The sequence below is a fragment of the Pinus tabuliformis genome, chromosome 8 (genome assembly GCF_031772625.1).
Source record: "Pinus tabuliformis cultivar Carrire ecotype Pingquan chromosome 8, CPIR1, whole genome shotgun sequence".
In the NCBI taxonomy this organism is placed as follows: Eukaryota; Viridiplantae; Streptophyta; class Pinopsida; order Pinales; family Pinaceae; genus Pinus; species Pinus tabuliformis.
Window position 1 is genome coordinate 1,139,479,870 of NC_142294.1, and position 72,089 is coordinate 1,139,551,958.

At 35.2% G+C, this 72,089-nt stretch overlaps 2 protein-coding genes across 2 annotated transcripts; both read right to left on the reverse strand.

Annotated features, from left to right (window-relative positions):
* Positions 1-9,000: 9,000 nt before the first annotated feature.
* On the reverse strand, positions 9,001-12,329 carry LOC149239362 (uncharacterized). The gene is made up of 3 exons (XM_089369843.1): positions 10,824-12,329; positions 10,021-10,698; positions 9,001-9,633 (listed from the first exon to the last, which is right to left on the reverse strand). The coding sequence occupies exons 1-3, from the start codon at positions 12,327-12,329 to the stop codon at positions 9,001-9,003; spliced, it is 2,817 nt and encodes a 938-aa protein (XP_089225969.1).
* Positions 12,330-13,108: 779 nt separating this feature from the next.
* On the reverse strand, positions 13,109-15,451 carry LOC149239363 (WAT1-related protein At5g07050-like). The gene is made up of 7 exons (XM_089367123.1): positions 15,129-15,451; positions 14,957-15,019; positions 14,700-14,816; positions 14,355-14,604; positions 14,093-14,251; positions 13,843-13,994; positions 13,109-13,736 (listed from the first exon to the last, which is right to left on the reverse strand). The coding sequence occupies exons 1-7, from the start codon at positions 15,311-15,313 to the stop codon at positions 13,478-13,480; spliced, it is 1,185 nt and encodes a 394-aa protein (XP_089223249.1). The 5' UTR covers positions 15,314-15,451; the 3' UTR covers positions 13,109-13,477.
* Positions 15,452-72,089: the final 56,638 nt, after the last annotated feature.

A 72,089-nucleotide genomic window follows, 5' to 3' on the forward strand; every position in this document is an offset into this window, starting at 1 on the left:
CCAACGCAGGAAAGGTGATGATTATTCTGCTTAAAATAAACTTTAGACGCTTTGACACAACTTGTTTTTTCAATTTTAAAGAGTCAAGAAAAAACAAAAGATGACTCTAGTCGCCTTCGATTTTTAATGAGCCTGAAGTGACAAGTGCTCAGATGGACCTTTTACGTTAAGGAGTCTCAAAAGGAGCGAAAGAGACTGCTCTGGAAATCTAGGTAGAAGGATTACCAAACCAATCACAAAACTACAGAATACTTTTTACGGTATGGCAGTCAATCTTCCCGAATGCTGTGCTCAGTGCATTGTGATCGATAGGGTGGCAGACACGACTTCCTATGGATAAAGGATTAAGCCTATTGTGGTCTCCAAAAATATACTCGACGGTACGTCGGAGCACAAGTCCATACTGGCACTTATCATCTCAAAGTGGAGGAATCACCCAACCATCAATGAGAACAACAGTTACCAGGCTTTACGACGCCGGAATACGTCTCTAGCCTAGATTTCTAGATGTTGTGCGTTAGGTTCCAAAGCATTGTTAGATTCATTAAATTTATTTTATAGTTGATCTTGCTTAAGAAATTTTCCTTTCAGGTTCACCGCGTGATGTAGATGTACAATTCCTAAAATGCAATCTAAGATGATAAACAGTCTTTTATCTTCTTTGTGCAATGAAAATCCTAGCTACTAAGGAAAGAAAGACAAAATTCTTTCAACAAAGAGCAAAGAGCACACACTATATGCACTGTCCTAAATCAAACCAATCAAACAGTCTAAATGCAAATGCACATGCATGTATTTTTTTTCAGCCTTCTTAATATTTGAATGATAAAAAGAAAGCTAATGCGCAAATCTGAATTACTTTTCAAGTGACAATTACTAACAAGTTTCTTTTCAAAATAAAAAATGAAGACAATCAGAACACTTTGCGATTTGGAAATGAATACTTGCTTTCGACACTAGAAAAACTACAAATTCAGATCAAATACAATAGTAACAGGGTAATCAACTATCAAGAGTGATGAGACTCTCTTCTATGACTGAAAATGACACTTGCGACACTTTCAAATCAAGAAACGACAGTACAATTACGTTACTTTTTTGCAAATGAGAACTGAAAATGACTCAACAAATACACAAAAACATTTACAGCTCTTTGCACAATGCAGGCAGAATATCAGCAAGGAAAGGGGTTTCAAACAGAGGTATACTGACTAAAGGCAGCAAAATTCATGAATAGAACTGAAAAAAATGAACACAGAAACCAAAATTGAGGAATAATGCCTAGTTTGATCAGCGCACCTGTAACACAGTGAACTTGAAATTCAGCACAACTACTACACTCGAGAAGTGCATTGAATTTCAGATTCATAGAACAGAGACTGCGTTGGGCCAGAGACGAGACTTTGCTTGGGTTCCGGGTCACAGTTTGCAGTTCAGTTCAGGGATTTTGGCCGAGCAAGTGGTAATCAGTAAATCAACAACAGGGGTAGGTCTAAGGAGGTTACTAGAGCCACCACAAGGGCAATTAGAGAGTTTGTAAATCGGTTGTCTAATTCATAAACAAAACCCGGAGATTGATTAAAGCGACATTTATCTACTTTGCATTTGCATAGCAAATGCAGTTTGAAAGCTACCTGGCTCGACTTCAGGCTCCGTCTGTAAGTTTATAAAGTAAACAACAAGGTAGATAAACAAACAACCTAATCAGTCCCCAGCGGAGTTGCCATTTTGTTACAGGGAAAAGTGTCTATGCAGAACTGTTAATCCCACTAAGGTGTGGTAGCTACCATAGAAACGAACAAAGTAAAGCTACTTTCATTTTTCCTTTATGAAAGATAGATGAGAGAAGAATAAAGAAGACCAACCTCTCTCTTGCGCTTGGCTCCTAGTTCGATTGCTCTCTCTTCTGATAGTCCTTAGCTACTTGCTTCCTTGTACACCCAACTTCACAAAGTACCTGTAGAATCAAAGTAGCGTAACACTATACAAGAACATGGATCTATTATCATAAACAATCTAGGATCAGATGTAAATTGACCATACAAATGCATAAACATAAACGACACAAGAGTATGGAGGAAAACTTGAATAGCTTTTATTGATAATCAAGAAAGAGCCAAGAGAGTTACAACCAGTTGTTCTGATCCAACATCATCCTCTCAGCAAGTAAGCCCTTCTTCACCTCATACAAAGCTTAGATCACCCAACACTATGATGTTGTCTCAAGAAACCAACAACAATTCCTTACCAGATGCAAAATTCCAGCCTTTGGATCTCTGGGATGAGGGATCCATATATAGATATCTGTAAGGGAGATGAGTCAGCTTGTGATTTGATTAGTGTCTTCCCTCTGATAGTTCTTGCTTCCACTTGGAGATTGATGATCTCTTACTCATCCTTGGTCGAATTCAGAGAGGCAAGTGTCACAGGAGAAGTTTCTGGAAGATTCCATGCCTCTCCACCTCGCGGATTGACATTGCCATTTGTCACTTCTCGCCCATCGCACCCCATAGAAGGGCTTTTTGAAATGCAACGCACCCACAGAGTGTACTTAGGTGAGATGCAATGCACTTTGCCTATGGAGCAGGTGAAATGATCCTGTTTTGACCAGTTCTGAGCAATTTTTCATGGAGAACTTCTGTGGAAGCTGTAATCAGTTGACCTTGTTCCTTTAGGGGTTGGAACAACACTTTTAGGGACTTAGGAGCCCTTGGTTTATGGACATTTTATGCTTGGGGTTGCAGTGCCCAAAAATGTCTATAACAGGTCACCCCACACTTTGTTATTTATAGAACCTCATAACTCATTGTACAGGATTTTGGGAGCCAAGATTCCTATAGGTGTAACTTAGAGAAAGCTTGGAGTGTATTGTAACGAGATTTGTGTTCTCGATAGTGTAGAGCTAATACATCCTTTGGAGGAGAAGGTAGTAGTGACTGTAATGTTATGCTATCAGGGCTAGTGGTTGTCATGATCGTATCTATGATTTGATCTTTCATTATTTTAATATAACAGCTCGCCAACATGTTTCATGCATATATTGTTATTGTAGTTCAACTACCTTGGTAACTTTAGTGATGTATGTAGTTGTAGTTTACGCATGTATGTATGGACTATTCCATATGTGTTTGTACAAATCTTATCGAAGCATGCTATTGGTATAAGCCATCACTTTGGTTCATTGGCTATCCTAGTTTCCATCTCATGATGTCTTTCTGCTCGTGTGTTCCCTTTCAAGCTGCATGATATCACAGGTTTCTAAGGGACGCACTCACTCCCCCTTCCATCTGTTACAACTTTTCATGCACCTTCCTTGACATTCTAAAAGGTCACACCCTTTCTTCCAACAAGGACATCTTACTTACCTCTCTGCGCAACCACAATCAAGGAGATACCGTACTACCCACTACTGAGGCTCCTACTTCAAATGGTCTAAGGTCTAGATGGGACTTCCCCGACATGTTGGTGGGTCCAACACCATGAATGGATCCTCTACCTTGGGAAAACCAGAAAGTAATGCATGTGAGGTTAGAAACTTTAAATTGTGAAAATTTAAATTCCCATACTTGAGATGCCATAACTAACTTGATTCCTCATAAGCCATATTTGCAAGGTTGTTGTTATGTTCATCAAACCTGAAGGGAAACATCCTATTTCTTGTCATAGTCACAACAATGATCACCATATTTCCCTTATTCTTATCATAGATAGTAGATGTGTTATTTTCAAATACTACTATATAGTTTTTCTCACGTAACTTCCCAAGATCAACAAATTATGCTTCAATTGTGGAGTATAATAAATGTCATGAATACTCTTTATACCTTCTTTTGTTTAGACCTCCATAGCTCCTTTGGGACAAGCCTCCAATAGTTTATCATCACCAAGCTAAATATTGGATCTGAAACTTCCATCCTTTGCTAAAAGAAACTTCTCATTCTCTGACATAAGGTTAGAGCATCAAAAATCTAGGTAGCAAACATCTTTACTAGTATTTTCACCTTTGGCATAAGATAAAAATAAGTGATCTCGAGGATACTCACTACTTTCTTGAGCATAGTTAGCATGTTTACCTTCTTTCAATCTGGATTCTCTTTCAAATTGGCCAAACCAATTACAATAGTAACATTGAACATATACCTTATCAAATCTACCTCTATCTCTTCCTCTGAAACTACATCTTCATGTTGAGACACCTCTTCCTCTACTTATTGAAGAATTTTGGCTTCGCCATTTACATTGGCCTTGCTTTCTTTTGGCACTATTACCACTTTCATCTTCATTCCTTGTAATTTGTAATTTAGAGGAAAATGCTTTCTCTACACCTTCAAAAGTGTTCTTCAATCTTTCGCCATGAGACATCAAGGATCCAACCAATTGATCAAACTTCAGTTTTGTCAAATCCTCGCTTTCTTCTATGATTATGGCAAGATGATTCCATCTAGGTGTTAAAGATCTCAATACCTTTTTAATTAAAACTTCATTACTTACAATTTCTCCAAGTTTAGCCATTTTATTGACCATATATTTTACTCTCACACAATAGTCACTTATACTTTCAGCTTCTTGCATCTTCAAATTTTTGAACTCTCGCCTTAATGTGTGTATCTTGACCAGGTTAACTTGATCACTATCTTGGTAAGCTTCTTGTACAGTCTTCGAGACATCTTTGGCAGTTTTTGCTCCTAATATTCTTGGAAATAAGCTCTTATCAAGCGCTACCAGAATGTGAAACAAAGCTTGAGCACTCTTCTTCCTTTCTTCCTTTATTGTTGTTCTTTCATTAGTTGTAAGGGTACCGCAATCAACTCGCTCCTCATAACCTCATTCAATAATCTCCCACAAATCTTTCCAATAAAAAAGGTCAGTATCTTTATGCACCAATAACCATAATCATTCCCATCAAATTCAGGAACGAGCGTCTAGTTAGAATTCGAGATGATTAACTTTGACGAAATTCCAACAATAAAACTTTAACCCAAAACAATTTTACCTATGTTGATACCACTTGTAGAATATGAAATGGCTTCTTTATGCAAGGTGATAAACCAAGATAATTATGAAGAAAAAACATATAGAAAAAAAAACTAACAAATAAAACACACTCATTGTCTGAGCTTAAACCTCTTGTAAATCTCATATTAATTCAAACCATTAAATACATTGTTTTTTTTTTCTAAGTAAAGGCTAATTCTATATTAAAGAAAGAAAAATATGTACATGGGTTACATCTTCCGAGGAGGCCGAGGCCAGTCCTCTAACAATAGCAACTGGACCAGACTGTCTATCCGCTGAAACAGATTTACAAAACATTGTCCATATTGATCTTCCTTGGACTTCAGACAATTAGGACTTGGACTGACAAAATTACCATTGATGCTAGCAGGACTGAACCTGTTTACGCCATAGACTCTAACACATAAAAAGCTGACTGTATTAACCTGTGACTTACAGCCATAGAAAAGCTGAGACCTTGGACTGAAAAAGACAGAAGGAAAAAACAACATAGTCATTGACAAATTTGCAAAAAACTAGACAGAAGCACCCGTTGAGGCTTAGGCTGTATGGCTGGGCGACGCTGGTTGCTTTCCCTTCTCCGGACTGGGCGAGTCAAGCCAGATGACGAGCCCATCCCTATCCTGAAACTGCTCTCCCATGCCAGGCTGAACGTGGTCGTTGCTCTCTTCCCTTTCCATAGCACAATTGGGTGGCGGCAGGGCCTCTTGCACCAACGCAGCTTGAGCCGAGATCTCCTGAGCCGAGCCTTGCTGAAACAGGATATCCTGATCCATGGCATCCTGGAGGCGGGGAGCTCGATACACCAGACCGTTCATGTCCCCCAGGAGAATGTCGCTATCCTGGACGCTTGCAGAGGCAGGGGAGGTCGATGAGGGATCTCCAGGTGCTTCCTCCGAAATGTAAACCGTTAAATTTACTACCACCTCTGGCCGAATGAGCCTGCTAGGAAATCTGAGACGGAAGGTCTGGTATGTGCCTTGCGGAAGCAGGCACTCCTGCTCAGAGCTAGGGGACGAGGGGGGAACAGCTGCCATGGGCGAGATAGGATGCGGCTCTTCAAATTCAGGTTCAACACGGAGTCCGGACCTCCCTCCCCGTCTTGGCACCCCTCTGCTGCGCGGCATGGCTTCTAATGCAAGAGCTCTCAAACTCTGTTCAACCACACTAATTCGTAAAGCCAGAATATCCCCTTTCCCATTACCAGCATCAATGGGCCGGTTCTGGTCGTGAATTGGCTTGGCGATCCCATTATAAAGAGTAGCTGCTGTTATCACCGCATGAGGAGGGCGAGGGTCCATGATCCTGTTGCGCATCGAGTCCAGAGCTACCACGCTCGACTTGAATGCGCCGTCCCTTCGGTTCTGATCCAACTTGCATCCGACTGCCTTGTGCATTAACTTATAACCACCACTGCAGGCCTCCGCGTACAGGTGTTGTCCTCTCGGCCTCATCACAGGTGTCGAGGTGAGTGCCAAGATTAATGGCATGTAATAACACCCGCATCCGGGTGCGAATCCTCTATCCGAGATTTATCCTGAGAGACCATTTGTCTCAGCTGATCCCTTTGATCTCTGGAAGGTAGGCTGTCTATAGCTCCTTCAAAGTGGTTATCTTTTGCCTCCACTCCAAGGTTGGCGAGAAGATCAGCCAGCTTATTCCCTTCTCTTCTGGTATGTTTAAAAGTGATAGCTTGGTTCTGAGAGAGCCAGTGATTGATCAGCTCAAGCCTCTGAGCCATTCTCCAGCTGCTACTTACTTTATGAATTGGAGAGCCATTTTGAAGCTTTGTGGCCATTCTGATTATGATCTGCGAGTCTCCTTCTATGATGAGGGGAAATAGGTTTTTTCTATGTGCTATTTTGAGACCTCGCCATAGACCTTCCAATTCCGCTGAGTTATTAGTGTCCCAGCCTATCGAACCCATGTAGATTTCTAGAGGATTGCCATCGTGATCCCTGAAGACTCCTCCATAACCTGCTTGTCCTGGGTTTCCTTTAGAGGCTCCGTCGAAGTTTAGTTGGATCATGTCAACGGGAGGTGGATTCCAAGACCTAGCTTCCTGTTTGTGGCGGTAGGGGTTTCGGCTGTTGGTTGAATTATGGTTTATCCGCATTTTCCAGTTATCCCAAACAACTTTTTCTTTTGGCAGAGTAGGAAAGTCTTCAGGATGCCAGTCTTTGAGTGAAAGAGTCTCCATTATGTTTTGATGAAAATTATTCCACAATTTGTCTGGCGGCATTGATTGATCTTTGAATATTCTTCGATTGCGCTCTTTCCATAGATTCCACATCAGTAAACCAGGAATGAGTTGCCACAACGCATTGAGAAGAGTACTTTGAAATGGGGTTTGGCCTCCTTTGCTAATGGTTCCTTTGAGGTCATCTTGCTCTCTTCTTTCAATTTGACAACGGAAAGCAATCTTCTCCCACAGTTTCTTTCCAACTGAACAATTCTGCATAAGATGTATTGTTGTTTCTTCCTCCTGTCGACACATGTGACATATGGATGGTCCTGCGAAGCTTCTCTTTCTGAGGTTGTCCCATGTTAGGATTCTGTTGTGACAGAGAAGCCATAGAAATGTGGACACTTTCGGCCAATTAGATTTGTGCCATACTTTTTCCCATAAGCTGTTTTTGTTTGTCTGCCTTTGTATGATGATATTGTAAGCCTCCTTGGTAGTGAAAATTCCTTTTTCTCCGTAGCCCCATCTTAAAATGTCCGGTTCTTCTGAGATTCTTATTTGCCTCTTTTGTAATTCTGTTTCTAGTCGTTGCTGAGTATGTCCTGAGCTGTTCGGTAGGAGCTGGTGAATGTCTTTCCACTTCCGGTGATCCTGATCAGCATCGGTTGTCCAGCAATGGTTGACTTTGGCCCGATGGTCTGTTTCTCTCTCATCAGCTGGGAATTCTTGGAGTATATCGTTGATTTTTGGCAACTGCTGCCATGAATCTTCCCAGAACCGTGCTATGCTTCCATTCTTGATCTCCCAGAAGCAGTGTTCTTGGATGAGAGATCTGTGTTGTATGGCTGCGTTCCAGATTGCGGATCCCGAACTTGTCTCAGTCATACGCAATCTTTCTTCCATTGGGTAGTTGCTTGCATATTTTTCTGTCCAGAGGGAAGCCCATGGAGTGCTGGGATAGGCCAACCACCGCCACCAAATTTTAGCTCCCATCGCTTTGTTACTATGCTCAGGATCTCTGAGACCTATGCCTCCTGCATGCTTGGGCAGACACACTTTCTCCCATTTGAGTAGAGCCCATTTTCGATTTTGTCCTGAGCCTCCCCACAGAAATTTACGTTGTAGATTCTTGATTTCTTTAAGGACCCATTTGGGGGCAGCAAGAATGGAGAAGAGATATAGCGGCATGGAGTTAAGAACAGCTTTGATGAGAACTATTCTGCTGGCCATGTTCAGAGTTCGATGAGTCCATAGGAACAGGCGTGCTTCTAACTTTTCTAACAGCTGCTTCCAGGAGGAATGTTTGAGAGCGGAACTCATGAGCGGGGCACCTAAATATTTGGAAGGCAGAGAAGCAGAGGTGAAGCCCAGAATATGCTCAATGGCTCTTTGTGTAGAAACAGGGGTATTGAAGAAGAAAATTTGTGATTTGACTCGGTTGATGAGGGCACCAGAAGCATCAGAGAAAGTGGATAGAATGGATTTAACAAGACGAGCTTCCTGGACCGAAGGATGAGCAAATAGCATATTATCATCTACAAATTGCTGGTGGGTGTGGACCGGGGAATTGTGAAAAGAGAGCCCTTTTAACCGCCTATTAAGCTTAGCAGCCGTAATGCTTCTACCCAGACCCTCAGCCATAATTACAAAAAGAAAGGGAGATAAGGGATCTCCCTGCCTAATGCCTCTGGAAGGTCGAAATGTGGCCGAAGGGGAGCCATTAATTAACACTGAGAAGAAAGCTGAGGATATTAGACTGTAAATCCATCTAACCCAGGAATGAGCAAAGCCAAATGCAATTAGAATTTTTTGGATGTAGACCCAATTAGATCTAGTTTAAGCAGCATACCTGACTTTTTGGTCAGCTTTAGGGAGTGAATTAGTTCATGCGTGAGAATAATTCCATCCGTTATTTGGCGCCCTTCGACATATCCCGATTGCTCAGGCGAGATGATGAGTGGAAGAAGCGTTTTAAGCCTGGTAGCAATGACCTTTGAAATTATCTTATATATCATGTTGCATAGGGCTATAGGTCTGTATTTGTCCGGGGTGTTGGAATCTTCTCCTTTAGGCACTAGGGCAATGAAAGTAGCATTTAATCCCGGGTACATCCATCTGAGCTCTCTGGATTCCTCCACAACCTGCCAAACTTCATTTTTTATCAGGTCCCAGAATCTGTGAAAGAAGTTTGCTGTAAAGCCGTCCGGACCTGGCGCCTTTCCCTCTTTCATGTGCTGCACGGCCTCTTCCACTTCCTGCAGATTGATGGGTTTGATCAGTAAACTGTTGTGCTCCTCCGTTATGACCTTGGGTATGTTCTGGAGAGTTTGATTGATAGCTGGCAATCTGTTGAAGTCGGGCTCCTGGTGGGCTTTATTGAAATAGCTTATGAATTCCTTTTCAATTCCCTCATGCGTTTCAATCTTCTCTCCCTGCTCATTGTTAATATGAGTGATTTGGTTTATCATTCTTCTCTGAACAGTGGATTTATGAAAGAATTTTGTGTTTTTTTCCCCACTTTTCAGCCATCGAATTCGGGATTTCTGCCGCCATAGAATCTCCTCCTGCTTGACTCTTTCTAAAATTTTTGATTCGATGGCTTGTTCCTGTTTGGAGAGTTCCTCTGTTCGCCCCCCATTGATAATGGATTGTTGTATCTTCTTCATTTCAGAATTGAGCAGGGCTTGGTCGGCAAAGATGTTACCAAATACCTTGTGGTTCCATTGTTTGATGGCCCTTTTTAGATATTTGAGTTTTTGTTGGAATCTAGCCATTTTTGTCCCTTCGGTCGGATTGAAATTTGTCCAGCTTGATCTGACGAGCTTTTCAAATTCTGGATGGGAGAACCAAAATTCTTCAAAACGAAAAGGGCGTCTGAGGTTGTTACCTGGCCTATTCCATTGGAGCTCGATGGGCCAATGATCCGAGCCGGAGAAAGGTAGAATGGAAGCTGTGAATTCTCCTCCGATATGAGTTGCATTGTCTGAGATCAGGAAACGATCAAGGCGCGAAGCTATTTGTTGCGCTCCTACTCGCTTATTTGTCCAGGTGAAGATACCGTTGCTTGTTGGGATATCCATTAACCAGTTGTTGTTGATGAACTCTTTTAGAAGGCTGTCCTCATTGTTTGAGTTGCTTCTGCCTCCTTTCTTTTCTTCCATACTGGCGATCATATTGTAATCTCCCCCAGATATCCAAAGAGGAAATGGTCTGTCGCTATTGAGCTCTGACAATGTGTTCAGAAGTTGGCTTTTTTGAGCTGTATCCTGTGGGAAATAAACATTAGTTAGCAACCCATGAGCATTTGTGCCTGAGAGGTGGAATGTGGCTTGGATGAAGTTTTTATTAGCTTGAATATTGTTGAGTTGGATGATCCGGGCGTCCCAGAGTATAGCTAGGCCTCCCGAGGCACCTTGTGCATCCACCGCTGTGACTAGCCCTCCTGGCCAAGCCTTCGCGGCTATTCTTTCCAAAATTGTGGAGCTACACTTCGTCTCCTGCAAAAAAAGAATACTGGGTTTTTCTTGCTTCAGCATATTTTTTAAGATTCTACCTTTCCTAGGGCCATTAAGCCCTCTGATATTCCAGGATATTAACTTCATTGGGAAGGGTGGGGGTTTACATTGAAGTACTTAGTCAGTTTGGCATACCTCCCTGACTCCACCAGTATTTCTCCTATTTTGATTGTTCTTTCTAGGGTTGATTTCCTTCCCCTTTTCTTGCTGTCCTTGGTGATAAACTTGCCATCCCATGGACTTCCAATCTGGACCCCTAGCGAGTATTTCTTCTGTGCTCTGGTTAACACTTCTACTAGGTTGTCTACTTCCCTTTCAGGGATTTTTTCAAAGTTCTTTGTGCGACAAGCTTGTTCCAAGCCCAAGATGTCCAGCTCCCCTATGTCCAGGGGCTCCAGGTCTTCCTCCATTACTTGAGGTGATTGAAAAATGTCCTCGGTTTCGATTGAGGGTTTTTCGCTTGGCTGAGAGTACTCCATATCCATTTTTTCAGTTTGCTTGGACACATTTTTGTTCTGCGATATCAGGTTCTCTTGACTTGTAGTTTTTTGTCCTCCTTGCATGGATGTTTCTCCCTGTTGCTTTTGTTGGTCAGCTTCGTCTTTCTCCTGTTCCTCGTCCGAGCCCTGCTCATCATTTTTGTGTAGCGCTTCATATCTGTTGCTCATTTTAGGCGTTGCTTTGCTGCTGGGATGGGCTTTGGGGTTGCTGGGGGCTTTTTTATTTCCTCTTCTTCTATTGACTACCTTTGTGAATCCGTCAGGGGTGTTATTGTCAGATCTGTCGGGAGAGGAGGGTATCTTATTTAGAGGGCAGTCCCTATAGAGATGTCCTATATCATGACATTTCCTGCATCTAAATGGTACATGTTCATAATCAATGACTTGAACCCATTCAGTGTCTTCATGAAAGAAACTTACCGTGTCTGGTAGTGGTTGTTTGAGGTCCATGTACACACAGATCCGAGCGTAGGAGGTTTGTTTGCAGAGTTTGGTTTCCTCTGCCACCCGTACAAATTCACCAATAGCGTTTCCTATCTCCTGTAGAGACTTTTCCTCCCAATATTCCCATGGCAGCGAGTAAAGCCTTATCCACACTGGCGCAAAGCTCAGATCCTCCTTATCTGGATTAAATCTTTCCACCCATCCTTTGAGAAATAGACCTGCAGAGTTAAAAAAATATGGACCTCCCTCCAAGATTCGAGTTCGATCTTCCAGACAGTTAAATACTGCAGTGAAGAAGCCTTTGGCTCCTAGGTGCAGAGATATATCCCCTTTTGGACGCCATTTGGTGCTGATCCAAGTTCTCAGAGCTCTTTCTGTTGGCCAGATCCCTATAAACTTGCCGATCAGTGCATGATCTCTCATGTACTGTATTCGGGCATTGATTCGTTCACTTGGGAAGTATACCCGTGGTTTATTGGTAGCAACAGGTTTGCAAGTTGAGGAACTTGCTTTATTTCTGTTCTCAGTGTCAATATCCTTACCCTTTTGCTGGAGGTTGTCCCTTGTGCTGCCGCTAGCGCCGTGTGCATTCTCCCAATCTTCTGTTGGCCGTGCACTGTTACTCGGAGACGGGGGAGGCACCTGGCCCTCCCCCTGGGGGGGAATCATTTGTTCCTACCCGAATGGATGCGTCTGTCTGCACCCTGCTCTGCCCTACACTGTCGCAGATACCTGGTTCGACAGGCCTGCCGTCTGCAGGGTTCTGCCAAAACCCTAGTACTGTACGCGACCCTCGGTGTTCATCGCTCCCGCTCTACCATTAAATACATTGTTATATAATAGACTTATTATTAATATTATTATCAATCCTACCAATCTTTTGAAAGCTAATTTTGAGCACTTACCACCCTAATAATTTGTTACCCTAATTTTGCATAGAGAACACAAAATACAGTGACTTACTTGTGAGCAATTACATGACATGATTAAGCATTATAGCCGACATATTATTAGGATATATCTTCAAAAAATTAAATTGATAATTTAAATATTTTAATTTTATTGTTATTAGCGTATATGCCTGTAGGAATAAAATTAAATGGACAATTTAAATATTATAATTTTTTCATTTAGAGGAATAAAAATATATAAAAAAAAATCAGTGGAGTTATTGAATTTGTTTTAATCATTTTTTTTTATGATGGTTGTATATGTCATGTACTTGGTGGTTGGCAACTTTTGTGAGTGGTGAAAAGCATAACGTCTTTAAGATGTGAGATATTTTAACAATCGTATATCTAAGTTATTATACTTATTCTATCCCAAACATTAGGACGAGGAAAAAACATTATTAACTTTTAAAAGTTTTTAAAAATCTTATTATACATATTCGAGCCCATACCTTTCCACAAAGAAAAACCGAGTTCACCACAGTTCACCAATTTTATTAAAAAAAAAAAAAAAAGAAGTAGTTTCCAAAAAGCTTTTTACATTAAATTTGATGACAGTTCATTACATCAAAAGCATAGTGATGTATTCTAGCACTCCTGTTCACTAATTTGTCGTACCACTACTAATCTGCCATTACACATCTCTCTTTAGCATCTCTAATAACCATGAGAACTGCACACAAGACACTGAATCTCTAAAATTTGGGCTCCTGCAGAGTCTCTTACATTGGAACATCTGTAAACCCGTTTCTTTGAATTTGGAATTATGATGGAAGACGCCAGGGAACTCCAAGTCTGTCAGATTGTTTAGATTGAATTATGACCAAAACTACAACCGCTGATGTAAAAACTGTCTGGCCACGATACTTACACGTTTGGATTGTTGTTTTCAGTGACGGAAATGGCCGTCTCTTGACCATTGAATTGATGAGGCTGCAGCCCCGTAGTCATTGGCTGGTTAGAACCAGCTTCTATGTCATCCACCTTATTTTGACTTTTAGGGAGCATTACCTGAGAATTGGAAACCACTTCTGAGCAATTTTTATGCTGTGGGATCTTGCTATCCTTCAATTTTCCCCACAGAACAGAGTAGAGCCCTGTTGCGATCATAACGCCTCCCAACACACTGTATTCAGTTAATAAGTAGAGTTAGCCCCTTGAACCATCGTATTTTCCAACACTATTAACCACAAATTCATTTTGAGGAGTCGAAATTGGATTCGAAAACGAACCTGCCCAAAAAGATGCTTTCAGAGAGAACGATAGAGCCCATAATTGCTACGATTATCATCATCACCGGACTGAAAGCTGTGGCAAATACAGGTCCTTTTACGCGCATGCACAACCCTTGTACGTAATAAGCAATTGCTGACGCCACCACTCCCTGCACGCAAAAATAGTAATTGCTGTGCTCTGTAAATTACCTTCATATCCCGCTCTCAAATTTTTGAATTGAAACCAGAAGAAAAGAGGAATACTTACAGAGTAGACTGCCGTGAGAAGCTTGATGTCCCATCCTAAAGCCCACTGGGAAGAATCACGCACAACAGCTAAGCTGAGAGTTGTTGCCTGTAATGTCCCTAGAAAACATATTAAGGTGGCAAGTGATAGTTGAGCAGAATATTTCTTGAGTACTGCAGCCTGCACATTCAAAATAGTTAATTTAAGTTGTAGTTTCAAGCCGATTGATCATACATATATATACATATATATAGAAATAAACATGTAAAAAATAAATGATCACCTGCAGGATGAACAAGGCTGACCAAGCAAGAGTGGCCGCAATTATCAGAAGGGAACCTATTATCCAGTCTTTATTATCAATTGACGAAGGTGCTCTAGAAGATGTCTCGGGGGATTGATGATGTGGAGACCAAAGCATGGGAACAACAGGACCTTTGTACAACGTCATCAGCATTGCCCCCGCCACGCACACAATCGTTCCAACTATCTTTGCTTGACTGCGTAGGTTTTTTATATTCACCTTCTCCATCCTAGAGCAATAAAGATGAGCATAAAATAAAGTAATTGATTGCAACGACTTACCCCTAGATTATGTGACTTGAAGGGAAAAATCTCATTTGATTACCTGAATATAAGAGCCATCACGAAAGTCATAGCCGGAAGAACATTACTGAGTGCACATGCATATGTTGGAGATGTTAATTTCAAACCCAGGTAGTAGAAATTCTGGTCGATTACAGGCCTGCAGACATGCATTAAAAATGTTCCGTATCTAAATTAAATTATTCGACAGCCACTTTCACTGAGTCAAACTGAAATAGACTAGAAGGGATGATACTCTAAAAAGAAGAGAAATGACAGAAATTATGAAATGGTACATACCCCAACAAACCCAATACAAAAATTTGCATGAATATGGAAAAAGTGAGTTTGGGTCGCACTTTCCTGCAATTAAGTGAAGTTGTTAACACATAATCTAATTATCTAGTTAGCCATTGAGTGCAGAGGTTGTTAAGAGAAGTTACAAGGACATGTATTAATAGAGTAGCTTTACCTTTCAATGAAGAAGGCGAAAGGAGCAAGGACAACCGTAGCAACAGCATGCCTGTAGACTACAAGCACAAAGTGATTCATTCCTCTGTTAAGGGAGACTTTAGAGATAATATTCATGCCAGCATATCCAAACTGCAAAGATATCATCGCTACATAAGGTTTTGACTTCTCAATTAGCTCCCCCATTGATAATCAGATAGAAAAGTCTCCTCTTCAATTAGCCTCTTTTTCTGCAAATTGACAATGCAAAGTGAGGACTGGAGCTTTTCTCTCTTCCTCTTTGCACTACCTTTGAGGACACCTGGGCTTTCATAATTCACGCCAACTGCACTCAAATTTATACATGAACAACAACCAAGTGGATATGATCCGCTAATCCACAGTGTCGACCTGACGTAATCGCAATAACAATATTTGTAGCCAAATTTTCAGAGTTCTGCACTGATAGCCAATCGGATATGGGCGTTTGCCACTAGCAGATTCGATATCATTCGCAATTTTACTTTATCGACAGAATGACAGATCTATTCTAAACAATAATAAAGTAGTGGACGGTGAGTCAGTTAAAATAAATAGGTGAATAATGAAAATCGATCCGCCAGAGAATTATGGCCATACGACAATTGGTTCACGAAGAGTGATGAATGGAGAAAATGTCAGAGATAAAGTAGAGTTGATGTGGGAAAGAAGCACTGATTCATGCCACGTCACGTTAATTATAGCTGGAGAGATTTGGACCACGAGGTGGCATGGTTAGTGTCTACCGGAATAAGAATTAAATGAGTCGTTAACGAGGTGGAAGAATTGTCTCGATGGCCAAAAGTGATCGGAATTCGGGTAAAAATTTTCAAAAAATCTTGTAGAGGCAGTGTGTGAATCGTGTTTTTGATGGCGGAAATTGATTCAGCACCATAAAAGACGTCTCGGACACCTAAAATTTTGAAGTTTAACAACTATAACTTGGATTTACAAAAATCCTCGCGAGATTTTCTCTAAATATGACCCAGATTTCCATAACTTTCTGGGCAACTCCTCCCCTCATTAGACGACTCGTTAAATATCCAGTTTTACATTCAGAATTCTTTTACAATATAGTTTTTGGTTTTTCCCATGAAATTGTTAATGAGATTATGTTTTGTTTTGTTTTTTTTCTTTTTTAAATCTAAAACATTTTTAGTTTACACCCTTTAATCTATTTTACATCCCCTAATCCATAGTTACCAAAATTCGAATTTAAATGGGGATTCTAATTAGATAAAATATGATTAGAAAAAATAAATGGTTACTATAGTTCGAATTCAAATTTGGATTCCAACTAGATAAGATATCATAAAACTTTGATAGAAAGAATTAATTGTTACTAGAGTTCGAATTCAAATTTGGATTCTAATTCGATAAGATGTGATAAAAATTTTAATGAAAGAATTTCAGTTCTCGAAAAATTAGATAATAAGCATCTTAAAAACTTTTTTTTGTTAATACTGTTTTTTTTTGTTAATGATCTTCTCAATTAGATTTGATTTTTGAATAATTTTTATTAATTCTAAATAATATCATAATTTTACAAATAAGATTCATAAAAAAAACTACCATTCATCTTTTTCTTCCAAAACATCCCTTTGTTCTAAAGTTAGATGTAGTATTCTTATTTAATTTAAAAACTTATTTATGTAACATAAATACTTTTATAAAATCTATATTCAAAACTTGTCTATTTATAATCCTTCTAAAAATAAAAACCAAACACTTATAAAATTAAGCTACTTTTACACGTTTTTTCCTTTCCTCTTTTCTGAGATTTTGAGGATTGAAAAAATAAAACTTTTCCAATTTCATTTTTACCTTCTATATTTTTCCATTCTTTTTTCTTTCATTTTCTTTCTTTCTTTGTATATGCCAACCACCCTCTATCTTTTTATGTTCAGAGAATCTTATGACAAAAGATGAATAATCTTTTTAGATATGAGCCATGGATTTTGAGTTAATATAATCTATTAGACAAACCTAGTGTTGAGTAAACATGCATTCCCAGAGATTTAACTAAATAGATTACCCTCACTAAATTAAACCTTTATATTATCTACGTAATAAAATTTCAACACTTAAACAAATTGGTGAGTTTCCTCATTTTCTTCCCAATTCAGATGAATTTGGTAAACATACTTTAAACTAATAATTCTAAAATATCTCTATAAAATTTACCAAAAATAGAAAACACTTTATAATACAATATCTTTATCAAATTTTGCAAAATTTAACAAAAATAGCCAACCCTCTATCAAATTTGTGAAATTTAGCAAAACTAGCGAACACTCTATAATACGATAGGCTATGAACGACGCTATGATGTTCATACTAGTGCGAAAATGCTTGATATGACACATGAAAGATGGGAGGTATTGGAGGTCGCTGTATCATAAACTTACGTATCATTGAGAAATATTATCTCAATATGCGCTGTATAGTCAAGTCACTATCAAAATTATTGGTTAATGTCTCTACAATCGCTTAAAGTAGACTCGTTAATATTAATAGCTATAAAATCACTGAATCCAGAAAACTATAATATTAACAAATATGGAGATTGGATGCGATAAAGGGCATGCTGGAGTAGTGGAGGAATTGTAATGAGTTCTCAATTAAGAGAATCTCGTGATGTTCACATTTAAGGAACAATAATGGTGAAAGTGTCATGAATATGTAACAATTGCCGTTCACAAATTTCACGAGGCCAACTGGTGTTATGTATCTTTTGAATGATTGAATTGAGATGCATTTAAATATAGATGAGTGGATGAGAGAATTTCCGAAAGTCTTTTCTAGTTCAAGCATGCTAACAGGTACGATCACTTCTTAAAAGATATGATATCCATTTCTGGCAATTTCGTCAGCTCGCGTCATAGAAATAGAGGGCACACTTTTGTAGGTTACATATACATATTTTGTATGTCGTATCCATAACGATCCCAACACAAATGTGATATATTATATATACACATTTGGATATACATATGACGTATATAGGTCAGGTAGGAGTATAATAAAGTGGAATACGTGTACAACTATGGAAAATATATATATATAAATTAATTTATATAATATAATATTAATTAATAATAGAAAAGTTAGTTTAATTTATTGATCATGATGATGATGGTTAACGTCCACTGAGACCAAATAATGGTCTATCGGACCTAAAGAAACAAATTATCTATTTTGATTTAAGATTTTATTCCTATGCTCAAAAAGCTTGGAGAGAAGCCTCCCGAGCTCACTATAATTTTGACATTGTAAAAGGCTAGGAAGGTCAGTATTGTAGCAAAGATTGTGAAACTGAGATCTAATGTGGTTATACGCGGGGCACTCTAAGAGGAAGTGGTTTTCATCCTCGATGTTCCTATTCTCACATATATGGAAGATCCTTTCCGTCCATGGCATTTTAGGAATTGCCCAACGACCTGTTTCACTATGGAGCTCATGAGAATTCGTTCTAATCTTTGCTATATTAATTTTCTTCTTTGAGCTAGTTAAAATAGAGAGATACTTTTGATCTTCTAGGGTGGGTTGATGACCTTCTTATAATAACTTAATTTTCTTTTAGCCGCTAAGTCTTTCTCACACCCCATTTTTTTTTTGAACTTAGAAGTAACAATATCTTTAATGTTATTTATGTTTTGCAATGCATCATTTTCGTTGATCTCCCAATAGTTTAACGAGGCCCTTGTGTCTTTATGCCACCCTCGATTGAGCCTTAGGTGGTTTTGGCTAGAATTTAAAGCTAGCTTAGGAAGTCTATGATCATCCATGTTTCTTATTTTGTGCTTGTACAACAGAAACCTAAGCATAGCTAGGCTCTCAATAGGGGAAAGACCTGCTTCTATAAGGAGAATAGGATAGGGTGTATTACTTTTAATTTTTATGTTATAAGTTATAAAACGCTTCTGGATTTGCTCAATCTTTCTCCATGATTCTCTGGAGATGCTGCAACCCCAAACCTGACAGCCATATAAGATAATAGGAGTGACTAAAGTTTCAAAGAGGAACTTCTTTTTATCCCACATTACAAGGTTTGCTATTTTACAATTATTTTCAAGACCAAAGTAAGCTTTCCACCCCCCATTAATCCTTTTCTCAATGCTATGGTTCCAGTTGAGCTTGTAATGAATATCAATTCCTAGGTACTTGTAAGAATACACTTCCTCCAAGTTATTATTGTCATACATAAAATTAGCGTAAGTGTCCTTCTTGGATTTGATAATCATAACTTTTGTTTTGTTAGTGTTAACAGTCATACCCATGGTAGAGCAGAAATTCTTAAGAAGCCTGAGTTGCTTATTAAGATCAGATGGGCACCTTGCCAAAAGAACAATATCGTCAGCATAAAGAAGAAGGATGACGACTACCCCAGCTAAGATCGTGCCATCACATCCTGCTTCCTCTAAATAGCCTTCGAGCTTATCGATGTAAATGCCAAATAGGGTAGGGGAGAGGGGGCAATAATAAGATTTATTGTTGACTAAAAAATAATTTACATTGAAAATAAATTAAAATTAAAATTTTAATATTATTAACTATAATTATATGATTATTATTAATAATATTAAAAATAATTATATAAATATTAATAAATAAAATTATATTCATATTAATTTGTTTTTGAGTAGAGAAATATTTATAATTCTAAAAGGAAATTTACATCTTACTATCCTTATAAGAGTACATATTTTGGCTTTACACTCTACAAAATGGTAGAGCATATGCTTATTTATATTTCCAAACATCTAAATATGTATGTTACAAACGTTATAAGAGTACATATTTTGTCTCTTTGCACTTAACAAAAACTTAGAGGATATGTCTAAACAACCATTACTATACTAAAGGCATTTTTAAGACATTTTTTTAAGATAAAAGAAATCTTTGGTCTTAAAATGTAACTTCTTATTTTAGTTATTTTACATTAAAATTTAATATCAATTGAATTGTCTTAAATATAAAATTTAAGACAAAATCAATTTGAGACAAAAACATTTTAAGACAAAATTTTATATTTAAGACAAAATTAGCTTAAGACAAAAAATAATTAAGACAAAACTTTAAATTTAAGACAAAAACAATTTGAGACAAAAATATTTTAAGACAAAACTTTATATTTATGAAGACAAAAATATTTTAAGAGAAAACTTTATATTTAAGACAAAAATAGTTTGAGACAAAAATACTTTAAGACATAACTTTTTATTTAAGTCAAAACCATTTTAAGGAAACTTTGTATTTAAGACAAAAATAATTTGAGACAAAAATATTTTAAGACACAACTTTATATTTAAGACAATGGCCACTTAAGACGAAACCCATTTAAGACAATTAACAAGTAAGACAAAAACTTATGAATTTAAGAATTGACTATGAGGATACCTTTGCTCTTGTAGCAAGGTACTCATCCATTATATCAATTCTTGCTCTGGCTATGCAGATGGGGTGGAAGATACACCATATGGATGTAAAAACAACATTTCTGAATGGGGTTATTGTGGAGGAGGTGTACATCAAACAACTAGAAGGTTTTGAGATATCTGAATGGGAGTCCCATGTGTGTAGATTCAAGCGAGTGTTGTATGGTCTCGAACAAACACCCTGTGCTTAGTACACTAGGATCGATAGTTATCTCACAGGTTTGGGCATCACCAAAAGTGAAGTGGATGCAAACCTGAATCACATCTTGGTAGAAGGTAAATTACTTATTATTATCTTATTTTTTGATGATTTGATTTTATTTAATGATGAGCATTTCATCAAATCTTGCAAGAAGGACCTTGCAAGGAAATTTGAAATGAATGACATGGGTCTCATGCACTACTTCCTTGGGTTGGAAGTATGGAAAGATGATGGGGAACTGTATGTCTCTCAAGGAAAGTATGCAAATGAGATACTGTAAAGATTCTGCATGGAGATTCGTAAACCCATAGAGACACGTCTAGCAAACAACTAGAGGAAGGAGGATGCCACTTCAAGGGAAGAAGTGGATGCTACCATTTACTGGTAGCTAGTTGGTTCACTCATGTATCCTCTGAACACATGATCATATATGTGTTATGTAGTCAACCAGTGAATCCAAGCTATAGTTAGGCCAACCAAACTATTTTGGAAAGTAGTTAAGAATGTTTTACGATACCTTAGAGGCACTACCTAGTTTGGACTATGGTAAAGATAGGTAGAGGGAGCGAAATTGTATGGCTTCACAAATGCAAATTGGGTGTGAAGTCCATCTGATTGAAAGAGTACATCAGGTGGAATTTTCAGTGATCGGTTCCTAGTTGTTTCTTAGTACAACAGGAAGCAAGGATATGTGGTGCTCAGCTCGACAAAAGTAGAATACATGGTTGCACCTCAAGCAACATGTGAGGTAATATGGATGAGAAAGATACTTGTTGGACTATTTGGTCACATGATGGATCCAACTACGATCTACTTTGATAATCAAAGTTGCATCAAAACTATTTGAGAATCCTATATTTCACGATTGATCCCACCATATAGATATCTCATATCACCATTTACAACAATGTTTGTAGATTTGGATAATGTTTCTACACTACATTATGATAGAGGAACAAGGTCCTGACATTTTGAAAAAAACTTTGTCAAGAGCAAAGTTCAAGTTTCACAGGTGTAGGATAGGGGCAATTGATAATCCATTTCTTGCTGAGAGGGAGTGTTGAAAAATGGAGCAAGAAATTCTCAATTTTATTTTTCGTTGATTCAATTGATAGAATTTAAATTTCCACATCAACGGACAACTTGGGTGTAGTTAACTACTGTGACATGACTTGTGTCACTTGGTTTACTCAGTAAATTCGAGTTCAATGAGTTAGAGATTATTTAAGCATGTGTGATTTTTATTTCTAGCAGTCAAATTCATTTATCTCAAGTTATTTTCAGTTAAACTAGTTCCAACTGTTGGAGGACTTAGTGGAAGGTCAGTTGTGCAGTGGGACTTCAGTGGCGACACACATGTGGATGGTGACTGCAAAGTGCGTTGTGAAGTGATGACTCCAACAATAGACCTTGTTGTTGATGGTGAATATTCAAATAAAGAATTTAATAACATGTGTGACCTAGTTGGTATACTTATAGTTGATGATGACTTTTTTGCATCAGAGTTTCAGGCATTTGAGTTTGAGAATAGATTGAAAAGATGATATTATTGGTATTGAATGCAACTTATTTGGGGACATAATTTGTGTTGCAGGGGTTATACCTTTCCATTAGATGTGGTTGGTGATGTCAATACTACCGAAATTCTAGTAAAGATTCATATTAACTCTAACAGGCCTATCGATGCTTGTTTACAAAGGGAGACCCCTCTCGACTCAACTCATTGGATTCTTTGTTTTTTCATGCTATTTTTTGTTCTCAAGTTTCCTTCTCCAAGGGGTTGAGACTATTTGCTTCATTTATTTTACATGATGCGATGAAACAAGAAGAATGGAGCTTGTCTCCACAACTTTTCCATTTTGCTAAGTTACAAATAAAAAGTGTCCAATTATATAGCCAATATATTAATAGCCTCTTGATACAACTTTAGTGAGCTATGAATAACTCTTGCCTATCATTCTAGCTCAATGAAATGGCATCTAATACCTCTAGCAAGAAAGGGTCCAATTTTATTCTCAAGACACTAGTAGAAATGGAGTAGCTCTGAAGGAAGCAATCTCCATTTGGGATTTCCATTTTTTCAGTAACACACAAGAAGAATCTTGGTGTTGGAGGAAGAGATGAAAAATCTCTACCGAAAACACAATATCATTTCTCTCCCAGTGCCATTAATTTTTGTTAATTCATTTGAATGAAGGTAGTGCATAAGCATTTGTTAGTCTCAATGAAATTTTCTCTCTTTCCAATAGAAAAATAGGTTCATCCTAATACTAATATATAAATTAAAGTTCATTAATATGTATGGTTCAATTTTGTTTGATTATATTATTTCTCCAAAGGATATATTTCTTTTGAATTTTGTATGGTATAAGATATGGTGATACCTTTATATATTAGGTAATTTTGGGTAAAATTAGAAGTGGAACAACAAGTTTGGGTTTGAATTTACTTTCTAGTATTAGGCTACATGAAATTTATATCGAAATGTTTTATTGTGGCCCAACATAAAATAATCTTTGGATGGAAAGGTTCATTATGGGTGGTATGTTTTTTAGCCCTTCAACTCAGTTGATTCTTTGTTTGTTGGTATTTCTTGTTCTCAACTTTCCTTTTCCAAGGGGTTGATACTATTTTCTTTATTCATTTGACATGACTGAGTGAAAGAAGAAGAATGTGGCTTGTCTCCACAACTTTCCATTTCTCTAAGTTACAAATAAAAACAATCCAATTCTATAGCCAAGAGACTAATATCCTTTTGATACACCTTTAGTGAGCTATGCATGAAGACCTTGGATGAAGGTATAACTACAATCTAGGTTTTTTAACTTAAGAGTTGGTTGTCACATGCATTTAAAATCTTCACCTTTTTCCCGTTTGAGATCATTTTTTTCATACTAATTTTTTATATTCTAGATCATTTGATTAAAATTTATAAGTCTATCTAAACGTATTCATGATTTGGCAGGCATATTTTGATGTAAATGGAGCTTCTATATCTTCAAGAAAGACCTTTCCTAGAGTGGAAAATGAAGCAGTGCATATGTTGGCAAATGCTTTGTTCCTAGTATTTGGCTTATTATCTTGAATTAATTGGTTTCCACTTCTTGCATCTTAAATTAATTTGTTCACATTTTATGCTCATGTTTCTTGGGCTATATTGATCTCATTTTTTGGTCTTTTCTCCAGATATCTTAGTGAATTGTTGTCATTGTCTTTTAAATCAATGGTTGCATATTCTCCATTGGCATCATACAATGGAGGAAAATAGATGCAACTATTTTTAGTTCCATGGTTATACTATTGACCTTTGTATAAGCACTTCAAATATTCTAAAACAACCCCATTATAGTTTGAAATAGATTCCCACCATCTAGCTATGTTAGCATGATCAACAAGATCCAATGTTTTTTGATGAGAATAAATTAACAACACCATATTCGGGGATCTCATGTAGTTACTCTCATTCATGGATGATGCAGTGTAAGTCCATTACTTTTTTCTGAATTTGGATTATAACAAAAGGAGCCTTCAATTGGGTTCAAGATGTTGTAGCCATGCAATGTATTTGAAATTGGAGTCCTTGAAGCTGTAGACCATTGTGTCATTGTAATATATATTGCAAATTATTGTTATTACATTTTTTGTTTCTAGAGATGGTTAAAATTCCTGATTTTTTAGCAACTTACTCTCATTGTCGAGAGTTTCAGATTCTTCAAAAAAGAACTATGCAAAATTAATATGTACTTTGGAAGCCTCAATATTCTTTGAGATTATCTCACCCTTAACAAGATGTTTTTTTATCCAAGAGGTCTAGTAATTTTAAATATCATTATCTATTCTTCTAGGTGGATGGAATTCTATGTATTCCCACCTGCACATATTTCATCCATTCAAATATATCTTGATTTCAATCATTTAATTCACCACCACAAACTAGTAAATGGAGGAAACTTAAACCAACATGTTTCTAAAAATGGTATGCAGATAAATGATAAAATTTTATTCATTTGGACTAAAACTACCTCCCTTGATATCAACTCTCAAGTAGTTGATCCATCTTAATTTGTATCTATTTCCACAATGAACATTGAAGACCTCCCACGAAAATAAATATGAATTGATGCACAATAATGGTAAAAAAACCCATAGTTTTGGTTGTTTTTAGGCATCTTATTATTGGGTAAGGAGGGTTTATAGCAATATGCATTGATGGTCCGACATTTGTTCAAACAATATTTGTGCAAGGGTGGAGTTTTAGGAGTCTCTCGCTTTATTGGAGATTTGAAAAAGAACCATGGCCTTACCTTTTCCACACCAGAGGAACCCTTGTAGTGGACTCACCATGTAGAGCCTTGAAAATCTATTTTCCCTGCTAGACTCACTATGTAGAGCCACAAAAAGCTATTTTCCTGGCTACTGATGTGATGATTAGATAAATAAACTTTACCGACTACATTCAATTGTTATGTGCTTAAACCCCATGACAGGAGAATAATAGTGTTCAAAGCTGATGAGTGAAGCCCAATAAATGCCATATGGCCAGGGATAGATCCTTTGAAGGAGAGTCTAAAAAATGACCCTATCTTCATGACTCATCATTCTCACTCATGACTGAGGTTGCGTCCACACTTATGTTGACCATGATATTGAAAAGGATCTATTATATTTTCCACAACATCAAAAAAAGAAATCATGTTGAAACATAGCAACAAATTATGGAAGTGGGATAGAGAAAGCGTTAAAGAGTTGCTGCACGTAACATCCCTCACTACGGATTCCTCAAAAAAACTCAAAAACACTAGAGACTTTTTTTTAATAAAATATTTAGAGTGTAGTAAAAACACACTACCTCTAGACAACAAGTAGCATCAACAATATATATAAGTAATTACAAAAGTCAAAATATTTCAATAGTGCGACAAACTCGTTGAGAGTATTAATTCATTATAGTTCATATACTCTCTTTAAAGTTTGGAGTTTAATCTGTGAGACATGAAAATGTGAGTATTTTCCTTATTAGTCCTTTTCTTGTACGACATGGGACTATAGTAATAAATTGTATTAGTTTCCATTAGTACTTGCACATATTAATCCAAATTTTTTATGAACTTTACCATGTTCATAAAATGATCGTTGTTCTCAACCTATCAATTTACCAATTCAAGTTTGAGGACCAATAAGATAATTGATGGTCTTATTTGGCCTCTTCTGAAGGAAGACAAACCATATCATTGATATTATTCATACAATGTCTATTTTCCATGCATTTATTTGATTCGCATTTCCAATATTCAAAACTAATGCTAGCATTAGTTTATAAACATTAAATTCTACCTATAACCATGGAAACATTGAAGAGGGCCATATGGTTATGTGAATGTTTGTGTCGTGTATAAGAAACAAGACACTTGTTAGTCTTCTTATTCTTCTCTTGAGAAAAATCAGCGACTACCTTCAGATTTAGTTGCAACATCAGACTTCTTCGCAGGGTGCACAACCTCTCCTCTGCTTTAGCTTGACAACCCAACTTCAACTGAGTATGCTGAGAAAAATGTCATATTTTGATTCTTGTAACACTTATCCATTGAGTAGATAACTGGCTGGAACAAAATACCATTAGGGATATTCCATTCTAGTTCAACAAGTTATATGATGTGGAACCCTCCACTTAGAGTGAACAACAACTTTTTCACATTCATTAACTCTCTAGTTTTATTAACCCTTCAAGCTTGTTTTCATGAAATTAAGATGTAAAACAAAATTAAACTTAATCCACTCACATAAGGCATCATAACCTATATGAAAATCTCTAAACCCACCCCATTGGAGGTGTCAATCCTGATTTCGTGCATTTTTTGCACTTAGGACTAGCTCGGATATTTATTAGTCAACTGATATATCGAACGTATTCTCATGCAAGTGAATTGGAATAGACTGGAGGTCATGCAAATGTTGAAATGAAGGTGTCTGGGATGGTGGATTCCATGCACCAATCCTATATCATGATGTTGTTTTTGGTACTCGCAATATCATTTTAATGAGATGAAACACTAAACTTCAAATAATCAAAATAACCATTTGTGATCTCAACCTTGTCAATGTTATAACTTCGTTTTTACTCTTATCACATGCTTATGTCTTTTCGTCATTTTTGTAATGAAATCAATTTAGTGTTTAGTTACAAATCATCACCATAACGAAAACCATAGCAACTTTTAACCTTTAAACCTAGTTATTTCCCATAGTAGGATAATGTTATAATTTGCTCCAATATCATCTACAAAAAACCCAACACCTTGAGCATTATCCAAGAGATGGAGTCAACTTCTCTAGAAACACACAAAGTGAGAGAGAGATATTATCACCTTAAAAGTTAAATTCCTTGCGATAATGGCTACGGGTATCACTTGAGATGAACCCGACAACTTGAGTGTAATCCAAGCAATAGGGTCAACTTATCTTGAAAGACACAAAGAGAGAGAGATATATTATCACTTTAAAAGTTAAATTCCCTGTAATAATGGCTACGGGTATCGCTTGATGTGTCATTTATGTAGTGATGTAGGGTATAGTGTCACATAGATCATGTGATGTAGGGTAGGGTTGAAAGGCTAGGTAACTCAACGGTTAGGTGCTGAGAGTGGTGGATTGGCTCCTGGGGGTCCTATAGCACCCTAGGGAGGTCTGTGAAGTGTTGGTTAGTTGGTTCCACTTCCTTAAGTGCACTTAGGGAGTTTAATCATATCATAGTAACTCTTCATCACATGTTTACACCGGTGGAATGATTATCTCAGGTAAATGTTGGAGGAGGGCATTACATAATATAGATTATTTATTCAAGAAGAATCTTATGTATTTATGTGTCTTGTGTTTCCATGCTTATATTTTCTTATAACTAACAAGAACTTATCTCCCTACACTTTGTCATGTAAGAAATTTGTGTCCCGACTTGTGCAATGACCCACCCAATCATGCTAGACATTGGGTTATGACTTTTCTTATGGATTCTTGTTTACAAAGGGAGACCCCTCTCGGCTCCTGTAATGTAATTTCTACTCACAAGTCTGCAAAATATATTGGATGACTATATGGATGACTATCAAATTATTGCAATACATTAGCTCGATTGTGTGGATATTTGTCTTCCACACTATGTTATTTGGCTTTACTGGACATATTATTTATATGCAATATGGATCTTTTATTTACCCATGGTATGTTGGTTTCTCTTGGATGTACTTTCAATGGTAGTTTTGGTGCCATTGACAAAAATTATGGCCCTTCGTGCTCCTCCAATTGACCAACGTACTTCACTAGTTCCTTCTTTTAGACTTCGGCCAAAAGACCCAATTACCAAGTTATGTAATGATGTTGGTATTGGTACTATATTATTCACTCAAATAACCTTTATTGGTACTATATGCTGCAATTTTTTTACTCTTGGCTAATTCAATTTCTTTATTTCCTCTTGCCCCAAGTTCGATACATATGTGTCAAGTTTTCTTGTGAGATTTAAATTATGAGATGAAGTAATAAACATACATATTTGTGAACACTAGGCAATGTACTACATTTTGAAACCTTTTTAGGTTGCAATTGTGATTGAACAATGTTGTGTCGCAAATTTATTTAATTTTCCCAAGATATCATATGCATGATTTAAAACTAAAGACATATAGAGAAACTACGATATTCTAAAAATCACTATATTCATATATGGTACATGCCAAAAATCATCAGTGGATTTTCTCTCATTCTTTAAAGTTTGGATGTGGAATGAGTTAGCAATGTAGTGAGTAGTTTGTCCTCATTACACTTTTGTGTTATGGTAAAAAAAAACCTATAACCAAATTTCGCTTGGGATGTTGTTTATGCAATGGTTCTTGAGGAATTTTATGAAACACAATGTTTGATCTAAAATGGTTTTCATATTTCTAAAGTATTATTCCATGTGGAGAAATCACTTTTAACCATGATGTTGGATGTTCCATTTGTTTTTATTATAATGAGTCTAATATTACATTAAATATTCAACATGATTTCATAAATTGTTACATCCACGGGATCATGTGAAGTTGATATGATATCCTCTCTCCAAATTGTAGCTTGGTGGAGTCCTCATTTGAATGTAGATTTATACTTTCTTCTCTATAGGAAGAAATAGATATATTCCAAATTATAATACAAAGTCCTTTTCCTTTTTTTGGGTCATCTAAATGTATCTTAGAAATGCTCCATTCCATCAAAGATAACCAACAAAAAGCAATGAAAATTATCATGAAATGTATTCTCCGATGCACCAAGCCACCTTCCATCCATTTACTTTATTGTCCTATTTCTTGCAACTATACAAGACATTAGTTAATTAAGAAGAATGAAGATGGGATTTAAACATCATTATACTCAATCTTGTAACCAGAAAAGACATCAGTTAATTCAATAGAATGAAGATAAGATTTAACCATTGAGATATTGTTAAGAGTCATTTATCCTAGAATATAAGATTTAAAGGCACTTCTAGTTTTCCATTTGGACTATCATCGCTTTATCCAACTACGCCCAACATCTTGCACTATCCAATTTGAGGTTTCCAAGAAGTCCAAGTAATCAATCTCTCCAAGAAAAAATCTCACAAACTTTCTAAGTTCTCTCTTTATGCCCAGTGGTTCCAGGAAGTTAAAGCATTCATCACCTCCATCTATAAGTGACTCCAAGTCATATGATTCTTCTTCAATAAAAACCTCCTTTGTCTATTCATATTATTCTTCAATCCAATCCAGGCCATGTTTTAGTAAAACTTCCAAAGGGTACTTGAACAAAAGGAGTGGGATGGGTGTAAAGCCCATCACATTTTGCCCAACAAGTGAAAATGTGGATTGGGACATTCACCCATATCGGGAGAAGTGTATCCACAGAACGGAACATCCATCCCCAAATCCAAATACTCATAGTTATCCACATATACATCCATCTAAAGGTTCCTAAAATCTCTCGCTCCTTGAGAAGGACAACCATGATATAACATAGCTCACCTACTTGGCATATAGATCAACTGAGCAAGTTTTATAGGAGGAGATTGAATTGCTTATTGCATTTTATGTTACACTATGGGCTGTTGGTGGAGAATTCTTCATTTACATGGAAAATCATCAGTTAGGGTTGACACATTTCATTCTACAAAGAAGCCTTTCAAACCTACACATCATCATGCTAGGATTAAGTGAAATTCCAAAACTAGTAAGGATTCCAAGAAGCCCAAGAAGTCAATCTCTCTAGGAAAAAAAATCACAAAATTTCTAAGTTCTCTCTTTATGGCCAGGCGGTAACTCCAATAGGCAGTAAAACTGATTCAATTCATTCCATTAGGTATGTTATTGTTATATACAAAAGGGTGTGACTATTCAGTTCATCTCCTGATGACTGTTCACATTCCTAATTTAATTATTTACACGAATTCACCCAATCGTGAGGATTAGGTGTTAACATTCCCCGCCTTAATCTGAAGGGATGTTGGTGAGTCCAAGCATCGTTCTGAATCTTTCAAGATTTTCTCTTCCAAGTGCTTTGGTGAAGATGTCTACAATTTTCTCATTTGTGGAACAATGACGGAGATGGATTGTTTTGGCCTCAACATGATGTCGGATCAGATGATATTTAGTATTGATGTGCTTTGTTTGATCATGGAACTTTGGGTTCTTGGCCAACTTTATTGCAGAGGTGTTGTCAATCATGAGTGGAGTTGATTGTACTTGTTTTACTTGCAAATCTTCAAGAATTTTCTTGAGCCACATAATTTCTTTTGTTGCTTCAACTGCTGCCACGTGTTCTGCTTCTGTTGTGGAATTGGTAGGAACTGATTGTTTGCGTGAACTCTAGGAGACAGCTCCCGATCCAAGACTCATAGCATATCCTAAAGTAGATACCCCAGTTTCTTTGTCTCCATCAAAGTCTGAATCAAAGTATTTGATCAAAATGAAGTCATCCACCTGTGTGTACTTGATCCCAAAGCCTTGAGTTCCCTTCAAGTACTTTAGAACTCTTTTGCAGCAGACCAATGTCCCTCACAAGGCTTTTGCATAAACCTGGACAGGATTCCAACAACAAATGAAATGTCTGGTCTGGTAGTAGTTAGGTAGTTCAGACTTCCTACAAGCTGTCTATACTTTCTTGCATCCTCAAATTCCTTTCCTTTAATAGATTTGAGCTTTAAGTTTTGTTCCATTGGAGTAGTAAGAGGATTGCACTCTATCATGCCAATCATGTTCAACAAATCTCCAATGTATTTCTTTTGAGAGAGAAATATGGAATTTCGATGCAGGTTACTTCAATGAAAAGATAGTAATGAACATAGCCCAAATCAGTCATTTCAAAACTTTTCCCCAATTCCTTCTTTATGGATGCAATGTAGCTTTCATTGTTCCCTGTCATTAAAAGATAATCTGCATATACCACAAGATATACAACTGTTTTGCCAACTTTCTTGACAAATAAAGTTGCATCATCAAGATCAAAATGATTGAAATTGAGTTTCAGAAGATGCTCAGTTAGTTTTTCATACCAGGCTCGCGGTGCTTGTTTGAGGCCATACAAGGACTTCACAAGTTTGCATACTTTATGTTCATGTTCTTTCACAGCTCATCCTTCAGGCTGGGACATAAAAACATTTTCTTTTAGATCTCCATTCAAGAAAGCATTTTTTACATCCATTGGATGGACTTGCCAACCGTTCTGAGCTGCTAGTGCAAAGAGTGTCCGGATGGTGGCCCATTTTGATGTGAGGGAAAAAGTCTCCTCATAATCGACCCCTTCCTTCTGTGCAAAACCTTTTTCCACAAGCCTAGCTTTGTGCTTGTCAAGTGAGAATCAGCTTTATACTTGTTCTTGTAGACCCACTTGTAGCCAATTGGTTTGCTTCCTAATGGAGGATCAACTAGCTTCCAAGTGTCGTTCTTTATGAGGGCATCATACTCCTTTTGCATCGCTTCTTTCCATTCATCATGAGAAGCAGCTTCTTTAAAGGAAGCTGGTTCAAAATCTGTAGAAAAGTTTAATTCACAATCATAAGAAACATCCATATCAACAGGTGAATTAGAGTCATCTACATCACCTCCATTTTTCCGGTTTGAATTTCTGGTTCCTGTTTTTCGAATTTCATCAGGATGAACACTTTCAAGTGTCTTCGTCAGCCACTTTGGGGGACCTTTCTGAGATGGTCCAGGCTGCTCTGTTGATTGAGTTGGGACTGACTCAAGATTGAGTCTCCCAATTCTATCAATTACATCAGTTAAAGCATCATCCGTTGTTGGAGTTTCATTCGGGGGAGAGTGTTCTTCAGAAAAAGATTCCACATATTGATCTAGAATAGGAATCCCCCCTTCAAGATGTGGAATCTGATTATCAAATTCTTGAAATGATTTTGTTTTTGTGAATCTATCCAAGCGATCAAGTTGCCGCTCAACAACATTGTCAGATTTGGATGATTGAAGAAAAATTACATCTCTAGATACAACAAACCTTTTATTTACTTCATCATAGAGGCGGTATGCTTTGGAGGTGTTTGAGTACCCTAGGAAGATACACTTACAACTTCTAGCACCAAGTTTGTTTCTATGTACCTTTGGTATCAAAGCATAACAGGTGGAACCAAAGACCCTGAGATGTTTTACCGAAGGAACATGTCCATACCACATTTCATAAGGAGTCTTGTTTCTTATATCATTAGATGGAAATCTATTCTTTATATATGCAGCACATAGAACATCATCAACCCAAAACATTATCTTTACATTTTTGAAGAAAATCATGGATCGTACCATATTCAAGATTGTTCTATTCATTCTTTCAGCTACACCATTCTGTTGGGGATTATAAGGCACAATTGTTTGATGTTTGATCCCATGTTGGCGAAGATAGTTTTCAAATTCATTTGATGTGTATTCTTTTCCATTATCAGTGCGAATAGACTCAATATGAGATTGTGCATCATTTTCAATCCATTTATGAAAATTCTTGAATGTTTGAAAAGCATCAAATTTGTTCGTCAATAAATAAACCCAACACATTCTGGTGTAGTCATCAATAAATGTCATGATATATTTATTTCCATTTGCAGAAGGAACAGGCATTGGACCACATAAAATCTGAATGAATGAGTTCAAGCTTCCTATGTGCTCTTGAATGTGAATCATGAAAAGACTGTTTGCTATGCTTTCCTAGAATGCAAGCATCACATTGCTTAAGCTTCCCTGGAATTGTAGACAAACCATCAACACCATTTTTCTTCAATAAGCGGAGACTGTCATAGTTTAAATGTCCAAATCTAGCATGCCATAATAAAGTTGATGGAAGTGTACCTTCTTCATGATGAGAATTGTATGAGAAATGTTGTGCATGAGCAGATGTTCCTTGCAGTTTGAGAAGCCTTTCTTCTTCTATTCCCCTCATGACAAGTGACTGGTCAGATGATTTTCTTACCTCAAGCTTGCCATCAAACATATGAATGGAGTGACCTTGCTGGCGGATGTGGACCAAGGATAGCAAGTTTCTCTTGAGTTGTGGGAGATATAGAACATGATCCAGAAGAAAGTCTGGAAGACCAGGCAGTTTAAGCCTGATTGTGGAAAGCCCTGATGGCTTGATTTTTGATTGATCTGCAAAGTATACTGCTCCATCAACATTGTCAGTGAAATATTTAAAAAAATCTTTTCTATGAGACATGTGACAGGTTGCTCCTGAATCAAGCAACCAATCATTTTTCCATGAAGCAAGTGAGGCATTAAAAAAATCTTCATTTACTCCAATGTTACATTGTGCCTCAACATAGTGAGCGGATTCAGGTGCTTTACCTTTGTCTGTATCATCAGTTTTACCTTTCTGTTGGTTACTTTTCTGCTGAATTTTGTCCCATGGTAGCTTGCATGTAGAGGCATCATGTGGTCCATTTCTTTTGCAGCGAATACAATGTAAATCTGCCTTTTCTCCTTGAGAATGTCTTCCCCCCTGCCTCTGAAATATCTTCCTCTTCCTCTTTGTCCACCTCTTCCTCTTGTAGAATCTTGAGCAGGATTCTTTTCTTTATGAGAAAGGCACACAATCTCTTCAGAAGATTCAGGGGTTTTCTTCTTTCTGAAAGCTTTCTCTCTTTCAACAAACTTTTTCTCAAGAGAGTCAAAGGTTTATATCTTTGAGATTTCGATTTGCTTGGAAAGACTCAAGATAATTGGAGTAAAGAGGATAAAGTGCCTTGAGAAAAGTAATAAGAGGGATATTCAGCTCAACCTTAGTGGAATTGATATCATGCATTATAGACTTTACTTCAGATGCAAGAGCAAGAGGATCATTATTTTGCAGTTCAAGAGTGAAGAGTTTAATCATCAGTTGAACAACTTCAAGTGCAGAATGTGAGTCATAGAGTTCTTTCAGCTTTTGTAAGGCTTCAAAGGCAGTTGAATATGACGAAATATGGAGACTCACCTCTTCATTTACAGATGTTGCGATTAATGCATAGTCTTTTTTGTTCTTGTTTTCCCAAATGACGAGCTCTTTCTCGGAGGGAGGCTGTATTGGGTCATTGTCTCCTTCTCCGACACACACTCCTTTCCACAACTCATTGAAGATGAGGGTGTGTTTTATCATCCGGGACCATTCAGGATAGTTCTCCTTGCTAGTGATAACTAATCCTACCATGGAGATGATTGAATGCATTCTATAAAAAAAATACTTCTGCTGATAGAAAAATAATTCTACCAATATACAGTAAAATTGTACTCAAAAGGGCATTCTCAAAGGGTATTATTATCCACTAAGACTTCTAAGATAAGGTTTTCATGTGCCCATTGAATCACTGTCATCACAACTTCAATACATAGACAGAAAATGACTTTAAAAAATGTACATAGCTACCAATAAAAATCGTTCAATTCAAGCGCAGTATACAGCATGGGATGCCAAATCCTTTCACATGAGTTTAAAATTCACCAAATTCCAGGCTCACAAGCTGCTCTGTCAAGCAGGGACACTCCTCAAAGATGTCAGTGCAACACTTGCTCTACCAAAATGGGACTGTGTGTAAACCAAAACTTACGTTCTGGTACCAAAATCCTCCACCGCAAACAACAAGAGGAATGGGCCTGTGCGTAAAACTTACATTCTGGTACCAAAATACAACGTTCAATAGACAGCGTACAAAAGAGCAGCGTTCACATTTAGACAACGTTCACATATTACAACAGGCAGCAATACAATACCCCAATGCAATAGAAATACGACCCCTTCATCACAAAAAATAAACGCTCTAGAACTCAATGTTGGCTGTCATAGCATGGAGTTAAATTTTGCAGTGTGCTAGGCCAGCAGTGTGAACTATGAAGCCATCGAATATAAGGAGAATCCGCCACAATAAAAAAATCAAGAATAAGAAGCTACGTCATTTAGTATGAAAAACCTAAGCCTCGATTTAGATAATTTTCATTGAGTAGAACATCATAGACGTATTCAGTGAAGGAAAGGCCATGGGCTGCGGAGGAGTAGGGAAGACTGTAAATCAGTGAGTATTAGCATTGTATTAGTTTTTCCCATCCTCGCAAGCCGAAGGCCTTTCTACCAGTTGAATGGTGCGTAGATCCATGGAACCCGTTGGTGGATCAACTGATCAGTGGCCAAACCACATGAAATTCAGTCGAGAAGTGGAGTAATTCCCACAGATGGAACCATAATGGAGATTCAAACCTTGACTATTCAGTTCCCGATGTGGTCAGGGACAAGCTACGGCTTATGAGAGGCAAATGAGTTATAGAGAGCATTATGGACAGAGCAGAGAGCGTTATGGATAGATCACAGTGGTGCAGCAGAAAGGAGTATGGACAGATGCATTATAGACAGAGGCAGCGTTGGAAAGGAATATGGACAGATGTGTTATATGGCAGAGGCAGCATGTCAGACCTGAGGGGATATGGCAGAGAGAGGAGTTACAGGAGCATAAGAGCAAAAAACAAGGAGCTGGCTCTGATACCATGTCAGGCTAGGCCGTAACTCCAATAGGCAGTAAAACTGATTCAATTCATTCCATTAGGTATGTTATTGTTATACACAAAAGGGTGCGATTGTTTACTTCATCTCCTGATGACTGTTCACATTCCTAATTTAATTATTTACATAAATTCACCCAATCATGAGGATTAGTTGTCAACAGTATCAAGAAGGAAAAGCTTTCATCACCTCCTTTTGTAAGTGACTCCAGGTCATATGATTCTTCTTCAATAAAACCCTTCTTTGTTTATTCATATTATTCTTCAATCCAATCTAGGTCGTGTTTGAGTAAAACATCCAAAGGGTACTTCAACAAAAGGAGTGGTATGGGTAAAAAATCGTCACATTCTACTAAGCAAGTGCAAATGTGGATTAGGACTTTCACCCATATGGGGTGAATTGACTCTGCAAAATGGAAAATCCATCCCCAAATCCAACTACTCGTAGATTTTCAAGGAAACCCTTTAAGGCCAAATATACAAGAGACAAGTCAAGTCGGCCTATATGGATTATGAAGTCATCCTCCCAGTAAATTGGACCTATTTTGGAGGGTAAAAAAACTATATAAAGGAGGACCCTCAAAAGCACTCACTCAATAATCACAAAAGTTAAATCTAGAGACAAGGAGGAGCCTAATACTCAACAAAGGAGGAAGAAGGAAGAGCGAAGAGTTTTTTAATCAGTTTTAGGGAAAGAAAATTCCTTCACACGTACAAATATTAGGGCATCTCTCTACAACAAGAAGACCAAAAATTTACACACTCTAATAGGATTGAATTTGGGTGACAAAGAGTCCATATTATATGCCAAATTGTTGAATAGGACGTATCTTACCAAGCAAAGAATAAAAGAGGACAATTTCTCCATATTCTCACTCACATGTGTGGCATAGGGTTTCTATAGTAAGGTCAAATTGTAGTCAAGAAGTTGCATGAACAAGAAAGAGGTTGAGGGAGAAACTACTTCCATTTGAAAGAGAGTTTGAATAAAGTTGACTTTGTGAAAAGGAATCACATCAAGGAGAATGCTTGGACTTTGTCTTGGAGGGGATATAGGGCAGTCTAAGTCTTGGAATTCGTCAATTGAAGATTCTATAAGAAGAATAATTCTTGTGGGTTTTCCTCTCAAGTTGGAGAGGTGTTGCAATTAGAGGCCTGAAATATGGATTTGCAACTAGAGGCCCCTCACTACACAATTGTTAGTATCAATTCCATATTAAAAAAATTATAATTACTTGTGAAAAAATTGTTTCTTGATAAGTTGAGGATTAGGTGAAGGAGCCACTCAATATTCTCATTGAGTTGGCGCCCTTCACAAGTAACATTTTTGGCTTCTTATTGCTTACATTGGTTGGGACAAAGATCATCTCTACAATGTGATACACTTGTGATAATATTAAATCTTAAGACTAATCTATACCAATTGGTTTGAAATCATTAAAAGGTGAAATTAGTTTGACATCGTTAAAAATAGTTTTGTTTTTCCTTTGTTAAATGTAAATTGTTTACTTTAATCATATTTATAAAGAATATAGTTATTAAAGTTTTATTATGAATTGAGAGCGAGAAATACTTTGAGTAACAATCTTGCTTTTAAGAGCATATTGATATTAATGTTGTTTTCATATATATATATTGAAAATGAGTATTAAAATTTTATCTAAATCATTTATATTTATAATCTTTTATATTTATTTTCTCCTTTAGTAAAAAAATGAAACTAATTCTCACATTTACAAAATTATGTAAACTTTTTAAGAGAATTTTGTTTGAGTTATAATTTATTAAATGAATCCCGATGTGGTGTCAACTTGTCAAAAATTGTGCATAGCGAGGGAAACGAAGGCAATGACTTGAGGGTTAAGAGAAAACCCTGCAGGCTAAGGTTGTCAACATCTCAGAAACTGCATATAGAAAGGGAAACGAACACGATGATTGGAGGGTTTAGAGAAATCCCCATAGGCTAAGTGTCTCAACTTCTTAGAAACTGCGCATAGTGACGGGAAGGAACACGATGACTTGAGGGTTAAGGTAAAACCCTGCAAGCTAAGGTAAATGTTAGAGAAAATTTAGAAGAAAGAGGAGCATGCATAGCGAGGAAAACAACACAGTGACTTGAGGGTTAAGAGAAAACCCTGTAGGCTAAGGTAAATGTTAGAGATAGTTTAGAAGAAAGAGAAGCGAGAGGTTGATTAGTCGATTCTCTGACCAAAGTGTGGTTTTATTGTTTTCACTCTTGAATTAGAGGGACAGGGCCATCCTTACAGCTATTTGTAGGTCATGGTCATTTTAGGCTCATTCTCATGCATCTTGACTTCACTTGACATTAGGGAGCACGGTCGAGACTCTACAACTATGTCTTCCTCATCTCACTGATGCGTGGCTTCAGGAACAACATGGCTTCACAAAATTGAATAAAGGGTTCCTCAGAGTTGAAAACCTTAGCCTCCCACTTCCCCCATGTAATTCTTATTCTTTTGGGAGGGGGATAAAGATGGGGTTTGGGTAGTTGGGCATGAATCTGAACAGGGAATTCATATATAACATGGACAAGTTCACCAGAGTCATGTCAGGCACTGGATGGTACATGTTCACATCGAAATCTACCGATGAGATGTACTACATTTACAAAAGGGGCGATTCCAGGATTTGGCTTTAGTGGGATGGTTTAAACCTTACACTTGCTCCTATGTTTAGAGACCAAAATCTATGGCTACCATATTTGAATATTACCAATGCTCGAATTGAGATCTTGGAATACGTTTTGCTGATGACAAATGATCTCATTTATCTCAACCAAAAGTTCCCATGTACTTCCTCTAGAAGAAGAGGCAACTCTCTTGCTTGTAAAATAAAATGTTTATTTATCAGTAGAACTACAACGAAATTTCCATGGCTACGTATTCAATGTTCATCGATTGGGATGATTTGTCCTTTGTACATGTGTGTTGTATATTTATCTTCAGTACATCCAATGAAAATGATCCAAAACTAGATTTTCTTAATGGCATGCTTTTTTCCTCTCTAATTTTGCTATTTTATTGTACATTCTCATGCTGAAGGGTCAATGCGCTTGTAAATTTAACATAATTTCTTGTAGGCCATTTTTTTTTCTTTCAGTATATTTATTCACATTGGCTTTCTAATCCCTTAATATTTTTTTGAATTTCACCCTTGAATCCCTGAAGCATTAATGCAATTGTGAATTTAACAAAAGTTATCTCATGCTATTTGTTTTCTTCCAATATGTTTATTCAATTTAGGCTTTTAAATCTCTTAACATGGATTTTCATTTTACCCTTGAATCCCTCAATGATGAATTCTCTTGTGAATGTAACATCATTTATTGCATGGCAATTATTTTCCTCCATATGTTTATTAATTTTGTTTGTCTTTTTAATCCTCTAATATGGATTTGAATTTCACCCTTTAATCCCCAAAGCATAAACGTGCTTGCGAAATTAACAACATTTACTTCATGCCATTGGTTTTTTTCTAGTATGTTCATTTTGATATTTTTAATCCCTCACAACATTTACTTCATGCCATTGGTTCGGGTGTGGGCTAATTCTCGGTGTCCCAAGGTTCCCTCAAATGTGAGATTATTAGGTGCATTCATTTTTACGATAGTGATGTGCCTTGAAGCAACATATGCCTTTTCTTTTCTATCGTTTCTCTGAGTTTCGTTTCCTTATCTGTCCTGCTTGCATGCTTATGTTTTAACAAACTCAACAGACTTAGACTGAGTCCGCTGCTGACTCTTAAGCCAACTGGAGTTGGTATTGTTATATTCATCCAATCCCAAGTACACTGCCTGAGCCATGTATCATTGGAAGCATTTTGAAAGATTGCAATGTGGATTAGGAGTTGTCTTGAGTTTTGAATTATTTACCCAACATATTTTATTTAGCACTAGATTCATATCTGCATCACTAACAGTAAAGTGAGAGGTATGTGAGTATAGAATCTTCTGAAATTGTCAGACAATTGTTTTGCAAAAAGAGTTCATCATGATTTTTTACCATGACTTATCTGTAGTTGAATTATAGTTGTAGCAAAAGTGAAGTTTTATAGGGAATTTCCCTTGCTAATTTACTTCTTGATTCTTATTAGAGTCGTTTTGATTCATGTGTATTTTGATAATGCTTTTCTGGAAAAAATTCAAAAAAAATTGTTTTTCACCTATTATGCTTTCAATTTTATTGTTAAGGTGGTCTGATTTGTTTTAGTTGTTATCTAAACTTTGCATGTTGTGTTTACTTCAAGTGTTGAGTATGTTAAATTTTATATAATGTTGTATGATTAGATCTTAGGTTAATATAGTTAGCTTAGCTGAATATTAAATTCATGTTCTTTCTTATCTACTCTTAAGAAAACATCTTTATTACTCGCAATTTTGGATATTATATGGGTCTACAAATGTTAATGTTGTATTGAAGTTGTTCCAATTGGCATTTTAATCAAGAATGTAATGACTTTCCATTTGTATTAGTGACTGGATTAGAGAGACGAATACAACTATATCACTTGAAGTCATGTAGATGTGTGTAAAATGGTTGGTATGTTTATAAATTTCCTGTTAAAATCAAAAGAAGCCTTCAAAGGTCTTATTTTAGGCACTCATTTTTATCTTTATTTTTTTTTTTATTTTCTAGCCTTCCCATAGTGATAGTCCATCTGGTCTGTTGGCTACTGCCAGTATGCTAGGATGGAAAGCAAGGAAGACAGTGAAACACATCTATATATAGCTTCATAGCATTCATTCCATCCTTGATCCTCCCTCTCTGATAACATCTATGAGTGGCTTGCTTCCATCTCAGGCTTGAGAGAAGTGGGGAAGTATAGACCAACTTTGAATGAATATCTATTAAGGGCTTAGCATGCTACTTTGATTAGAGACTCTCTAGAATGATTATTCCTCGCTTTCCATGTTATGTATGTTATGAGGTTCTGGTTGATAATGTCAGCTTCAGCTTTGAAGTTTGGCTGCCATAAAATTGTACAGAGGTGAATGATCTGGGAGATGCTATTTAAGGTACAATGATTGTTCTTAGTATATTCTTCTTTATTGAAATTCTATAGGGATAGAAGTAGATGTTCTCATTGCATCTCCACATCATTTCTATTAAATGGAATGAATTTATCTTAATATCTAAGACAATTAAATCCATACAAAACTTACCCTAGAAATATGAAGTTCTTGACTAAGTAGTGGTAGATATATTTTTTATGGTATCACATATTGGCAATCATGAAATGTTGCATCTTGTTAGAGTTCATTCGAAGAAAAATGGGATATATGATATGTTGGCCTTATGTGATACTATAAGTTTGTAACCTGTATATTCTTTGAAAAATCACACAATTTAATTAATCATGGTAATATAACTTTTTATAGGATATGATTTTAATTTTGTTCTAGGACTTATTTCATGTTATAAAATCATTGCATTTAAAAAGAAAAAAAAATGTCTGTTAACTAACTAAAATCAATTTCCAGAGCTAAAATTTCAATGCCCTTTCATATGTGCACTTGCTTGTACATTTTTATTTGTTTGCCTGTGTGGCATCTAAGATCACCATAGAGGTTGAGAACATTTCATGCCAACTGAATCTTTGGTTCAGAGATGCCAAGTCCATGTTTTCCATGTTGATTTTGATGCATTGATATATTCACATCCTATTCATTCTTCTTACTGGTATATGTACTGCCTGTCATGTAGTTGAAAAGTATGTTAAGAAGAAACAAACTGGAACAAGCACTCATATAATCAGGAAATATAGCCTTATATGAAAATCCTGATGGTTAAAGAGAGGATGATATTTATTAGGTTGTCAGTCCAGTTCATGGTTTGTAAGAGGCTCAATGCATAGAACTTTTGTTTTTGAGCATTTGAATTGTGATGTACAATAACTGATATCTTCAATAGCATGTACTAAGGATTTCCTTCCTGTTTTACTCTGCTACAGAGGTTATTTGAGCCCAATTTTGATACCTTCTTCTGATGTACAACTGTCATTTGTTGGAGATGATGGTGTTGTTGAGAGGATGGTTGTTTTGAGTCCTGGTAATGAGAACTCAAGTGTCGTTATTGAAGGGATTTCATCAGATACTTCTGGAAGAACTTTTTTGTTAAGATTACCAGGTGGCAAACCCTCATATTGATTGTAGTCAGAGAAGTTTAAGTTGGTTGGATATGAGTTCCTATCAAAGGTAGACTACTAACTGTAGTATACAAATATAATTAAACAATATTAGTAATTGAAATAAACTTCCATATAGGTAATTGAAATATGCTTAGAGTGTGATATTGATGATTTCGATGATATGTAGGTATTTGATGTAGCATGTTTTTGTTGGGCCTTGGGTCTTAGCACTTGCTCAATTATTTATGAATCTTTATCTATATTCTAAATACTTTCAATACACTAGTTTACTTTTGGGCACAACACTAGTTTACTTTGGGACAAGTGTTGTTGTCTATGTTTCATGGTATACCATGCAACTTAGACAACAACACTTGTCCCAAAGTAAACTAGTGTTGTGCCTAACTCCATCAGCCATCAATGCTCCACTCACATCTAATGGTAAGTATTTTCTTCTCCCAGGTATGGACATACTATCATTCTTATGCTATGAGGAAGGAGAATTAACTACTGAGAAAACAAGGTAAAAATGTGTAACACTACCTCTTTGTGAGAAGGTGTTCTCCAGTAAGCCTAGTCTCTCCCTCAACATCTCAATCTTCCCCTTTGACAAGGGCTTAGTCAAAATGTGTAAAAATTGCAAATTCAAGGGAACATACTCAAGAACCACTGCTCCCTTCTTGAACTTATCTTCCAAGAAATGGTACCAAATGTCGATATGCTCAGAGTGATCGTGAAGTACTAGATTTGTAGAGAGTTGAGAAACTTTGATTGTCATAATACTTAAAACCATCGCCTACAACACATGAGTTCCATGGTTGCTTGCTTCCAACTAATGTAGGATATCATACTTGGGACACCGACATGAAAAAAAACCTGGAAGTTCTCTTCCTAGAACTCACCTGACCTTGCTATTTTGAATCCACAAAGCTATGCAACATCATTTTTCCATCCTCAACATACCCTAACTGATAGTGAAATGCACCCTCCAAAGAGTGAACAAAATGCTTTGCAATATAGTGAATTTTCCTTGAACTGGCTCAATGTATTTATATAAAGAAAAAAGAAAATATGAGGTTTGTTATTCAACAAATACTAGAGGTAACCTCTCCTTCTGAGAATCTTCAGCCAATGAATTTGGCATTGTATGCATTATACTTCTATCCTCTCTTGGTAGCCACATGATTCATCTTATACAACCACCTAGGCTCAACCATTGTTTCCAAAGAAACCTCATGAATATTTTTTTCTTAGGATAACACCTATTGGAAAAATATTCAAGGACTTTTCCATGATCCATGGACGGTAAATTCAGTAAAGAAGTGACCCTAATTAGGTTACTTAACTGCTAGGGGATCAATATAGTTGAATCTGTAACCTCCCTAACTTTGGGTGAGAGGTCTCACATTTGGCTCATGACAACTTTTTATACATGGCTTACATATTAGTGAACTAATTAAAAAAAGAAAAAATTTGTTTCTTGAATTAAAAGGACATATATTAGACCTTCCAAAAGTAGGATGTGGAATCTTATGACTATCACAGAACCTATGAGCTATATCAATAGGAAAAAATAAACTTTTCATGGCTTTAAAAAGCAAAAATACATCATTGTAGAAGTCAGAGTATCTGTCTGTAGAGTATTTTATAGCTAAGGTTCATCAACGAAATCATTTGTATGCCCATTCTGAGAAACTGAAATGGTCCAAACCCATCGTTCCAATCCCAATGCTCTTTGAAGGGCCATTAACTACCTTGTTCCTATCCCTGTATATGTGAGACAAACAAGTGTGTGGGAAGGTGTTACGAGGAATTTGGTATCTATGGATAAATACCCTAGGTAGGTAGCTATACCTAGAACACTAGATTTAAAGTGGTTATCCTTTTTGTATAAATGATAAATAAGACAAAGGGCATCAAGTGACCTACTTGTTATTTCGCTTTCCTTTTTCCTTCTTTGTTTGGCTCCCGTTGCTCCTTCTCGAACTTAACTCACTCAAAAAGTATTTGCAAGCATAAACAGAAGACAGAGAACCAATCAAGGAAAGTGATATATCGAATACAAGTAAATGGAATTAGATAAATTCACACATACAAACATTATATATCACGATAAGCATATGAAAAAGGGTGTAAACAAATGTATTAAGTGGAAGAAAGAATTACAACCATGAACTCTGATCCAGTTTCACTCTTCCAGCTTAGGTTCCAACCAACATCACATCAATAGCACAATACTCTGGCATCGTAACACTACTCACTCACAATCTCAATTCTCACTTCAACAGTATCTCCTTAGAAATTCTCAAAGTCCAGCCCATGATCACTTAGATGAGTGCTCAATTTATAGGAAAATGGAGGAGTTTTAGTCATAAATGAGGGTATTGAATGACCTTCCATACTTAGAGTTAGTTTCCATGGAGGAAGGGATGAGAGGATAGGAGGTGACTTAACTCATTCCTCATCCATTTTCGAGCTCATAGGAGGTGATAAGTGTAGGAATATTTTATATGACTCTAGGGGATAAGAATATTCCTAGAACCCTATGTGAATTTCTCTCAATTTCGCCCAATGAACATCAAAGTGGGCCTAGGTGCTCTGCAGAGCACCTTGACATGGGCCTACATGCACTAAAGTGCACTTACCCCTAGCCAAGGTTGCATGTTTCCATCAAGGAGGCATTTCTAGAGGGTTTCAGGCCAAAGAACTCTCAAGGAAGGAGGCATTGAAAGAGGTGACTTTTCTAGGGCATGTAGCAACTAAAATAGGATTTGATGAGCCCCAATGGTACTGATCTAAATGATGTGAGTGATGTGCCCAAATTGCTTTGTAACAGTTGCCCCCTAAAGCATGAAGTCAAAAATAATGATGTCAAGTGATATGCTTTACGATGTGATGAGGAGGTTTCGAAGTGGTTGGTGACCTGCATCGATTATAATACATATTATCATGATATTTTTATTTTTGATCATGAATCACTGAGGGAAGGCATACCCATGCTCAACATATAAAATTTTATTACAAGTACATAGACAATTGTCTACAGATAAAGACCCATGATCGGAATGACTCTCAATGTAAAGCCATTGTACGGATAATTTTGTACATTTCCTAAAATCACAGCCTAGATGGATGAAACTAGATCTAGGGTCTTCTATCTTGTTCAATACTTCACTCAAGTATGATTCTAACCATGCGAACGTGTGATCTGAAGTCGAACATGGGAAGCCATCATCTAATTTCCAACCAATAATGTAAGTCGTTAGCATACGCGAGTGAAATCACTGATAATGGTAATGATCCTCAAGGTACTGCAGTATATCTTGCATGATATGAATAGATGTTTTGATGTCGAACACCATACAAAGTCTTTCGGTCGAAGGCCAGTGATGTCAACCTTTCGTTCGAAGTGAGAAACCTGCCATTGATGTATGCAAGTATCAAGGTACTGAAGGGGTGTTTCTAAGTCAACTTCTTGGATAATGTGCTAATATCGACAAGAAGTGACTTGTTGCAGGAGGGCCTTGATGTATTTTGCATCAATGACACGAAACAAGTGTAATGATTTTGGAGATGGAATTTGACTGATGACACAAGGTTTAGGAATGGCGGTCATGAAAATGAAGGTTTATGAGTATTGCAAAGGATGAATTTAAAACTGAGTGAATTCTCTTGAACATGTCATTGGAACTGAATGGATTCGAAAAATTGAACCAAAACAAAAGTAATGGATGGTATGATAGACCAAGGTATGATGAAGTGAAAGCGTCATGTTCAAGAGCGACTTCTTGCCATAAAGTGGTTTACCCCTTTTCACATTTTACCCAGTCATTGCTTACCATTACCTCTTTATTTTTTATCAAGCCTGACAAGGATAACATATGCTTGTTGTATAATTCCACCCTTCGAGTGAATACATCGCTATGTGATGTTTTAACGAGCCTAGAAAAGGTGAAACTCGGTCTTGTCATGATGGACAAGTTTGTCACTATTTGATGTTTTAACGAGTCTAACGACAATGATAACTCAGTCCTTTTCATGTTTAGAGAGTTTGAAAAGGGACAAAAAGAAAAATCTACAAGTTCTTTTTCGTATATTTGTCTCTCAAGTCAGAAAAAGTGTAAGACAATAAAAGAGAGAACGCATTGACCATGTTCAATCAATGTATTCCTTTTTCATAAATAATGTATCTCAGTCAGAAAAAGTGTTAAAATTATACTGAGGGGATGTCATTTCCAATCCGTTAATGATCTAAAAAGGACAAGTGCTTGACAATATTTTCATATTTAAAGAGTTTGAAAAGAGCTTAAAGATGACTCCACTTTGAGGAACAAGTGGTGTCTAGGATAGCAACTGGTTCCAATGATGTTGGAACTTCTCAAAACATGTTGATTTCTGTGAAGAGGCTGGCTAATAAGACCACCCATTACAACTATTTCTCAAAAAGGGTAAAGCAACCAAGTGAAAGCTTATGATTGGCCAAGTAGATAGTGACGATGGAACGAGAAATACCAAGGCTCATCTAGTAGAAGAGGCTGATAGAATGGTAATCATGAGCGTCAAAATGGATATAGGTTCGTTTTTACACAAGATTAAACCATAAGGAACTATGCTTGAATTAAGTTTCATGTTTGCACAAGCTTGAAATGAAAAAATTTGCTTGGATTCAATTTCATTTTTACACAAGCATAAAATGAAGAACTATTCTTGAATTTAGTTTCATTTTTACACAAGCTTGAACTGAAAAACTATGCTTGAGATTGGTTTACATGCGCCCAACATGATGAAATGATTCTAGGTGCATGCCCCTCAAGCTTCATTGCATTCACCTAAATATATTACTTGTGGCTATGAGGTGGATGGAATGAAGGTTCATTTACGAGATCAAGTGAAAAACTCAACCGGGATTTTACGAGATGTAATCAAATATTTCAATTCGAACTTTGCTCCAGGGTACCTTGTTTTATTTTTTAATGAGCTTAACACAAGGCAAGGAACTCTGCTCAGATTCCTTGTTTCATTTTTAACGAGCTTGACACAAGACAAGGAACTATGCTCTGGTACCTGTGTCATTTTTTAATGAGGTTGAAACATTAAAATAACTATCGTGATATAACACATATCTCATTAAATTTGGAAGTTATTTATTACATGGCCTTCAACAAAATGCTTTCTTTTGTAAATCGCCATATTAACTTGATTCAACATTAAAATAATTTTAGTAATCTCAAACCAATTAGAAATCGTGAATAGGTCAAACATGGGGTTGTTATGTACAATAGTATCAATACACAATAGGAGTGTGAAATCAAAAATAAATTACATTTATAAACTTATATGAATACATATAACTAAATGAAATTCAATAAATAATTTCCCATTCATGTCCAATATCAGCAGTGATTTTGTCTTCAAGTCATGTTGGATTCTAATAATGAAATTATTTAAACCACAAATAAATTATTTAAGGATTGAAAATGACAAAATGTTAATATGGATTGGAAAATCAATTTCCTATGGTGCAAAAAGTTTAAATACGACCATTTTTGACCCATCTCTTTAATGAGCCTAGATGGTCCACTTAACACATAATTTGTTAATTAATTATTCCATGTTTTATTAAGAAGAGAATTTTGTTTTACATAGAGCTTTGCTTCAAAAGAATACAATATGAGATTAATACAGTCTTAGTAAATTATGTGATAGACAAATAAATGTCAATAAATGGATTCGTTATTAAATTAAATGAGATGAGATGATTGCATATACAAATAGGTTATTTAAGAATATATGAAAAAAAAATTATGGGTTAAAAATTGAATGCCCTACAATTTAACGAGTAGTATTCACTTATGAGCCATCACCCATTAGCCTAAATAGTCCACTTAATATTTATTATCAAGAAATTAAAAGACTTATTTTTCGAAAAAATGCATCATAATATATGGATATTATAAATCACATTTATATACTCATATTAATGGACATAACTAAGTACAAGTCAGTAATATAACTCTGGCTCAAGTGATGATTTCAGTTTATTTAAAATACAAATTTACAAAAAAAAGACTTTAAATAATGGAATTAGATGCCTTACAATTCAAAAAGTTCAATGACATAATTCATCCATGATTGTGTCTAATCAAACCTTGATAATCCACTTATCAATTATTCTCATCATATACATGTTTTCTTAAGAAATGCAAAATTATTTAGAATACATTTTTATCTCAAAAATTACATATCACATTTATGCACTCATATTAGTGCATTTTATATGTAAACAATGAATAAGTCACTTTGTACCTTGTTGATTTTCAATATGATATGATTGCAGTTACAACCATTAATTGTTTCAAGAATATAAATTTATGAAAACTATTGATTGAGAAATCACATATCTTATGCTTCAAAAATATCAAATCATTTACCGATGACGCATTTCTCATTAGCCTTACAAGTGAATTATGCATTGTGAATAGTGAATAATGCACATAACATTTATCAAGTAAATTATTATAATTTCTTTAGTGAGAATAGCACCTTTGTTTGCAAGTATTTTATTACAAGGCCTTCAACAACATTCATTATTTTGTAAATCCTCATATTAACTGGATTCAACATTAGAATAATTTTAGTAATTTCAAACCAATTAGAGATCATGAATACGTCAACCATGGGGTTGTTACATACAATAGTATCAATACAAAAAAGGAGTGTGAAATAAAACTCTTAGAAGAAATTGATTTAGGCTAAATCATATTAGTATGGAAACTCTAACCCCCTTTCCCCCAACCTACGAGGGGTTTGTTGATTGAATGATGGTGATATGAGGATATTATTGTAAATGACAACGATAAGTGTCCCTTGAATTTATTTGAAACTAGTCTACTAAAACCTTAGTAAGATGTTCTTCTGCTCAATTTCCTACAATCCCTATGTGCCTTTATGAAGCACTAATGAGGGGGTCATCATTCATCTTCATAGCATGCAGACATCCACTATAAAAGTTATACATTGTTGATCTAGGTATTTCAAGAAGGTTAGGCACCATTGATATATATCCACTCAAATTCAAGTACATCAAATGAGAGTTCTTAAATTGGTATTCACGTCATTCCATCATGAAGGACAATGTCACAAATTGAAGTAAACAAGAAACTTTAGTGGTGACTTCTTGTAAGTAGTGGAGGCAAGGGTTTTCAAATATTAGCACAGTTGATGGTATTGTGGATATTGATCTCTCCTTGTCAACATTGTCAAAACCAATAATAGTCTCGATGTAAATTTAGTGTCAACAAACTGTATGGAAAACCATGATTGATCATTACTTTCACTAAGAAGAGAAAATGATAAGCATTTTTAATGGGGAAGAAATAAGTGTGAAACATAACTCATGTATTTTAGTTGAAATTTATATAAGTACCCGTGTTCTTTAATTATTAAATACTTAATGTAAATACAAATAAATTATCATTAAGATATTGATTTTGATGATTAAATATGTATTAAAAGGCATTCATCTATGACACTTGATTTTTCATGTAGTCTGAATAAACCACTAAAGTTTATTATCAATTAATTCTAATTAGTTTTGTATAAGATATATCTTTACTTACATTAATAGATTTATTTCAAAAATAAAAATTACAATTATAAACATATGTGAATACATATGACTAAATGAATTCAATAAGTAACTTCTGAGTCTTATTGGATTCTATGAGATTATTTTAAGTACAAATAGTTTATTTAAGAATTGAAATCTACAAAATGTTAATATTGATGGGAAAAGCATGTCATATGGTGAAAAAAGTTTAAAGGCATCCATTTATGGCCCATCACTTGAATGAGCTTAAATAGTCTACTTAATGCTCATGGTGAAGCCATTAATCCATGTTTTATTCGAAAACTCATTTTCTTTACATGGTTTTTTATTCTAGAAATAGCAATTTCACATTTATACATTCATATTAACCACATGATAGTTAAATAAAAATCAATTAATGTTTTCTTGATTTATTGACTTATATGACATGATTGAATATATGAATATTGATTTAATAATGCATAGTTAGAAAAAATTGTCAATTGAAAATAGAATAAACCAGTTAGAACTCATAAATAATTGATTTTAGTTTATTAATTTTCTAAAAATATATATTTTTACTTACATTGAGATCTTTATTTCAAAAATAAATTCCATTTATACATACATACATACTAAATATAATTTAATACATACTCGTCCTGTTGGTTTCTATGAGATTATTTCAATTACAAATAGTTTATTTAAGAATTGAAATTTACGAAATGTTAATAAAGGTGGGAAAATAAAATGCCACATGTGGCATAAAATTTAAATACATTTATTTATGACTTGTACCTTGAAATAACTTTAACAATCTACTTAAAATTCATTACCAATTAATTACTCCATGTGTTGTTAGGAAAAACATTTCATATTACATGGAGTTTTATTTAAAAAAAAAGTGTCACATTTACACACTTAGATATATGGCTTTATATAGACCAATTAAAACTCATTATCAATTAATTATAATTTTTTTTGTAATATATATATATATATATATATATATATATATATATATATATATATATATATTGAATTACATTAAGCGTTACATTTAGAAAGTGCATCACATTTATGAACTTCTATCAATGCATAGAGCCAAATAGAATTCTTCAACTCATATTGGATTCTATGAAATTATTAAAACCACAAATAAAATATTTAAGAAATGAAAATGAAAAAAATACTAATATGGATTAGAAAATCAATGTCTTATGGTGCAAAAATTTTAAACACAACCATTTTTACCCATCTCTTTAATGAGTCTAGATGGTCCACTTAACACATTGTTAATTAATTATTCCATGTTTTATTAAGAAGAGAATTTTGTTTTTTCATGGAATTTTGTTTCAAAACAACACAATATGAGATTAATACTATCGTAATAAATTCCACGATAGACAAATAAAATTCAATAAATGGATTCCTTATTAAATTAAATGAGATGAGATGATTGCATATACAAATGGCTGATTTAAGAATATATGAAAAAAAAATATGGGTTAAAAATTGAATGCCCTATAAGTCAACGAGTAGTATTCACTTATGATCCATCACCCATTAAGCCTAAATAGTCCACTTAATACTTATATCAAGAAATTAAAAGATGTATTTTTCAAAAAAGTGCATCATAGTATACTCATATTGATGGACATAACTAAGAACAAGTCAATAATATAATTCTAGCTCAAGTTATATGATTTAAATTTATTTAAAATACAAATTTACAAAAAAATTACTTTAAATAATGAAATTAGATGCATTATAGTTCAAAAAGTTTACTGACATAATTCATCCATGATAGTGTCTAATCAAACCTTGATAATCCACTTATCAATCATTATCATCATGTATATTTTTTTTTAAGAAATGCGAAATTATTTAAAATATATTTTTTATCTCAAAAATTACATATCACATTTATGCACTTATATTAGTGCATTTTATATGCAAACAATGAATAACTTACTTTGTGCCTTGTTGATTCAATATGATATGGTTGCAGTTACAACATTAGTTGATTTAAGCATATAAATTTATGAAAACTATCAATTGAGAAATCACATATCTTATGCTTCAAAAAGAACAAATCATTTACCTATGACACATTTATCATTAGCCTTAATAGTGAATAATGCATTGTGAATAGTGAATAATGCACATAACATTTATCAAGTAAATTATTATAATTTCTTTAGTAAGAATAGCACCTTTGTTTGCAAAGAGTTCTATTTCAAAACTTATATTTCACATTTATATATGATTATTGATACATATAAGTAAACATAAGTCATTAACAATAACATGCCTCTATGGTTCATGTAAGATAATTTGAATGGCAAGCAATTCATTTAAGAACACATGTGTGCATGCACACACATCTTAGAAAAAAAACTGATACAACAAAATCATTGCAAAAACAATTATAAATAATAAGAAATATACATATTAATATAGTTGGCATCCCATATATTTCAAAAAATATAAAATCATACAAATTGATTAAAAAAAAACTATGTCCAAAATGTATTGAAAAATTGGAATGTAGTTTTCAACAAATTTATAAAGGAAATTATCTCCATCAACTACAATGAAGTACATGTTCTATTGAACATTCAAATTTACTCATGTTTTTGTTTGATATGATGAAGTGTCTTAAGAAAGGGGAATAAAACTTGCAGAAGCAACATATCTTGCTCTTTTCCTGTATATGATTTTACCAAGATGTGGTTTGATCGATATCCGATGAATTGAGAAGTATGATTTTTTGTATCTATTAGCAATACATTTCATTCTTCATAATTATGTCCATATTGGGACCACACATCAATCAACGTTTTCTCATAAAATTGTCTTGTTCTCCCTACTTCCAATTTTATTTGCAAATGACAATGAGACCTGTCCCATGCAAATTTAAACTCCTCTATATCAATATTTGATTTTTCAAGTACTTTTCGGATTTACCTGTCAGTGAAATTTAATGTCCATATTGCGACATCATAATTTCTTAAGCAATATTTTAACACTTCTAACTGAAAAGGCCTTAAAAAAAAGGTCCTATCACCAAACTGCCAATCTGGTTCTCTTTGAATATGAAAATTTTCTCATCTTTGGTGTATGATTGGAAGAATACTCCTTCCATTTCATATATCAGCAACATCTTCTGACTTGTAGTAATGCCCATCTGCATCTGCACTATAACCACATGTATGATTTTAACATATCTTCACTTCAACACTTCATTGCTTAAGGACATAAAAACCTATCAATTTAAAAATGATGTTAATATTTATTATGAATTATTTCCATTTGTATGTCAAGTTAATTTTACAATGAGTTCAGAGTATCATAAAATACAAATACAATTGCCCCATTAAAATGAAAAAACAAATAATATATTTACTTTATACATACAACCTAATACCTTTATTTAATTTGTATGGAATAAAAGTCTCATAAGAATGCATTGCCCCAACATTTAAATCAATGATTTTAAGACTTATAATGATTTATTTAATTGCAATTGAAAAATATAATTAGAATGGTCTAGTGCAAGTAAACAAACCAATTATATATTATTTTTCACATACAATATGATACAATTTTTAAATTTCACACCTAATTAATTATATGTTAATTTATAGAGTTTCTACCTTAGTTTATTTTGGTGCTTCTTTTAGTACAAATTGTATGTTTATTGTTCGTGCTACATACAACTTAATATAGTTTTTGAACTTATATGGAATAAAAAAGGTTATAAGTTTGCAATGGGTCATCCTTCACATTACTAATTTATAAGAGGTATAACAATAACTTAAACCACACTTAAACCAAATAATTGTAATGATATAATTAAAACAAATAGACTAGTTATCTATTAATTTTACATATAATGTAATCCATTGTAAAAAAAATAATATAGCATGGGAAATTTTAATATGAAAACAATAAATGACCATTTATCTCACCAAAAATAAAGAAAATAAAAATATTTTGTTTTTGGTAATGAAAAACCAAATCAACAATTCTTTTAATAGTGTTGTGAAATAAAAGTAATAATTCATTATGTCATACATATAATAGCATGAAATAGACATCAATAATATTAAGGTACTTCTGAATGTAATTGAACATCCTTCAAAATAGCTCACACATCCATAGCCTTGTTGCGTTTATGCAATATTCTCCATAGCTCATTGATAAACTAATTATCCCCTTGATTTGCTCGAATGAATGGAGGGGCAAGAATGACATTTTCATTTGTATTCTCTTTCACTCCATCGATTAAACAATCAACTATAATAGTATTGGTTGTGTCATATTGGGTATGCATTTCACACACCTTTTTCAATGATTTAGTGTGTATAACTTTCATTGGATTGTCAATGACCTTATGTCCCTTTTGTGGTTTAAAAACTAAAGCAATCCACTTAAACAAAAGTTTATCTTGTAATGTTTATGAAACCAAATCTTTTAGAAATCTTGTTGTGCTTTGTTTCCAATCTGTAGTCCAAATTGCAATGTCAAGAGATTCATTTTTGAAACACATTTCAAAAAAAGATTTTGCATGTGGATGAATCCAAAATATTTTTTTCTCTATTGTGTAATCAACATCAACTCCCATTTTCTCAATATTCCCTTTGTTTGTTGCTTCATCATTGATGCTATGATAAAAAATGTCCCTTAGTTCAAAAATAACTAGTTTCCTTTCAGTCATTTTGGTTGCAACACAATGAAAAATAATCTAGTCAAACCATTTTATTCATGTTACAAAAATTACTAGAAAAATTGTTCAAACGATACACTTACCTTGAGAGGTTTTCACACTATTTATAGATGAAACAATAATTTCTTTTATCATCTTGATAGAACTTGGAGTAAACATATTAAACCTTCAATCAAATACCAATTGTACTTCCTATTAAACCTTCAATCAAATACCAATACCAAGAAAAACATTAGTAATGCAACCTTTAAAAAGGAAAACAAACACACACCTTTAACATTATTTTGATTGTTAATTTTGTCTTTTTTATTTGTTCATATAATAAAAAATGTACAAATTTTATTGGGAAAACTAGTGTCCATTCAGAGCTAATAGTCCCACTAAGATGGGTAGCTATCTTAGGAACAATAAAACTAAAGTTACTTGTGTTTTCCTTTATGAGAGATAGATGAGAGAGAAGCAGAGAGTACCAACCTCAGTCTTTCTCTAGTCTCCTTACTCATTTCCTCTCTCCCTTGATACATCTTCTACCACTCCTTTCTCACTTGTCATGCTTCAAAGAACACCTGTAGAGTCAAGGCAGTAAAATAACAACAAAGCATAGAGATCTATAACCATAAACAATGTAGGATCAGATATACATTAACCATATAATTTCATATACAAATACAAGATTTAGAGATATACAAGCATAAGGGGAAAACTCAAATAGCTTTATTGATAGAAGTAATAGAAGAGAGGACTACAACCACGCTATCTGATCCAACATCATCCTCCTAGCATGAAAGCCCTCTTCACGTCATATAAAGCAAGATCATCCAATAATGTCTTCAAAGAGAAACCAACAACACTTCCTTGTAAATTACAAAATTCCCGCCTCTGGATCTCTAGGATGAGGGATCCATATATAGATGTTTACACGAGAGTGAGTTAGCTTCTGGGATTTTGATTAGTGTCATTTCATTGATAGTTCTTGGTTCCTCTTGGAGATTTCAAATCTCTTACTCATCCCTGGGCTAATTCAGAGAGGCAAGTGTCATATGAGCAGTTTCTAGAAGATTCTCTCGGTTTCCACCTAGCAAACTGCTTTTGCCATTTTTATTCTCTTTCTCATCACACCCTACAGAAGGGATTTCCAGTATGCATCGCACCCCCCATGTGTAATAGGTAAGATGCATTGCTCTATGCATGGAGCAGTCTGTATGGCCCTTTTTTGACTAGTTCTGAGTAGTTTCTCATGGAGAACTTCTAGGAGATGTTGTAATCAGTTGATCTTGTTCCTTTAGGGTACAAAACAACACTTTTATCGGTTTAGAAGCCCTTGTTTTATGGACATATGTGATTGGGGTTGTAGTGCTGAAATATGTCTATAACAGTTGCCCCCTAAAGCATGAGGTCGTAAATCCTTTTAATGTCAAGTGAAATGCTTTATGATGAGGAACTGAGGTTTTTTGAACTGGAGGGTGACCTGTAATAAGATACAATACAATACATTATCTTCATAATATTCTCATGATCTAGCTGAGGCGGGCGTTCCCATGCTCAGCTTTATAAATTCATACTCATGTACATAAGACAGACAATCATCTGTGTGGCAGACTGATGATTCTCATAGAGCCATCATCCTTTAGTTTGGATGATTATCTGTGCAACTATGATGTACATGTGATGTTTTTATTTTCCTAAATATATCACAGCCCGGATGGATGAAACTAGATCCGGGGTCTTCAAACTCGTTCAATCTTTTCCCGAAGTACAAGTCGATCCACGTGAAAAGATGTTCTGACGTTGAACATGGAGAGACATCGCCTGATTACCAGCTAATGATGTAAGTTGTTAATAGGTGCGAGACGAATCACCGATAATGATGATGACCCTCAAGGTATTACAGTACAATTCACATGGTGTGAATACATGAGTTGACGTCGAAGACCACATAAAATCTTTCGGTCGAAGCTCATTGATGTAAACTTGTCGCCAAAAGTGAGAAACCTGCCATTGAGGCATGAAAGCTTCAAAGTACTAAAAGGGTTGTTCCTAAGTCATCTTCTTGGATAATGAGCTGATGTCGACAAGAAGTGACCCATTGTAGGAGGGCCTTAATGAATCCCACATCTATGGCACAGAACAGAGCAAATGATTTTGTGGAGGTGAAAACAATCTGATGATATATTGTTCCGGGTGGCAGCCATGAAAAATGGAGAGTGAAGTTATTGCAGCGGATGAGGCATTAGCTAGGTTGGTGAATTCTTTGAGCGACTTCTCCTGAACATATCAGTGACACTGAAATGGATTGGTAGCGTTAACCCCAAAAATGGATTGTGTGGTGGACCACTGGTGATATGACTGGTGAATGGAATACCCCAACCTGACTCAATCATGGTAACGGAGTGAAAGTGTCATGTTCAAGAGCGACCTGCTACCAATGAAGCTATTCAAGTTTTCTTCCCTTTTTCCCCAGTCATTGCTGACCAGTACCTCTTTATTTTTGTCAAGCTTGAGGTGGATAACATATGCTTGTTCTATAATTTTCCCTTCAGGTAAACCTGTCGCTATGTTTTAATGAGCTTAGCGACAATGAATCTCGCTCTTGTCTGCATGGAAAAGTTTGTCGCTATTGTTTTAACAAGTTTAACGACAAATATAACTTGGTCATTTTCAATTTTAGAGAGTTTAAAAGGGACGTAAAGGCAACTTTGGGAGTCCTTTTTCGTAATGTAATCCCTTAAGTTCAAAAAAGTATAAAATGATACCAAAGGGATGACTTTTTGATAGTTTTAATGAGCCGAACAAGACAAACACTAAATATTTTTATGTAATGATCCCTCAGGTCCAAAAAGATTAAAATCTAGAGGAGGGATGGCATTTCTAGCTGTTTTAACGAGTTGGAGAGGCCAATTGCTTGGCGATTTTTTCATATTTTATGAGTTAGATGAAAAGAGCTTAAAGGAGACTCTTTTTTTGAGGAACGAGTGATGTTTTTGGATAGCAACTGGTTCCAGGTAAGGTTTGGAACTTTTCAATCACGACAGTGTAAATAAGGTGGCTAATAGAATCACTCGTCGCAGTTGTTCCTCAAAAAGGTAAACAGTCAAATGGAGGCGTATGATCGGTTAAAAAAGAGTGAAGGTGATGGTAAGAACACGACCAAGGTTCAAAAGCTGATAGTTATGTGATCGCAAAGATTATTTATTGAAGGTGGGTTCATTTTTTAATGAGCTTAAACTTTAGGGGAACATTTGCTCATTGCTAGGTTTATTTTTTAACGATATTGAACTTTGCGTAAAAATGCTCGTGGTTTCCTTTTTTATGTAAACTAGGAATGACCAAACTATAAAACTAAAAAGATAAAAATGCTAAAAAGCTAAAAATAAAATTAGTCATTTTTACTTGTATAAAAAATGTTTGCATGCCCCCAGCATAAAGATTCTTTAGTAACCATATGGAAACTTACTATGGTTAAGCACGATGATTTTCTGTCAATACTAAGACAAAACACTTCCTCCACTTTGTCCACCAAATAGACAAAGGTAAAAAGTCACTCAGACCAATCACATAACTTACAGGGAAACTTATCTCTACAGCTGGGTTTTTCCGCAAAATAGACAAGGGTGCATGCCCCCTAAGCTTCGTTACATTCACTAGACTACTCACGATAATTAGGTGGATGGAATGAATGTTCGTTTACGAGATCAAGTGAAAGGCTCGACTTGGAACTTTGCTCAGCTTTGTTTCATTTTTTAACGAGCTTGACACAAGACAAGGAATTCTGCTCAGATCCTTGGATTCATTTTTTAACGAGGTTGACACCAATCAACAAACTATCCTTTGGCGAACTTTGATCACAACTCATAAGGGGTCATGAAGCAAAGATCTGGTTACAATGCCCCTAGTACTTAATGTACAACATCACCGAATTGATCATAGGATGATGTAAGTATGGTAGGGCTTGAGGGAAATACCTCGCGGAGATCCACGCTATCAAAATGGTCAAAGTTCTTCTTAATCTTTGATGATGTAGAAGATATCATATGACAGGTTTCCACTGTGGCCACTTCTGCCAGAGTATTTGGAGATGGGAGGGAAAAAGTACCCATTAAGAAAGGGTCTTTTAGGAGACCTACTCCGATATTTTGAAGCGATTGAGAGCTTCCATGGATCAATGGAATGCCTCTGGTAACTTGGGCACTGTTGGGGAAAAAGGTTAGTTGGTCAACGATTGTAATTCCACCTTGGAAGGCAAATGCAATCTTTCTAAAATACGTTGATAGAACAATGGCCATAGCATAAATCCAGGGCCTTCCTAGCAAGATATTGTAGTCAAGGTTTCCATCAATGACTTCAACTTTAATTTCTATTGTCTTATCCCCTAGTTCAACTTGCAAGTTACTTAAAATCCCATACAGGGTGTATGTTCATCCATCGAATGCTTTTAATGTCGTTGATGATCTTGAAAAGGGTAGTGAGTCTAAATTTTTCCAGCAACTCATTGAAATAATATAGGTAGATGCCCCCTCATCAATGATTGTTCGATGAACAGTTTTGTTGAGGGTTTTACTGACAAGACTCTGATGAAAATGGGGGAAACCTACCCATTCCTTTACCACAGGAAGGAAGTTCGTTAGAGATTTATTCGGTCATTTATTTGGTCCCACCTCCAAGAAACCTAGTCATTTCCTTTGATTGGAATCCACTAGGCAGACCCCGCCTACCATCTAATGTACCATTCCGAATCATAGTACAAGCTTACAGTATGATTATGGTTGGTACTATTATAGATGAAGGGGCTTCTGTGAGCATCCTTTCCTTAACTACTTGGAAAGCACTTGGTTCGCCATCACTTCTGCTTGAGTTTCGAAATCTGACAGGCTTCAACAAAGGAACCAGTTAACCGTTAGGGATCCTTCCAAATTTTCCTATAACTTTGAGAAGGAAATCCATTCATCTAAACGTGATGGTAGTCCAAGGACCTCTTGATTACAATCTACTCCTTGGGCGTGACTACATTTATAGCATGGGAGCTATCGTTTCATCACTCTTTCGAGTGATGCGTTTTTGACATGAAGGCAAAGTGGTTCAGCTTGTAGACCAACTTTCGTTCCCTGGTTCAAACACAGCTAGTAGTCAAATGACATCCCTAACTGGTCTTCTTTCACAAGGAATGTCTAATCAATCTCCAATCCATCCACCTGATGATCGCGAGGGATTTGGCGATTGTGACTAAAACCTAGGACGCATGCACCCTAGTCTGCTTCGGCAGGAAAACCCTGGATATAATGTAGGTTTCCGCGTGGGAATATGACTAGTTTGACAGTCCTATTTGTCTAGGAAAATGGATCAAACTGGAAAAGGATTTCCCCGTCAAAGGTTATGTGACTAACATTGAAAACAATCACCTTTGTCCATTTCGATGGACATCACCAACGAAGTGTTTTGTCTACGACGTGGATGGAAAAATCTTGCTAATGCAAGAACTTCCATATGGTGACCTGGAAACTCTATTTTATGCCTGGGGGCATGCAAACCTTTTTGCATACAAGTGAAAAGTGACCATTTATTTTCTTAGTTTGTAGGCTGTTAATCCTTTAAACTCGTAGGTTGGTCATTCCTAGCTTGCATAATGAAAGGCTTCGGAGCAAAGTTTTGAATGGTGCAAGCTCCCTAAAAAATGAACCTATCGATGAGACATCCTTATTATACGACTAGCATGAGTAGTTTTACGCAAAGTTCAAGCTCGTTAAAAAATAAACCTAGCCATGAGCAATTTTACGCGAAGTTCAAGCTCGTTAAAAAAAACCTAGCAATGAGCAAGTGTTTCCATAGAGTTCAAGCTCATTGAAAAATGAACCCCACCTTCAGTAAATTATCTTTACGATCGCATAATTATCAGGTTTTGGACCTTGGTCGTGTTCTTACCATCACCCCCATTCTTTTTTAGATCATCATACGCCTCCATTTGATTGTTTACCCTTTTGAGGAACAGTTGTGACGAGTGATTCGGTTAGCCACCTACTTTACATTGCCATGTTTGAAAAGCTCCAAATAGTACTTGGAACCAGTTGCTATCCAAAAACATCACTCGTTCCTCAAAAAACGAGTCTCCTTTAAGCTCTTTTCATCTGACTCATAAAATATGAAAATATTTCCTAGCAATTGGCCTCTCTAGTTCATTAAAGCAATTGGAAGTGCCATCCCTCCTCTAGATTTTAATCTTTTTGGACCTGACAGGTTATTTCACAAAAATATCAAGCTCTTGTCTTGTTCGGCTTGTTAAAACTATCGAAAATTCATCCCTTTCGTATTAGTTTACACTTTTTTGGACTTAAGGGATTACATTACGAAAAAGGACCACTGGAGTTTCCTTTACGTCCTCTTTTGAAGATTCTTTGGGTTTCCACCTAGCAAACTGCTTCTTCCATTTGTCTACTCTCACTCATCGCACCATATAGAAGGTTTTTCCAGTATGCATCCCACCCCCCGTGTGTAATAGGTGAGATGCATCGCACCCTATGCATGGAGCAGTCTGTATGGCCCTATTTTCTGAGTAGTTTTTCATGGAGAACTTCTGAGAGATGATGTAATTAGTTGACATTGTTCCTTTAGGGTATGAAACAACACTTTTATGGGTTTAGAAGCCCTTGTTTTATGTACATATGTGATTGGGGTTGCAATGCCCAAATATGTCTATAACAGTTGCCCCTTAAAGCATGAGGTCGTAAATCCTTTTGATGTCGGGTGAAATGCTTTATAACGAGGATCCGAGGTTTTTCGAACTAGAAGGTGACCTGTAATAAGATACAATACAATACATTATGTTAATAATATTTTCATGATCTAGATGAGGCGGACATTCCCATGCTCAGCTTTATAAATTCATACTCATATACATAAGACAGACAATCGTCTGTGTGGCAGACTGATGATTCTGGTAGAGCCATCATCCTTTAGATTGGATGATTATCTATACAGCTATGATGTACATTTGATTTCTTTATTTTCCTGAATATATCGTAGCCTGAATGGATGAGACTAGATCTAGGGTCTTCAAACTCGTTTAATCTTCACCCGAAGTACAAGTCGATCGATGTGAAAAGATGTTCTGACGTCGAACATGGAGAGACATCGCCTGATTACCAGACAATGATGTAAGTTGTTAACAGGTGTGAGAGGAATCACCGATAATGACGGTGACCCTCAAGGTACTCCAGTATAATTCACGTGGTGTGAATACATAAGCTGATGTCAAACACCACATAAAATCTTTTAGTCGAAGGCCATTGATGTAAACATGTCGTTAGAAGTGAGAAACTTGCCATTGAGGCATGCAAGCATCAAAGTACTAAAAGGGTTGTTCCTAAGTCATCTTCTTGGATAATGAGCTGATGTCGACAAGAAGTAACCTGTCGTAGGAGGGCCTTAATGAATCCCACATCTATGACACGGAACGAAGAAAATGATTTTGTGGAGGTGATAGCAACCATATTATAATGGTTATGCCCATCAACCTTATCAAAGTTATCAACATCAAATGCATTATACTTGTATGCAAAGACCCACTGCTCAGGCGATCCCATCTTATCCTGGGTTCTATCCTAGGTATGCTTTGCTAAACCTGAATCAACTATTTCCCTCCATAGCAACTTTAGAATTACCAGATCTAAATCGACTAACAAATGATCCAATTACTTACGCCCCTTGTTGGCCAACGATTCCTCATAAACTTCTGTTAGATATTCCTATATTCAATGGAAATCCAGGTGAAGATCCATCGAATCATGTAATTAAATTCCATTTGTGGTGATCATCCAACACCCTGAATGATGATTCAATTAGGCTCTGCCTTTTTCAGTGAACGTTAACTATTTTGGTAGCTAAATGGTATATAGAATTGCCTAGATCTTCGTTTGATAACTTCAGCACCCTTGCCACTACCTTTGTAACCCATTTTTAGTTACCCATAAGGTACGAAACAGAGACAAAACTCCTTACCAAATTTAAACAGACAATAGCCACTCATATATCTAATCATATTCATGAGTGGTGGTGTCGTCAAGGAATGGTGAAGACGTACGTTCCTGATCAGCTTTTAGCTGAATGGTTTATAAAGTCATTATTACCCTCTATTACAGAGGATGTGGCTAAGGGAGGAGTTTTCACTGAAGAGCAGGTCATTTCCTATGCACAATATTTAGACATGATCTATACTCAGTTTGGCATGCTCTACGACAGAATTTCTGATGCTCCTAGACCAGAATTTTCCATTCCTCCCCCTCCTAAATCAAACTCGGACTCTCATGCTAGCAATGGCATGATGAGTACAACAAGCACGAAAATCGCAAAGGATACATCTAAAAAATCCCTTGCAGTTTCTAGTCAAAAAGCAAATGAAGAACCTCTTGACTCAAAGGTTAATGCCGTGTCATCTGACAAGGGAAAAAATCCAAAGCAACCAGGGGGAAAGAAGAAAGGGAAAAATAATAAGAAGAAACAGGAAAATTCACCTCCTGAAAAATCTTCTGAAAACCCTACTGGGAAAAGGAAACCTCATTATCCATGCTACATACGACGAGCATTTCACAAAATATTATCCATATAATGCTAAGGTTATGAAATTTTTAAAAGCTTCAAATTCCTGAGTGGAGTCGCCATTTTGTTATCGGGAAACTAGTGTCCATTCAGAGCTGCTAGTCCCACTAAGACAGGTAGCTATCCTAGAAACAAACAAACTAAATTTACTTGTGTTTTCCTTTATGAGAGATAGATGAGAGAGAAGCAGAGAGTGCCAACCTCAGTCTTTTGCTAGTCTCCTTGCTCGTTTCCTCTCTCCCTTAATAGAACTTTCACTACTCCTTTCTCACTTGTCTTGTTTCAAAGAACACTTGTAGAGTCAAGGTAGAAAAATACCATCAAAGCATAGAGATCTATAACCATAAACAATGTAGGATCAGATATACATTAACCATATAAATGCATATAGAAATACAAGACTCAAACATATACAAGCATATGGAGGAAAAATCAAATAGCTTTATTGATTAAAGTAATAGAAGAGAGGATTACAACTAGGTTTTCTGGTGCAGCATCATCCTCCCAGCATGAAAGCCCTCTTCATGTCATACAAAGCAAGATCATCCAACAATGTCTTCAAAGACAAACCAACAACACTTCCTTGCAAATTAATAAATTCCCGCCTCTCGACTTCTAGGATGAGGGATTCATATATAGATCTTTACAGGAGAGTGAGTCAGCTTCTGGGATTTTTATTAGTGTCATTTCACTAATATTTCTTGGTTCCACTTGGATATTTCAGATCTCTTACTCATCCTTGGGCATATTCAGAGAGGCAAGTGTCATATGAGCAGTTTCTAGAAGATTCTTTGGGTTTCCACCTAGAAAAGTGCTTCTACCATTTGTCTTCTCTCACTCATCGCACCATACAGAAGCGCTTTCCAGTATGGATTGCACCCCCTGTGTGTAATAGGTGAGATGCATCACACCCTATGCATGGAGCAGGCTGTATGGCCCTGTTTTGACCAGTTCTGAGTAGTTTTTCATGGACAACTTCTAGAAGATGATGTAATCAGTTGACCTTGTTCCTTTAGGGTATGAAACAAAAATTTTAGGGGTTTAGAAGCCCTTGGTTTATGGACATATGTGATTGGGGTTGCAATGCCCAAATATGTCTATAACAACAACGTTATGGTAGCTACAAGAATTAGAGTTTGAAGAATAATAAGATAAACAATAAGACAATTTAGAAGTATCTGATATGACATTATCTTCATATTTTTACCATTGCACCTCATCATCATCTTTGTTACCTTTAGTTGTCTTCAAATTAAATATATAAAATATTTTGAATTGTGAAAATGAATAGAATCATTAAATAATAAGGAAAACAAGTGGACAAATTATAAGTATCTGATGTTATATTTTGTTCTTGATTAAAGTTTTGTTTAACTTTCGTTTGATAAATTTCTTGGTTCTTTTTTATTTTCGCTATAATAAACATAAAAAAATGTTATAAATTGTGACAATGAACAAAATTCATTAAACAACTATACAAAAAAAGAATCATCTATAATAGTCCATAATAATATTTTCGTCTTGGTTGTAGTTTTGTGGGACAGCCCCCTGGTCATTATATTCATTCCCTTTATTTCCAACTACATTCAACATATGAAATGATATAAATCATGATAATAAAAATAATAATTTAGAATAATAATAAAATAAATAAAAAAAGATAGAGTTATGTTGATGAATACCCATTTCTATCTCCATTGTTCCATGGTCATTGTCTTGATTAATTCCATTCATCTCATAATTCCTATAATAGTCATCCAAAAATGTTATGAATATGGAAATTAAATAAATTGAAAAATTATCAAGAGAATAAACCAAAAAAATTATGTACCTGGTATTATAACTTCTTCCTCTGCTCCTTCTCCTCCTATTTCCATCTTTATACTTTTTTCAACATCATGAACACTTTGTTGATTATTTTTTTGCTTCCCACTTTCATCATTCTCTGTTTTAGAATCTCCATCATTAATTATTTTAGTAAACACTTTGAAAATTAAGAAATATGAACAAAATATTATCCAAAGTATTATAAGAAAAAAATGAATTGTAGTACTTGAATTTTCCAAGAAGTTAATGGATCCTAGATTTCATAGTTGAAAAGATTTGTAATTATTTAACATGATTGTCATTTGTGTCTCTATTTGCACAACACATGAAATTGTTCTTCCATATGTACAACAATCCTTGATTAAATTTGTCCCCGCATAAAGAGAAATAACCACTTTTGCATCACTACATTGTTGGTGTTTTTCCAATAAATCCATCCAAAAATCATAATCTCTCTCATTTTAATCGAATGTGTCTTCAAATGTGTGAGATTATTTGATAGCCTCCAAAATTTTTAATTCTGAACTATAGAAATTTATAGTAAGAACTATATCATAACTATAATACATCATTATGGAAATTTCCAAAGACTGGAATACATCATTACAAAACCAAATTTCTACTAAGAAAACTGTAGTAAAGTCATTCAACTCATTTTTTCCGATAAGAAATAAAAAAATTTCAATATAATATCCCTTGTGGAATTTTTCTTTTTTCGAAGCCAGTGTATCCAAAACAACAAGGTCAGTATGTAAAACTAGTTGCAACTGACATGGAAAAGAGCGCAAAAGTGTTGACAAAAGATCAGGGCCCCCAAAATGACAACCAAATTCAAAATTGTTTTCAACCTGTTGAACACTTGTTGATCCATTTATTATTCTATCAAGGGCTCCACATGCTTGCTGAGAAACAAACTCTATCTTTGTATTACGTGTTCCTTTGACATAAGTAGACCCCTCCACCATGTTGTAAAAATTGGTAAATATGATATCATTAATTTCGTAATTCTCAAGAATGTTGAATGTGGTAAGAGTCATCTCATTCAAGTTATGATCATGACTTTGAAAATATATAACCATTGCATCCAATATTGTTCTGTTAGTTTTCAATTTAGAACAATAATCTTTTAACGTTGTGGCATTTGATGGATGATAAAGTGGAATAGAAAACCAAATGGTTCCATCCAATAGCTTATTTTCTACTCAAGCAATTTCCTCCATGGTTAATCCCTAAAGGGGCCGAAGAGTAGTTGCTGTCAAAATGTGTAGACTATTTCTCTTGTAGTTCTCCAAATCGGGTTGGCTTGGAGAACACTTTAATGTGCCTAGTTGGTAACAGTTAAAAACAGTGTCCCATTTATCCCAAATAGGTTCATCAAGATATAAGAGAATGTTTTTATCAGAAAAATTTATAATTGGCCAATCGAAGAATGAGCACAACATTTCATCATCAACCTAATAAAATAATAAAAGTAAACTAATAAGAATTCAATGTAAAAATGAAACTAAATAAGTTGTTATAAACTAATGAGAATTCATTATAAATATGAGAAAATATGACTTCTATTATCAACTTTAGTCATTTATCTACAATAAAAGTAGATATAATAATAAAATGTTAAATGTAAAAATAATTAAAATTACATACCTTGTATTCAGCCATCTTAGAACATCCAATCCTCCTTTTCTTTAATTTTTCATTGGCAATTAAGAAATGCCTTGATGAGCGCACACAATCAATAAATGGAATTTTGAAGAATACCTTATTTGCATAATTTAATTGACAACAAATGCGGATCACCTCAATGGGTTCAACTGATGGATGCAAGAATCAAGCATTATGTTTTTTATATGTTTTTTGTCGCTTATGTAGATACATTATATTTAGGATTTATTAAAATGTCTTTCGCTGCTTGAATGGTGTGTTGACCATCAACTATCCAAAAATTGATATTCTTGGAATTTAGATCCGTCTCATTTATAATTTGATAGCGTTTACCAATGGATTAGACTCATTGATGTCAAATGGAATCAGAAGAGCATCTGGTAATGAGGTTTGAAATTTTTCTAGGAATGATTACACTAATACTTGAACATTTAAATCATCTCGTGATCTTAATTTGAACACTTTGGGGGCTTCTATACATCTTTCAATAGCCACCTTTCTACTAAAGGAGTTTGAAAATAGATATCAATGCTTGAAGGCTTCGTGAATATCATCACATTGATTTGCAAGGTTTGTTGTCTCATATTCAACTTTCCTAATTTTTTCAAATTCTGTAGTAGGCTTGAAATCACTTTCTGTTATCTTCTCCTCCAATTCAGATAAATATACTCTTCTCAAAGCAAGTAATTGAGAATCGGTTTTATCATCTGGTATTTTATCAAGAAATTTACCTTTTTGTTGTAAATGAAGAAGTACAGATGATGTTTTTTTTACTTCTTACATAGGAAGATCTTAGAACGGTGGTGATGCATTTTAAAAGATCCGCACAACTATTCAGTCTAGATTTAGATAAGCTCTCATAGTTATCAAACTTGAACATTGAATTATTTATTGTATTTTTTGAATCAGTACTTGAAGCTTCAATCAAATTTGGTCTAAAATTTGTATACTCCACTTGACATGAAATTACTTTAACCTCATTTTCTTTAATCATTTCGAATTGAAAGTCAATGTCATTTTCATTGCAAGCATAGCAATTAATTATTATTCCTAATATCTCTACTTCTTTTCCATCTATTGATTGAAATAGATACATATCATGAAACATATTCAGGGGAGCTTCTATTTGGATGAACCAATCTTGCAAAAACTCATATTTATTAGATGTATTGTATTTTTTAATCATTTCAAAAGTAGAAGGACAAGGTGTTGTTGATACTGCCATTTGAGTTGAACAACATTTCTTTTTCTTAAGTGATAATTGTAACATTTCATTTTCTTTAGGGCCAACCAATTCTACAAATAACAACAAAAAAATATTTGCATGAATCAAAATGAAAATATAATTTCAAATATTGTCACATAATGTTCTTTTAAATATTGAAAAATCACCTAATATAACCAATTCTAAGAGATTGTACATAAAACATAAAACCACCATACCAGTTGAAGGAGGCATCGTTTGTATATCACTTATTTTTTGTTTCTTCTTCACTACTTTACTTCGAATTTCAGGCACACCAGATTCCACAGTTTCTAGAAAAAAAATATTATGCAATACATGAAATACCAAATATTATTAAACAACCTTATAATACACGATTTCCATTTACATGCGCAATAATAAATGAGTACATATTTTAATGCAAGTTTACTATATGACAGCAAAAGTTATCACCTGGGTAAAATTGCTAGGAAAAGAAACCACCTAATCCAACCATTTCTAAAAAAGTACAAAAAATATCAAACGACCATACCAGTTGAAGGAGGCATCGTTTTTATATCACTTGCTTTTCTTTTTCTCTTCACTACTTCACTTCGAATTTCACTCACAACATTTTCCACAGTTTCTATAAAAGAAATATGGAAGGCATGAAATACCAAATATTATTAAACAACCTTATAATACATGATTTCCATTTACATGCACAATAATAAATAAGTACATATGTTATGCAAGTTTACTATATGACACCAAAAGTTATCACCTAGCTAAAATTGCTCAGACAAAAAAAATACCCATGTTAGTTTGGGTTGTCCTCATTAAAACACCATTCATAAGGCTATTTCCATGGTTTTTATTAATCAACAACCAATTATTAACATAATGTCTAACGATTGTAACAAAGTATAAACTAATTTTGAAATTTTCATACCATTTAAAGAATTGGGTGTCGTGTTCCTTGAACTTCCCTTTTCCTTGAATGCTTCCTTTGAATTCTCACTAGCTTCATAGTCCATGGTTTTTGAAAATAAAGTAAAAAAATATTATCACATTTTCGAATTATTGAAGAAAATATGAATTTATAAATACTATAACTACTTGCATCATTATATGTGTAACAAAACGAACATGAACAATAACAAGGGTAGAACTCACAATAATAGCTAATCAAGTGTAGAACATGTGTTAGATTTCCTCTTAGTGCAAACTCAAGCTCCTAGAAACATTGTAGAGTGAGAAATATAGCAAGTGCTGCATTTATGTCTACCATAAATGCAAGCATGTTTCCAACAACAACATCATAGAGTATAAGAATTTTAGATTGTGTTGAATTTTCTTCCAACACAAACACAAGCACATTTTAATTTGAAAGAAATCTAACACATGTAATATTTCCTTCGAGCATAAACACAAGAACATAACAACATTGTAGGACTAAATAATTCTAATGTGTGCTAGACTAACAACATTGCAATGTAAAAAAAAATCTAACATGTGTTAGATTTCCTTTTAGCGCAAACTCAAGCACATAGAAACATTGTAAAGTGAGAAATCTGGTAAGTGCTAGATTTATGTCTACCACAAATACAAGCACATTGCCAACAACAACATTGTAGAGTATAAGAAATCTAGCTTGTGTTAAATTTTCTTCCAACACAAACAAAAGCACATTTAAATTTGAAAGAAATCTAACACATCTTATATTTCCTTCTAGCACAAACACAAGAAAATAACAACATTCTAGGACTAAATAAGTCTAATGTGTGCTAGATTAACATCATTGCAATGTAAAAGAAAATCTAACATGTGTTAGATTTCCTTTTAGCACAAAATCAAGCACATAGAAACATTGTAGAGTGAGAAATCTATCAAGTGCTAGATTTATGTCTACCACAAATATAACCACATTGCCAACAACAACATTGTAGAGTATAAGAATTCTAGATTGTGTTGAATTCTCTTCCAACACAAAGACAAGAACATTTGAATTTGAGAGAAATATAACACATGTTATATTTCCTTCGAGCACAAACACAAGAACATAACAACATTGTAGGACTAAATAATTCTAATGTGTGCTAGATTAAAAACATTGCAATGTAAAATAAAATCTAACATGTGTTAGATTTCCTTTTGGTGCAAACATGAGCACATAGAAACATTGGAGAGTGAGAAATCTAGCAAGTGCTAGATTTATGTCTACCACAAATACGAGCATGTTGCCAACAACAACATTGTAGAGTATAAAAAATCTAGCTTGTGTTAAATTTTCTTCCAACACAAACACAAGCACATTTAAATTTGAAAGAAATCTAACACATACTATATTTCCTTCTAGGAAAAACACAAGAACATAGCAACATTTTAGTACTAAATAAGTCTAATGTGTGCTAGATTAACAACATTTCAATGGTAAAGAAAATCTAACATGTGTTAGATTTCCTTTTAGCACAAACTCTTGCACATAGAAACATTGTAGAGTGATAAATCTAGCAAGTGCTAGATTTATGTCTACCACAAATACAAACACGTTGCTAACACCAACATTGTAGAGTATAAGAAATCTAGATTGTGTAAAATTTTATTCCAACACAAACAAAAGCGCATTTAAATTGAAAAGAAATCTAACACATTCTATATTTCCTTCTAGCACAAACACAAGAACATAACAACATTGTAGGACTAATTAAGTCTAATTTGTGCTAGATTAACAACATTGCAATGTAAAATAAAGTCTAACATGTGTTAAATTTACTTTTAGTGCAAATTCAAGCACATAGAAACATTGTAGAGTGAGAAATATAACAAGTGCTAAGTTCATTTCTACCACAAATACAAGCACGTTGCCAACAACAACATTGTAGAGTATAAGAAATATGGCTTGTGTTAAATTTTATTCAACAGACACAAGAAAATTTAAATTTGAAAGAAATCTAACACATGTTATATTTCCTTCGAGCACAAACCCAAGAACATAAAAACATTATAGGACTAAATAAGTCCAATGTGTGCTAGATTAACAACATTGCAATGTAAAAGAAAATCTAGCATGCGTTAGATTTCCTTTTAGTGCAAACTCAAGCACATAGAAACATTGTAGATTGAGAAATATAGCAAGTGCTAGATTTATGTCTACCACAAATACAAGCACGTTTCCAACAACATTGTAGAGTATAAGAAATCTGGCTTGTGTTAAATTTTCTTCCAACACAAACACAAGCACATTTAAATTTGAAAGAAATATAACACATGTCATATTGCCTTCTAGCACAAACACAAGAACATAACAACATTTTAGGACTAAATAGGTCTAATTTGTGCTAGATTAACAACATTGCAATGTAAAAGAAAATCTAACATGTGTTAGGTTTCCTTTTTGGTGCAAACTCAAGCACATAGAAACATTGTAGATTGAGAAATCTAGCAAGTGCTAGGTTTATGTCTACCACAAATATAAGCACATTGCCAACAACAACATTGTAGAGTATAAGAAATCTAGCTTGTGTTAAATTTTCTTCCAACACAAACACAAGCACATTTAAAATTGAAATAAATGTAACACATGCTATATTTCCTTCTAGCCCAAACACAAATACATAAGAACATTGTACGACTAAATAAGTCTAATGTGTGCTAGATTAACAATATTGCAATGTAAAAGAAAATCTAACATCTGTTAGGTTTCCTTTTAGCGCAAACTCAAGCACATAGAAACATAATAGAGTGAGAAATCTAGCAAGTGCTAGATTCATGTCTACCACAAATACAAGAATGTTGCCAACAACAACATTGTAGAGTATAGGAAATCTAGCTTGTGTTAAATTTTCTTCCAACACAAACACAAGCACATTTAAATTTGAAAGAAATCTAACATGTGCTATATTTCCTTCTATCACAAACACAAGTACATAACAACATTGTAGGACTAAATAATTCTAATGTGTGCTAGATTAACAACATTGCAATGTAAAAGAAAATCTAACATGTGTTAGATTCCATGTTAGCGCAAACTCAAGCACATAGAAACATTGTAGAATGAGAAATCTAGCAAGTTTTAGATTTATGACCACAAATACAAGAACATTGCCGACAACAACATTGTAGAGTATAAGAATTATAGATTGTGTTAAATTTTCTTCCAACACAAACAAGCACATTTTTATTTGAAAGAAATCTAACACATGTTATATTACCTTCGAGCACAAACACAAGAACATAACAACATTGTGGGACTAAATAAGTCTAATTTGTGCTAAATTAACAATGTTGCAATGTAAAATAAAAACTAACATGTGTTAGATTTCCTTTTAGCGTAAACTTGAGCACTTAGAAACATTGTAGATTGAGAAATCTAGCAAGTGCTAGGTTTATGTCTACCACAAATACAACCACGTTGCCAACAAAAACATTGTAGAGTATAAGAAATCTAGCTTGTGTTAAATTTTCTTCCAACACAAACACAAGCACATTTAAACTTGAAATAAATCTAACACATGTTATATTTCCTT

Bases quoted from the DNA above. Each gene is read 5' to 3' on its own strand.
- LOC149239362 (XM_089369843.1), bottom strand. From the start codon at position 12,329: ATGATTCCCCCCCAGGGGGAGGGCCAGGTGCCTCCCCCGTCTCCGAGT. The intron at 10,699-10,823 runs GTAAACCCCCAC...CTTTTTTTGCAG, and splicing joins AACTGACTAAGTACTTCAAT to GAGACGAAGTGTAGCTCCAC. The intron at 9,634-10,020 runs GTCAGATCAAGC...AACAATGAGCAG, and splicing joins ATCCAGAATTTGAAAAGCTC to GGAGAGAAGATTGAAACGCA.
- LOC149239363 (XM_089367123.1), bottom strand. From the start codon at position 15,313: ATGGGGGAGCTAATTGAGAAGTCAAAACCTTATGTAGCGATGATATCT. The intron at 15,020-15,128 runs GTAAAGCTACTC...ACTTAATTGCAG, and splicing joins TTCGCCTTCTTCATTGAAAG to GAAAGTGCGACCCAAACTCA. The intron at 14,605-14,699 runs GTAATCAAATGA...TTATTGCTCTAG, and splicing joins GTGATGGCTCTTATATTCAG to GATGGAGAAGGTGAATATAA.